Raw genomic sequence first — 72,089 nt, 5'->3', positions numbered from 1 at the left:
ATGGTACAAGGTATTAGAAATTTTGCCAGGATCTTGTCTCTTTTGAGGTAGAGTTTTCTGAATCCAAGTATCTAGTTCACTAATGAGCAGGGGAGGTTCACTTTCCCAAGTCTCATTACCAAACAGCTTGGCATTCAGCTTCATGATAGCTCCTAAATATTGAGCAACTTGCTCTCCAGTCACATCTTCATCCTCTTCAGAGGAAGAATACTCCTCAGAGCTCATGAATGGTAGAAGGAGGGTTAATGGAATCTCTATGGTCTCTATATGAGCCTCAGATTCCTTTGGATCCTTAATAGGAAACTCCTTCTTGCTTAAGGGACGTCCCAAGAGGTCTTCCTCACTAGGATTTTCGTCCCCCTCCTCCCTTGTGTATTCGGCCTCTTTGATCACATCAATGGCCTTGCACTCTCCTTTTGGATTCTCTTCTGTATTGCTTGGGAGAATACTGGGAGGAGTTTCAATAACTTTCTTACTCAGCTGGCCCACTTGTGCCTCCAGATTTCTAATAGAAGATCTTGTTTCATTCATGAAACTAAAAATGGCCTTTGACAGATCAGAGATTATATTGGCTAAATTAGAATTGTTTTGTTCAGAATTCTCTGTCTGTTGCTGAGAAGATGATGGATATGGCTTGCTATTGCCTAGCCTATTGCGTCCACCATTGTTAAAGCCTTGCTGAGGCTTTTGTTGATCCTTCCATGAGAAATTTGGGTGATTTCTCCATGATGGGTTATAGGTGTTTCCATAAGGTTCACCCATGTAATTAACCTCTGCCATGGCAGGGTTCTCAGGATCATAAGCTTCTTCAGAAGCTACCTCTCTAGTACTGTTGGATGCATGTTGCAATCCATTCAGATTTTGAGAGATTATGTTGACCTGTTGAGTCAACATTTTGTTCTGAGCCAATATGGCATTCAGAGCATCAATTTCAAGAACTCCTTTCTTCTGAGGTACCCCATTATTTACGGAATTCCTCTCAGAGGTGTACATAAACTGGTTGTTTGCAACCATGTCAATGAGTTCTTGAGCCTCTTCAGGCGTTTTCTTCAGGTGAATAGATCCACCTGCAGAATGGTCCAATGACATTTTCGAAAATTCAGAGAGACCATAATAGAATATATCTAATATGGTCCATTCTGAAAACATGTCAGATGGACATCTTTTGGTCAGCTGCTTGTATCTTTCCCAAGCTTCATAGAGGGATTCACCATCTTTTTGTTTGAAGGTTTGAACATCCACTCTCAGCTTGCTCAGCTTTTGAGGAGGAAAGAATTTATCCAGGAAGGCAGTGACCAGCTTATCCCAGGAGTCCAGGCTATCCTTGGGTTGTGAATCCAACCATACTCTAGCTCTGTCTCTTACAGCAAAAGGGAAAAGCATGAGTCTGTAGACTTCAGGATCAACCCCATTCGTCTTTACAGTCTCACAGATCTGCAAGAACTCAGTTAAAAACTGATAAGGATCTTCAGATGGAAGTCCATAAAACTTGCAGTTTTGTTGCATTAAAGCAACTAGTTGAGGCTTAAGCTCAAAGTTATTGGCTCCAATGGCAGGAATAGAGATGCTTCTTCCATCAAACTTGGACGTTGGCTTTGTAAAGTCACCAAGCATTCTCCTTGCATTATTATTATTTTCGGTTGCCATCTCCTTCTCTTGTTCGAAAATTTCTGAAAGGTTGTTTTTGGATTGTTGTAATTTAGTTTCTCTTAATTTTCTCTTCAGAGTTCTTTCAGGTTCTGGATCAATTTCAACAAGAGTGCCTTTTTCTCTGTTCCTGCTCATATGAAAGAGAAGAAAACAAGAAAAGAAAGAGGAATCCTCTATGTCACAGTATAGAGATTCCTTTATGTTAGTAGAAAAAGAAGGGGGTAGAAGAATGAAGAAGAATTCGGATTTTTAGATGAAGGGAGGTGAAGAGAAGTGTTAGTAATTAAATAATTAAATAGAAGAAGAAAAGAGAAGAAAATTCGAAAATAATTTTGAAAAAGAGGTTAGTGATTTTCGAAAATTAGAGATAAAATGTAATTAAAATTAAACATGAAACAATTAGTTAATTAAAAAGAATTTTTTGAAAAAGAGAGAGGTATTTTCGAAAATAGAAGAGGGAAAAGTAGTTAGGTGGTTTTGAAAAAGATAAGAAACAAACAAAAAGTTAGTTAGTTGATTGAAAAAGATTTAAAATCAAAATTGAAAAAGATAAGAAGATAAAAAGTTAGATAAGATATTTTGAAATCAAATTTTGAAAAAGATAAAATTTTTGAAAAAGATAAAATAGAAGATAAAAAGATTTAATTCAAAAATTCTGAAATTATTTACTTCACTAACAAGAAACTACAAGATAAGATTCTAGAACTTAAAGATTGAACCTTTCTTGACAAGAAAGTAACAAACTTCAAATTTTTGAACCAATCACATTAATTATTAGTGAATTTTCGAAAATATGATGTAAAGATAAGGAAAAGATTTTGAAAATAATTTGAAAAATGTTTTTGAAATTTTTTTTTTAAAAAAATGAAAAAGATATGATTTTTGAAAAAGATTATAAAAAGATAAGATTTTTAAAATTGAAATTTTGACTTGACTTGTAAGAAACAACTAATTTTTTTTTTTAAATTTTTGACCAAGTCAACCCAAAATTTCGAAAATTTGGAGGGAAATAAGGAAAAGATATTTTTTTGATTTTTGAATTTTTAATTATGAGAGAGAAAAACAACAAAAATGCTCAATGCATGAAATTTTTAGATCAAAACAATGGATGCATGCAAGAATGCTATGAATGTCAAGATGAACACCAAGAACACTTTGAAGATCATGATGAACATCAAGAACATAATTTTGAAAAATTTTTGATGCAAAGAAAACATGCAAGACACCAAACTTAGAAATTTTTAATGCATGGAAAATATGAATGCAAAAATGCACATGAAAAACAACAAACAACACAAAACAAGAAATCATCAAGATCAAACAAGAGGACTTATCAAGAACAACTTGAAGATCATGAAGAACACTATGAATGCATGGGATTTTCGAAAAAATGCAAGAAAAATTTTTAAAGCATGCAATTGACACCAAACTTAAAAATTGACTCAAGACTCAAACAAGAAACACAAAATATTTTTGATTTTCTATGATTTTATGATTTTTTTGTATTTTTATTAAATTTTTTTTTCGAAAAATATAGTTTGTGAAAACGAAAAAGAAAAGAAAAATTTTGAAAAAGATTTTTGAAAAGAAAAATTACCTAATCTGAGCAACAAGATGAACCGTTAGTTGTCCATACTCGAACAATCCCCGGCAACGGCGCCAAAAACTTGGTGGACGAAATTGTGATCAACAATATTGGCTCTTTAGTATGTACACAAAAACTATTGTGAGAGAAATCATTATCATGGCACTGGTTGAATTCACAACTCCGTTCAACTAACCAGCAAGTGTACTGGGTCGTCCAAGTAATAAACCTTACGTGAGTAAGGGTCGATCCCACAGAGATTGTTGGTATGAAGCAAGCTATGGTCACCTTGTAAATCTCAGTTAGGCAGATTAAAATTGTTTATGGTTTCGAAAATAGAAATAATAAAATAGAAATAATAAAAGGGATAGAATACTTAGGCAGATTCATTGGTGGGATTTCAGATAAGCGAATGGAGATACTGTATGGCTCAAGAACGCCTGCTCTCCTACTGCTTCAACTCAATCCTTCTTACTCCTTTCCATGGCAAGCTGTGTATAGGGGTTCACCATCAGCGGTGGCTACTTTCAATCCTCTCGGAAAAATGGTCCTCTGCGGCTATCACTCGCATGGCTAATCGTCTGGAGGCATCACCCATGGTTGATGGCTACATCCCATCCTTGCAGTGAAAACTACGCTTACGCACTCTGTCACAGCACGGCTAATCACTGGTTGGTTCCTGCGCCTACTGGAATAGAATACCTTGATTCTTTTGCGTTTGTCACTAACGCCCAGCACTTGCAAGTTTGAAGTACGTTACAGTCATTCATTACCGGAATCCTACTCGGAATACCACAGACAAGGTTAGACTTTCCGGATTCCCAAGATCCTACTCGGAATACCACAGACAAGGTGAGACTTTCCGGATCCTCATAAATGCCGCCATCTATCTAGCTTATACCACGAAGATTCTGTTGGGGAATCTAAGAGATACACATTCAAGCTCGGTTGCATGTAGAATGGAAGTGGTTGTCAATCACGCGCGTTCATAAATAAGAATGATAATGAGGGTTATCTAATCATCACATTCATCATGTTTTTGGGTGCGAATGAATATCTTGGAATAAGAATAAGAGAGATTTGAATAAAAGAAAATAGAATTGCATTAATACTTGAGGTACAGCAGAGCTCCACACCCTTAATCTATGGTGTGCAGAAACTCCACCGTTGAAAATACATAAGTAGAAGGTTCAGGCATGGCCGAGAGGCCAGCCCCCAAGGTCTAAGGATTAGGCGTCCAGAGATAAAAACCAAGATGTCAAATACATTAGTTAAATGTTCTATTTATAATAAACTAGCTCCTAGGGTTTACATGAGTAAGTAATTGATGCATAAATCCACTTCCGGGGCCCACTTGGTGTATGCTTGGGCTGAGCTTGATCTATCCACGAGCTGAGGCTTCTCTTGGAGTTGAACTCCGAGTTATGACGTGTTTTGGGCGTTCAACTCCGGATCATGACGTTTTTCTGGCGTTTAACTCCAGACAGCAGCATGTACTTGGCGTTCAACGCCAAGTTACGTCATCAATTTCCGAATAAAGTATGGACTATTATATATTGCTGGAAAGCCCTGGATGTCTACTTTCCAACGCCGTTGAGAGCGCGCCAATTGGAGTTCTGTAGCTCCAGAAAATCCATTTCGAGTGCAGGGAGGTCAGAATCCAACAGCATCAGCAGTCCTTTTGTCAGCCTTTTTCAGAGTTTTGCTCAAATCCCTCAATTTCAGTCAGAATTTACCTGAAATCACAGAAAAACATACAAACTCATAGTAAAGTCCAGAAATGTGAATTTAACATAAAAACTAAGGAAAACATCCCTAAAAGTAGCTTGAACTTACTAAAAACTACCTAAAAACAATGCCAAAAAGCGTATAAATTATCCGCTCATCAGATGGCTAATTGAATAACTAAAATTCTAACTGATAAATAAATTAAACATTGAATTCCAAAAAAAAAACACTCAACCAATAAATAATTAAATCTTCTCGAGCACAAAAATTGCTAGCTATAAGAGTGCTTGATTAAAATGCATGTGTATTTACCCTATGGTATCATCAAGAGAGAACAAGACATGCTATAGAAAGCACTAAAAGCAACTGATAAATATTTATAGGTAAATAAGATTGGTGAGAAATTAACATCCTACATGAAAAGTCCAACAAATTGTTTAGTTGACTCAATATTCCATTCCTGCGGTTTTCCTGACAATCGTTTTGAGACAACTCTCAATGAGTATATTTCAACTCTGCATAGAGCATACATGAAAAATATTTAGCAGTTAGGCAAACCAATCACTTGGAGACGTTAGCAAATTATATTTTTAAACACAAGTTTGAAAAATAATTAAATAAGTTCTCAAGGAGATATCCACTTATTGAAATTATCTTCTATTTAGAATACAATGCAAAAATTATAGCACAATAACTTGCAAAATTGCAATTGATAATTATACAAGTACTGCAAGTTGCAATAGACTTGAATGAAGTAAACTATAACAAGCAAAACTGGACAACACTTTTTAAGATTACAGAATGACACTTTCTTTGGCATGCACAATAGAAAATAGAGCTGTCAATGAGGGAACAAAGGAATCCATCAATATATAAGTAGAGATTCATGAGATGCACCCAAAAATAGAAGGTGTTCATACCCTGGGTCGAGCTGTCCGACCTGGGCTGAGTCGACCGACCTCTTCAGGACAGAACTACCTGACCTCTTCTCAAAAGAGTTCGGCCAAAGCCGCTACAGAGGCCCAAGAGGGCCCAAATAGAGGAACACGACCCAAATCTAAAGGCAACCCAAGCCTAGAAGGATAAGGGCGGTTCCCCCTAGAGATAAAATGACTTCACTTAAAGATAAGATAAGATAACTATCTTATCTCCAGGAAGGTCACTCCACACCATTATAAATACACTAGAGCACCCAGGTATAACTCATACTCTGATTCTACAAAAAACATCTGCTTAATACCCTTGCTAACTTAAGCATCAGAGTCCCTTGCTGGTACCACTACCCTCCGGTGACGAAGGATCAGCACCACCACCAAGTCCAACAAGTCCAACAAGTCGGACATGGCAGCTCCGACCAGTACATAAGATCTCGTCCAAGATCGACCTATAGTTTTAGGTAACCCTCGGAACATTGGCGCCGTTGCCGGGGAACCTGGAAGTCATCCCATCATGGCGGACAACCTTGACAACGACGATGACTCTGATCTAGAAAACAGGACGCCGTATAAGATCGCAGACACTACACCAAAGGATACCCCTCAACCAAACAAAGATAAGAGTCCACCGAATGCAGAAATCCTGAAGGCACTTCAAGCACAACAAGATCATCTCAAACAACTCGAAAAGAGGCCGAGCATCAACGAGAGGCCGAGAAACACCTTAGAAGGGAAGCTAGGCGACGAAAAGATTTAGAAGACAAACTCTTAAAGCTTGAAGCAGATCTAAAAGCCAAGACTACTCGATCCAGTCATGAAGATAACCCTCGCAAAGATCAAGATCCCTGCAAAAGGACTTCAAAGCTCCCTACATGACCCCATATGATGGCACATCAGATCCAAGCCATCATCTCAGTAATTTCAGAAGCAGAATGTATCTCACCGATGCCTCAGACGCAATTCGGTGCAAAGCCTTCCCAACTACCTTAACAAAAACGGCAATTAAGTGGTTCAACAACCTGCCCCCAAGGTCCATCACAAGCTTTAATGACTTAGCTGGAAAGTTTCTTGCCAGATTCTCTATCCAGAAGGACAAAACCAAGCATGCCCCAAGTCTATTAGGGATCAAGCAAGGAGATCAGGAAAGTGTTCGCAACTACATGAAAAGATTCAACAAAGCATGTCTGGATATACAAAGTCTGCCAACTGAAACAGCCATTATGGGTCTTATCAATGGCCTAGGAGAGGGACCTTTTAGTCACTCCATATCAAAGAAACATCTTACATCTCTAAATGAAGTGCAAGAATGAGCAGAGAAATACATCAACATAGAGAAAAATTCTCGACTGGGAGAGATCTCAAAAACCGGATCTTCCTACTCCTCCCGGGATAAGGATAAAGACTCCAAGAAAAAAGAAGATTAGCATGGAGAGAGGATTAAGAAATACCACAATTACACCCTTCTCCGGGTGTCTCTTGTGGAAGTGTATCGAGAAGTATGCCACACCGAGAAGATTCCACCACCTCGACCAATTAAAAGCAAAAAAGGAGGTAGAAATCGGACGAAATATTGCAAATATCATCGAATCTATGGACATCCCACCAATGAGTGCTTCGACTTAAAGAATGTCATAGAAAAATTGGTAAGAGAAGGGAGACTAGATCGGTACTTAGCCAGCAAGACCGACGAACCTAGAAAAAGAAGAAGGGATGAAGAGGTCGGACGAACTGAACGACCACCTCGCACCTCGGAGAGACATGTCCACATGATACATGGTTGATTTGCAGGAATAGGAATCTCCAAATCATCCCGCAAAAGATATTTTAAAGAAGTATATCACATCAAAGGAGGAGAAAAAGCCACCGACCTCCCTGCTATCACCTTTACAAAAGAAGACGCGGCTGGCATCATCTCGAGGCATGACGATCCCATGGTCATCACTATCATATTGGCCAACGCTAACCTTCACCGCACATTAGTGGACCAAGGAAGCTCGGTTGATATCTTGTTTAAAACTGCCTTCGACAAGCTCGGCCTAGAAGAGAAAGAGCTCAGAGCATACCCGAACAACTTATTCGGACTAGGAGACACTCCAATCCAACCACTCGGATACATCTCACTGTACACAACCTTTGGAAAAGGAAACCGGTCAAGGACACTCAACATAGACTACATCGTGGTTGACGTAAGCTCAGCCTACAATGCCTTAATAGGTCGGACAACGCTAAATCAGCTCGGGAAAGTAGTCTCAACTCCATATCTATGCATGAAATTTCCAACTACAAAAGGGATCGCTACGATAAAAGGAGACTAGAAAATAACACGTCGCTGTTACAATGAAAGTCTGAACCTTAGAGGAAAAGGAGAAGAAATCCACACCATCGAACTCGGCGGAACTCGAAGTCAGGAAGAACTTCGTCCACAACCTGAAGGCGAGATAGAAAGAGTCCAGATCGGAGATGTTCCAGATAAAACAACCAATATTGGCGCAATTCTAAAAGGAGATGTAAAGGAGTCTCTCATACAGTTCTTGAAAGATAATGTCGACCTCTTTGCATGGAAGGCTGCAGACATGCTTGGCATTGACCCAAAATTAATGTGCCATAAGCTGGCAGTATACCCAGGATCTCGACCAGTACAACAGAAACGTCAGAAACTTGGACCTGAAAGATCCCAAGCTGTGGAAGAACAGGTACAAATGCTACTGGAGGCAGGATTCATAAGAGAAGTCAAATATCCGCTATGGCTAGCCAATGTAGTCTTAGTGAAAAAATCAAATGAGAAGTGGTGGATGTGCACCGACTACACCGATCTCAACAAATCTTGCCCAAAAGATCCCTATCCACTCTCAAGTATTGACTCTCTGGTGGATGCCTCCTCCGGATACAAATACCTCTCGTTTATGGACGCTTATTCGAGATACAATCAAATCTCGATGTATCCACCCGATCAAGAAAAAACCTCATTCTTAACCCCAAAATCAAACTACTGTTACGTCGTCATGCCATTTGGACTCAAGAACGCAGGAGCCACCTATCAAAGATTAATGAACAAGGTCTTTGCAGATCATATCGGGAAACTCATGGAGGTATATTGATGAGCGGATAATTTGTACGCTTTTTGGCATTGATTTTAGGTAGTTTTTAATGAGTTCAAGCTACTTTTAGGGATGTTTTCCTTAGTTTTTATGTTAAATTCACATTTCTGGACTTTACTATGAGTTTGTGTGTTTTTCTGTGATTTCAGGTAAATTCTGACTGAAATTGAGGGATTTGAGCAAAACTCTGAAAAAGGCTGACAAAAGGACTGCTGATGCTGTTGGATTCTGACCTCCCTGCACTCGAAATGGATTTTCTGGAGCTACAGAACTCTAAATGGCGCGCTCTCAACGGCTTTGGAAAGTAGACATCCAGGGCTTTCCAGCAATATATAATAGTCCATACTTTATTCGAAGAATGACGACGTAACTTGGCGTTGAACGCCAAGTACATGCTGCTGTCTGGAGTTAAACGCCAGAAAAACGTCATGATCCGGAGTTGAACGCCCAAAACACGTCATAACTCGGAGTTCAACTCCAAGAGAAGCCTTAGCTCGTGTATTGATCAAGCTCAGCCCAAGCATACACCAAGTGGGCCCCGGAAGTGGATTTATGCATCAATTACTTACTCATGTAAACCCTAGGAGCTAGTTTATTATAAATAGGATGATTTACTAATGTATTAGACATCTTTGGTCTCAGTTTTGTTTTATTCTTCATCCTAAGAGACTATTGATCACGTTTTAGGGGGCTGGCCATTCGGCCATGCCTGGACCTCTTTCACTTATGTATTTTCAACGGTGGAGTTTCTGCACACCATAGATTAAGGGTGTGGAGCTCTGCTGTACCTCAAAGATTAATGAAGTTCTATTTTCTTTTATTCAAATCTCTTCTATTTTTATTCCAAGATATTCATTCGTACCCAAGAATATGATGAATGTGATGAGTAAATAACCCTCATCATCATTCTCACTGATGAACGCGCGTGATTGACAACCACTTACGTTCTACATGCAACAAGGCTTGAATGCGTATCTCTTAGATTCCCCAACAGAATCTTCGTGGTATAAGCTAGATGGATGGCGGCATTTATGAGGATCCGGAAAGTCCAACCTTGTCTGTGGTGTTCCGAGTAGGATCCTGGGAATCCGGAAAGTCTAACCTTGTCTGTGGTATTCCGAGTAGGATTTCGGTAATGAATGACTGTGACGTGCTTCAAACCTGTAACCTGCTGGGCGTTAGTGACAAACGCAAAAGAGGGATTCTATTCCAGTAGGGGAGGGAACCAACCGGTGATTGGCCGTACTGTGACAGAGTGCGTGAGCATTAGCTTTCACTGCGAGGATGGGATGTAGCTATCAACCATGGGTGATGCCTCCAGACTGGTTTGCTGTGCGAGTGACAGCCGCACAGGATATTTCCCCGAGAGGATGAAAGTAGCCACAGTTGATGGTGAACCCCTATACAAAGCTTGCCATGGAAAGGAGTAAGAAGAATTGAGTAGAAGCAGTAGGAGAGCAGGCGTCCGAGAGCTCTACAGCATCTCCATTCCGCTTATCTGAAATTCCTACCAATGAATCTGCATAAGTATCTCTATCCCTTTTATTATTCCTTTTTATTTAATGATAATCACAATTACTCTTTAATCTCCCTAACTGAGATTTACAAGGTGACCATAGCTTGCTTCGTACCAACAATCTCTGTGGATTCGACCCTTACTCACGTAAGGTTATTACTTGGACGACCCAGTACACTTGCTGGTTAGTTGAACGGAGTTGTGAAGAAAATAAACAGTTCCCTAAGAGTAAACATCCTTTATAAACAAATAACATGTGATCACAATTTCGTCCACCAAGTTTTTGGCGCCGTTGCCGGGGATTGTTCGAGTATGGACAACTGACGGTTCATCTTGTTGCTCAGATTAGGTAATTTTCTTTTCAAAAATCTTTTTCAAAATTTTTCTTCTATTTTTCGTTTTTCAAAACATTATTTTCGAAAATATTAAATAAAAATCCAAAAAAAAATTAGAAAATCATAAAAATCAAAAATATTTTGTGTTCTTGATTGAGTCTTGAGTAAATTCTTAAGTTTGGTGTCAATTGCATGCTTTAAAAATTTTTCTTGCATTTTTTTTCGAAAATCCCATGCATTCATAGTGTTCTTCATGATCTTCAAGTTGTTCTTGATAAGTCCTCTTGTTTGATCTTGATGATTTCTTGTTTTGTGTTGTTTGTTGTTTTTCATGTGCATTTTTGCATTCATATTTTCCATGCATTAAAAATTTCTAAGTTTGGTGTCTTGCATGTTTTCTTTGCATCAAAAATTTTTCAAAATTATGTTCTTGATGTTCATCATGATCTTCAAAGTGTTCTTGGTGTTCATCTTGACATTCATAGCATTCTTGCATGCATCCATTGTTTTGATCTAAAAATTTCATGCATTGAGCATTTTTGTTGTTTTTCTCTCTCATAATTAAAAATTCAAAAATCAAAAAAATATCTTTTCCTTATTTCCCTCCAAATTTTCGAAATTTTGGGTTGACTTGGTCAAAAAAATTTTCAAAATTAGTTATTTCTTACAAGTCAAGTCAAAACTTCAATTTTAAAAATCTTATCTTTTCAAAATCTTTTTCAAAAAATCATATCTTTTTCATTTTTTCTATTTTTCGAAAATTTCAAAAATATTTTTCAAATTATTTTCAAAATCTTTTTCTTATCTTTATATGTAATTTTCGAAAATTAGCTAACAATTAATGTGATTGGTTCAAAAATTTGAAGTTTGTCACCTTCTTGTTAAGAAAGGTTCAATCTTTAAGTTCTAGAATCTTATCTTGTAGTTTCTTGTTAGTTAAGTCAATTTTAAAATTTAATCTTTTTCAAAATATCTTTTTATTAAAATTTTTTATTTTATCCTTTTCAAAATTTTATTTCAAAATTTCTTATCTAACTTCCTATCTTCTTATCTTTTTCAATTTTGATTTCAAATCTTTTTCAATCAACTAACTAACTTGTTGTTTGTTTCTTATCTTTTTCAAAACCATCTAACTACTTTTCCCTCTTCTATTTTCGAAAATATCTCTCTCTTTTTTTCAAAAATTCTTTTTAATTAATTAATTGTTTCATGTTTTAATTTTAATTACAATTTATCTCTAATTTTCGAAAATTACTAACCTCTTTTTCAAAATTATTTTCGAATTCTCTCTTCCCTTCTCTTCTTCTATTTAATTATTTAATTACTAACACTTCTCTTCACCTCTCTTCATCCAAAAATCCGAACCACCCTTCCTCTTTCTTCTACCCCTTTCTTTTTCTACTAACATAAAGGAATCTCTATACTGTGACATAGAGGATTCCTTTTTCTTTTCTTGTTTTCTTCTCTTTCATATGAGCAGGAACAAGGATAAAGGCACTCTTGTTGAAATTGATCCAGAACCTGAAAGGACTCTGAAGAGAAAATTAAAAGAAGCTAAATTACAACAATCCAGAAGAGCCCTTCTAGAAAATTTCGAACAAGAGAAGGAGATGGCCGAAAATAATAATAATAATGCAAGGAGAATGCTTGGTGACTTCACAAAGCCAACATCCAAGTTTGATGGAAGAAGCATCTCCATTCCTGCCATTGGAGCCAATAACTTTGAGCTTAAGCCTCAACTAGTTGCTTTAATGCAACAAAACTGCAAGTTTTATGGACTTCCATCTGAAGATCCTTACCAGTTTTTAACTGAGTTCTTGCAGATCTGTGAGACTGTAAAGACAAATGGAGTTGATCCTGAAGTCTACAGACTCTTGCTTTTCCCTTTTGCTGTAAGAGACAGAGCTAGAGTATGGTTGGATTCACAACCCAAGGATAGCCTGGACTCATGGGATAAGCTGGTCACTGCCTTCTTAGATAAATTCTTTCCTCCTCAAAAGCTGAGCAAGCTGAGAGTGGATGTTCAAACCTTCAAACAAAAAGATGGTGAATCCCTCTATGAAGCTTGGGAAAGATACAAGCAGCTGACCAAAAGATGTCCATCTGACATGTTTTCAGAATGGACCATATTGGATATATTCTATTATGGTCTCTCTGAATTTTCGAAAATGTCATTGGATCATTCTGCAGGTGGATCTATTCACCTGAAGAAAACGCCTGAAGAGGCTCAAGAACTCATTGACATGGTTGCAAACAACCAGTTTATGTACACCTCTGAGAGGAATTCCGTGAACAATGGGGTACCTCAGAAGAAAGGAGTTCTTGAAATTGATGCTCTGAATGCCATACTGGCTCAGAACAAAGTGTTGACTCAACAGGTCAACATGATCTCTCAAAATCTGAATGGATTGCAACATGCATCCAACAGTACTAGAGAGGCAGCTTCTGAAGAAGCTTATGATCCTGAGAACCCTGCCATGGCAGAGGTTAATTACTTAGGTGAACCTTATGGAAACACCTATAACTCATCATGGAGAAATCATCCAAATTTCTCCTGGAAGGATCAACAAAAACCTCAACAAGGTTTTAACAATGGTGGACGCAACAGGCTGAATAATAGCAAGCCATATCCATCATCTTCTCAGCAACAGACAGAGAACTCTGAACAAAATAATTCTAATTTAGCTAATATAGTCTCTGATCTGTCAAAGGCCACTCTCAGTTCCATGAATGAAACCAGATCTTCCATTAGAAATCTGGAAGCACAAGTGGGCCAGCTGAGTAAGAAAGTCATTGAAACTCCTCCCAGTACTCTCCCAAGCAATACAGAAGAGAATCCAAAAGGAGAGTGCAAGGCCATTGATGTGATCAAAGTGGCCGAATGCACAAGGGAGGAGGAGGACGAAAATCCCAGTGAGGAAGACCTCCTGGGACGTTCCTCAAGCAAGAAGGAGTTTCCTATTAAGGATCCTGAGGAATCTGAGGCTCATCTAGAGACCATAGAGATTCCATTAAATCTCCTTCTGCCATTCATAAGCTCTGAAGAATATTCATCCTCTGAAGAGGATGAAGATGTGACTGGAGAGCAAGCTGCTCTATATTTAGGAGCTATCATGAAGCTGAATGCCAAGCTGTTTGGTAATGAGACTAGGGAAAGTGAACCTCCCTTGCTCATTAGTAAACTAGATACCTGGATTCAGAGAACTCTACCTCAAAAGAAACAAGATCCTGGCAAGTTCTTAATACCTTGCACCATTGGCACCATGAGCCTTGAAAAAGCTCTATGTGATCTTGGGTCAGGGATAAATCTTATGCCACTATCTGTAATAGAGAAGCTGGGGATCATTGAGGTACAACCTGCTTTGTTCTCATTATAATTGGCAGATAAGTCAATGAGGCAAGCTTATGGAATGGTAGAGGACGTGCTAGTAAAGGTTGAAGGCCTTTACATCCCTACTGATTTCATAATCCTAGACACTAGGAAGGAAGATGATGAATGCATCATCCTAGGAAGACCTTTCCTAGCCACAGCAGGAGCTGTGATAGATGTCAACAGAGGTGAGTTAGTCCTTCAATTGAATGGGGACTACCTCGTGTTTAAGGCACATGGCCATCCCTCTGTGACAAAAGAGAGTAAGCATGAAGAGCTTCTCTCAGTTCAGAGTCAAGAAGAAGAGCCTCCACAGTCAAACTCTAAGTTTGGTGTTGTGAGGCCACAACCAAACTCTAAGTTTGGTGTTGGGAATACCACACTTAAATTGACCTGATCACCTTGTGGCTCCATGAGAGCCACTGTCAAGCTATTGACATTAAAGAAGCGCTTGTTGGGAGGCAACCCAATTTTATTTATCTAATTTTATTTTATTTTGTTTCTTTGTTATTTTTGTGTTTAATTAGGTACATGATCATGAGGAGTCACGAAAAAAATCAAAAAAAATTAAAAACAGAGTCAAAAACAGAAGAAAAAATTTTTTCACCCTGGAGGACGCACGGGCTGGCGTTCAACGCCCAGAAGGTGCATCTGGCCGGCGTTTAACGCCAGAACAGAGCACCATTCTGGCGTTGAACGCCCAAAACAAGCAACAACCTGGCGTTAAACGCCAGGATGGTGCACAGGGAGGACAAACTGGCACTGAACGCCAGGAACAAGCATGAAACTGGCGTTCAACGCCAGAAACATGCATTACATGGGCGTTGAACGCCCAGAACATGCACCAATGGGCGTTTAAACGCCAGAATGGTGTGCCAAGGCATTTTACATGCCTATTTGGTGCAGGGATGGAATTCCTTGACACCTCAGGATCTGTGGACCCCACAGGATCACCTCAAGGATCTGTGAACCTCACAGGATCCCCACCTACCTCGCCCTCTCTCTCTCCATTCATGGCCATTCCTTCTGTTTTTCATTCACCACTCACCCTTTCCCATAAACCCCACTCACCTTCAAAATTCAACTTCTCCTTCCCACCCAATCCCACCCATATAGCCGAATCCATCTCCCCTCACTCTCTACCATATTTTCTTCTTCTTCTTCTTCTCTTCTTTCTTCTCTTGCTCGAGGGCGAGCAATATTTTAAGTTTGGTGTGGTAAAAGCATAGCTTTTTTGCTTTTCCATTACCATTAATGGCACCTTAAGCCAGAGAAACCTCAAAGGGAAGACAAAAAGCTTCCACCTCTGAGTCATGGGAGATGGAAAGAAAAATATAAGCCGTCATAGCTCAGTGGTAGAACATGTAGCTGCAAATCAAGAGATCCCTGAGATACCTCAGGGGATAAGTTATCCTCCACACAAATATTGGAAGCAACTAAGGGGGGAACACCAAAATCACTAAGAATCATTCAAACAAAGGCAAGGAAGAGACATAAAGGAGCTCAAAGAGCATCATTGGACCTTCAAGAAGACGCCACCCTCACTCAGGTGGATTCATTCCTTGTTCTTTATTTCTTTCTGTTTTTGGTTTTTAATTATTGTGTTTATCTATGTTTTGTGTCTTTATTTCATGATCATTAGTATGTAACCATGCCTTAAAGCTATGAATAAAATCCATTAGTCCTTCACCTCTCTTAAAAGAAAAATGTTTTAATTCAAAAGAACAAGAAGTACATAATTTTCGAAATTATTATTGAATTTAATTTAATTATATTGATGTGGTGACAATGCTTTATGTTTTCTGAATGAATGCTTGAACAGTGCATATGTCTTTGGATCTTGTTGTTTATGAGTGTTAAAATTGTTGGTTCTTGAAAGAATGATGAACAAAGAGAAATGTTATTGATGATCTGAAAAACATCATGAAATTGATTCTTGAAGCAAGAAAAAGCAGTGAAAAAAAAAAGTTATCTAAAAAGAGTATATAGAAAAAGAAGGAGCAATAGAAAAAGCCAATAGCCCTTAAAACCAAAAGGCAAGGGTAGCAAGGATCCAAGGCTTTGAGCATCAATGGATAGGAGGGCCCAAGGAAATAAAATCCAGGCCTAAGCGGCTGAATCAAGCTGTCCCTAACCATGTGCTTGTGTCATGAAGGTCCAAGTGAAAAGCTTGAGACTAAGTGGTTAAAGTCGTGATCCAAGGCAAAAGAGTGTGCTTAAGAGCTCTGGACACCACTAATTGGGGACTTTAGCAAAGCTAAGTCACAATCTGAAAAGGTTCACCCAGTTATGTGTCTGTGGCATTTGTGTATCCGGTGGTAATACTGGAAAACAAAATGCTTAGGGCCACAGCCAAGACTCAAAAGTAGCTGTGTTCAAGAATCAACATGCTTAAATTAGGAAATTCAATAACACAATCCAAAATTCTGAGTTCCCAGAGGCGCCAATCACTCTGAACTACAAAGGAAAAAGTGAGATGCCAAAACTGTTCAGAAGCAAAAAGCTACAAGTCCCGCTCATGTAATTAAATTAATATTCATTGATATTTTGGACTTTATAGTATATTCTCTTCTTTTTATCCTATTTGATTTTTAGTTGCTTGGGGACAAGCAACAATTTAAGTTTGGTGTTGTGATGAGCGGATAATTTGTACGCTTTTTGGCATTGATTTTAGGTAGTTTTTAATGAGTTCAAGCTACTTTTAGGGATGTTTTCCTTAGTTTTTATGTTAAATTCACATTTCTGGACTTTACTATGAGTTTGTGTGTTTTTCTGTGATTTCAGGTAAATTCTGACTGAAATTGAGGGATTTGAGCAAAACTCTGAAAAAGGCTGACAAAAGGACTGCTGATGCTGTTGGATTCTGACCTCCCTGCACTCGAAATGGATTTTCTGGAGCTACAGAACTCTAAATGGCGCGCTCTCAACGGCGTTGGAAAGTAGACATCCAGGGCTTTCCAGCAATATATAATAGTCCATACTTTATTCGAAGAATGACGACGTAACTTGGCGTTGAACGCCAAGTACATGCTGCTGTCTGGAGTTAAACGCCAGAAAAACGTCATGATCCGGAGTTGAACGCCCAAAACACGTCATAACTCGGAGTTCAACTCCAAGAGAAGCCTTAGCTCGTGTATTGATCAAGCTCAGCCCAAGCATACACCAAGTGGGCCCCGGAAGTGGATTTATGCATCAATTACTTACTCATGTAAACCCTAGGAGCTAGTTTATTATAAATAGGATGATTTACTAATGTATTAGACATCTTTGGTCTCAGTTTTGTTTTATTCTTCATCCTAAGAGACTATTGATCACGTTTTAGGGGGCTGGCCATTCGGCCATGCCTGGACCTCTTTCACTTATGTATTTTCAACGGTGGAGTTTCTGCACACCATAGATTAAGGGTGTGGAGCTCTGCTGTACCTCAAAGATTAATGAAGTTCTATTTTCTTTTATTCAAATCTCTTCTATTCTTATTCCAAGATATTCATTCGTACCCAAGAATATGATGAATGTGATGAGTAAATAACCCTCATCATCATTCTCACTGATGAACGCGCGTGATTGACAACCACTTACGTTCTACATGCAACAAGGCTTGAATGCGTATCTCTTAGATTCCCCAACAGAATCTTCGTGGTATAAGCTAGATGGATGGTGGCATTTATGAGGATCCGGAAAGTCCAACCTTGTCTGTGGTGTTCCGAGTAGGATCCTGGGAATTCGGAAAGTCTAACCTTGTCTGTGGTATTCCGAGTAGGATTCCGGTAATGAATGACTGTGACGTGCTTCAAACCTGTAACCTGCTGGGCGTTAGTGACAAACGCAAAAGAGGGATTCTATTCCAGTAGGGGAGGGAACCAACCGGTGATTGGCCGTACTGTGACAGAGTGCGTGAGCATTAGCTTTCACTGTGAGGATGGGATGTAGCTATCAACCATGGGTGATGCCTCCAGACTGGTTAGCTGTGCGAGTGACAGCCGCACAGGATATTTCCCCGAGAGGATGAAAGTAGCCACAGTTGATGGTGAACCCCTATACAAAGCTTGCCATGGAAAGGAGTAAGAAGAATTGAGTAGAAGCAGTAGGAGAGCAGGCGTCCGAGAGCTCTACAGCATCTCCATTCTGCTTATCTGAAATTCCTACCAATGAATCTGCATAAGTATCTCTATCCCTTTTATTATTCCTTTTTATTTAATGATAATCACAATTACTCTTTAATCTCCCTAACTGAGATTTACAAGGTGACCATAGCTTGCTTCGTACCAACAATCTCTGTGGATTCGACCCTTACTCACGTAAGGTTATTACTTGGACAACCCAGTACACTTGCTGGTTAGTTGAACGGAGTTGTGAAGAAAATAAACAGTGCCCTAAGAGTAAACATCCTTTATAAACAAATAACATGTGATCACAATTTCGTCCACCATATATGTGGACGACATGTTAGTAAAAACACAAAGCGAGGAGTCATTACTGTCTGACTTCGCCCAAGTGTTCAATACCATAAGAAAGCATGGCATGAGACTTAACCCTGCAAAATGCACCTTCGCAGTAGAAACTGGCAAATTCTTGGGTTTCATGCTCACACAAAGAGGAATCGAAGCAAACCCAGACAAGTGTCAGGCCATACTCGACATGAAAAGCCCAACCTCTGTCAAAGAAGTGTAACAGCTCAACGGGCGACTGGTAGCCTTATCCAGATTTCTAGCTGGATCAGCCATAAAATCTCTCTCCTTCTACGCCACACTAAGGAAAGGAAAGAGGTTTGAATGGATAGCTGAGTGCAAACAAGCTTTTCAGGATTTCAAAAGGTTCCTGGGATAACCACCTATTCTAACTCGACCACGAGAAGGAGAACTACTTGTACTATACCTCGCAGTAGGAAGTCGGGCAATAGCCTCAGTACTGGTCAGAGAAGACGAAGCTGGGCAACAATCCATCTACTTCGTCAGCAAAGCTCTACAAGGGGGAGAACTGAACTATCAAAAGATAGAGAAATTTGCCTACGCTCTCATACTAACTTCTCGACGACTTCACCCCTACTTTCAAGCTCACACCATCAAGGTTCGGACCAATCAGCCTATGAAAGGCATTCTCCATAAGACAGACTTATTTGGAAGAATTCTACAATGGGCAGTCGAGCTATCTGAGTTCGATCTTCAATACGAAACTCAGACGGCCATCAAGTCCCAATATTTGGCGACTTCATTGCTGAGTACACAGACACTCTGGGAACTCCCACAAAGTGGAATCTCTACGTAGACGACTCTTCAAACAAAACCGGAAGTGGCGTAGGTGTGATAATAGAAAGTGATCAGGGAACCCAAATCGAACTTTCCCTCAAATTCGGGTTCCCTACTTCAAACAACCAGGCCGAATATGAGGCACTACTAGCTGGTTTGAAGCTGGCTAAGGAGGTTGGAGCTCAAAAACTTATCATCTTCAGCGATTCACAAGTAGTCTCCTCACAAATAGCAGGAAGCTACCAAGCTAAGGATTCTACCATGATAGAGTACCTGGACAAAACCAGAAAACAGCTCGGACAATTCTAGGGATATGAGATCCGACATATACCTCAGAAACAGAATGCTCGAGCTGACGCACTCTCAAAATTAGCCAGCACCAAACCAAGGGGCAATAATAAGAGCCTCATCCAAGAAATACTATAGAACCTGTCAATCTCAGAGGAAGAAAAAGTCCTAGCCATATCCGGTCAAGATCAAGGATGGATGACTCCCATAATCAGCTACCTCAAATCCGAGATACTCCCTACAGACAAGAAGGAGGCAAAGAGGTTAAAGCGGGAGGCACATTATTACACTATCATAAACAACATCCTATATAAGAGAGGAATTTTGACACCTTTACTAAAATGTGTGCCGGCCTCTAACATAAAAGAAGTCTTAGAAGAAATACACATTGGCACATGTGGTAATCATCTCGGAGCACGAGCTCTTGCCAAGAAAGTACTCTGAGCCGGATTCTTTTGACCGACTTTACAAAAGGAAGCTAACGAGTTCGTTAAGACATGTCCACCATGTCAGAAGCATGCTAACTTCCACATCACCCCACCAGAAGAACTCATTAGCGTAACATCACCTTGGCCATTTGCAAAGTGGGGACTCGACCTCCTCGGGCCCTTCCCTCATGGATCGAGACAGGTCAAATTTCTCATTGTAGGGATAGATTATTTCACAAAATGGATTGAGGCCGAGCCCCTAGCCAATGTCACTGCCCAAAGAAGTTGGAAATTCCTATATAGGAACATTGTCACGAGGTTTGGGGTTTCTTACTCCATCACCACAGACAATGACACTCAATTCACAGACGCATGCTTTAGAAAGTTGGTAGCCGACCTGAAGATAAAGCATCAATTCACATCCGTAGAACACCCGCAAGCTAATGGACAACCAAAAGCTACCAATAAAGTCATACTAGCCGGGTTAAAACGGAGGCTACAGGACGTAAAGGGAGCCTGGGCTGAAGAGCTCCCACAAGTCCTATGGGCATATCGGACAACTCCACACTCCACCACAAAGAAATCATCCTTCCGATTGGCTTATGGAATGGAGGCAATGATACCGGTAGAAGTTGAAGAAGGATCTCTCAGAACGATCTTCTACAGTAAAGAAGCTAACTCCCAACTTCAGAGGGAAAAGCTCGACCTACTCTCATAAGTCTGAGAAAGAGCTCGGATCAGAGAAGAAGCGCTAAAATGCCACATGGCCTTAAGATACAATCGAAAGGTAGTGCAGCGAAGCTTTACCAATAATGAACTCATCCTAATCTGAAATGATATCAGAACAAGTCGACCCGGAGAAGGAAAGCTAGCGGCTAACTGGAAAGGACCCTACCGAGTCGCAGAGGTATTGGGAAAAGGCTACTACAAAGTGTCCGAACTCGAGGGGCGAGAGCTACCAAGAGCATGGCACACCTGCAACCTAAGAAGGTATTATAGTTAAAAGGTAATAAAAAGATCTTAGGACAAAGGTGCACTATTTTTCCTGAAAAAGGTTTTTTAATAAGGCGCCAAGCCAAAGATCTGCAAAATTACCTGACCTAAGAAGTGTGAGCACCCACATGTATATATTTGCATATTTTCTATTTTTGAATAAAGTTTTTTTAGATTTTCTACAAATTCTCTTTATCAAGACGCATTAATCTGAAACGCAGAAATTTATCGCCCGATTATAAAGCTACAGATCAACAAAAGTGAAAACCAAATTCACTGCTCGATCATGATAAGGTCGATGAAGATGAAAACCAAATTCATCAAAGGTCAGGCCAAGCGAGGATCAAAATCGGCAAGATGAAAAGCGACATAAACAGAATAATGCAAGAAGTTATAAAAAGCGATCCATGAATAGAGACCTGACGAGGTCTGAAACAAAAAATGGATTGCTAGAAATAACTTAGAATGGACCGAGATAAAAGAAGTCGGACCAGATCAAAGCAACGAAAAGTTATAAAAAGTAACCCATAGAAAAGAGGCCTGGCCAGCCCTGAAAATGGAGTACTAGAAATAACTTAGAAAAGACCGACATGATGAAGTCATCCCGACAAAGCTACAAAAGTTATAAAAGTAATCCATAAAAAGAGACCTGACAAGGTCCAAATAAAATGGATTACTAGAAATAACTTAGGCGGACCGAGATGAAGAAGTTGGCCTAAGCCAATTCCAAGCGACAGAGTTGTAAAAAGTAAACCCAAGGGATTACTAAAAAGGCCTAATGAAAGACATGCACGGCTCAACCATAACTTCACCAAAATCGACCTACCATGGGAGAACCACAAAGAATAAGTCGAACCAAGCCAGCCTCAAAAGCCATTTCGACTAAAACGTAGAAAGCAAAATAAAAGTATATCAAGGAGGTCGGACATCTAGATGCCAACACTCTAAAAATGCCTGGAAGTGCAGAACAAAGCTGGCATAATAAGAGACTCAAGAGGCCACCCAAAAAAGCCGACCTCAAGTACTTAAGGAAACTACTTTGTTTTTCTACAAAGAGTTGCTATAGAAAAGCAACAAAAATATCCAAGTTAAAGACCACAAGTTACAAAAGTAAGGGTTCAAAAGCCCACAGACCGGGCTGTACAAAACATCAAATAAAATTCATCAAAGATCTAGGTTCTCATCAGGAGCAGCACCCTGAGTCGACGAAGGATAGAAGATCCTCATGGGAATTGCATCTATAGTCCCATCATCCCGATTCAAGATCTGAACATCAGGGGCAAACTCGGGCTGGCCGACCTCCGTAGTAGGAGTTGAAGAAGTCGGAGCAGCAGAGGCTTTGGAAGATGGCACAGGAAGAGGATCTACATCTACATCATCATCGTCCGAGCCATCAGGGACAATCTTACCATCTACTACAATGTTATCCAAGTTGAATAGGGTGAGGTCGAGTTCGGGCACAAGAACTCGAACCTGAGCCTTCAAATTCTCATAAGCAGCATTCACGCTGCCTACAACATGCCCCTGGAGCTAAGTATAGTCAGCCTGAACAGAGTCCAACCTCTCTCTGAGCTCTACCATCTCACCATAAGTTAAGACATAGCTCTCCTTATGCTTCAGTGCCATCTCCTCAGCCAAGTTCGCAGAAGCCACCGCAGCAGTAGCCCGAGTCTTCTCACCCTTCAACTCTTTTTCCAGCTTCGCCACCTTCACCTCAAGCTCCTCCTTCAATCCCTTGATCCTGTCGAACTTCGATTTAGCCTCCTCCATAAAAGCCTTTGTTGCATGAATGGAAAGATCTTGGGCAATTCGGTATAAAGCTACTCCCATATGTGCCATCTTAATACTGCTCTGTGTAATAAAGTCCAAATGACGAAGGAGGGAGACATCGTCAGTAGGAACAACACCATAAGGAGCAATTTGCTGATCAACAAACCCAACGGCATCAAAGTCAGGGGCGTCCAAATTGAAAGGCTCAACAGTCCTCTGTCTTTTGGAGGAGGGCCAACAGTAGGAGAGGAAGTAGCAGTAGAGGTCTGGGGAGGATCAACCAAATGGACCTGAGGAGTTGGAATCATCCTCCTCGGCCCAGCAGAGCTCAAGATTGGCTTCTTAGGAGGAACTTGAGAAGATCCCTCCCCTGTAGCCTTAGCCGAGATGTTCTAGGCAGCGGTAGCCTTCCTCGCCTTCTTAAAGGCTTTCATGGAATCATTGATCTTTGCCATCTCTGAAAAAAAAGAAAAAAAGTTACAAATTGGAAGGAGAAAAAGCAAAAGCAAGTAAAACAGAGCAAAGGAAGTCAGGTCACTACCCAGCTCAGCTCGGACAAGAGAGGGGTCCCCTAAAAATCTCTTTGTATCGAGATGGGGAGGTTGCTCCTAAATATCTTCCAACAAATTCACAAAAGCTTGCTCGACCTCATCAAGCATCTCCCACGAGTATCGAGACACCACAACATTCTTTTGCCAACACAAGGGGAAGGCAGGTTCATTATTCGACTCTAAGAAAAATGGTCGAGCTCCCTCAACAGCTCAGACCTTAAAAAGTAATTCTTAAAGTCCCTAAAGGACTCATCATACATAGCAAACACTTTATGTCCTTGAGCAGACCGAAAGAAAATCCAAGAAGCTTTCTTTGTTGAAGAGATCCCGGGCTTTGTCAAAACAAAAAGATAAAGAAAGAGAGTTTGAGAAGGTTTGACATCCAACTCTTGGCAAAGCAACTGAAAAATCTTAATAAAGCCCCATGAGTTAGGATGGAGCTGGGACTGAGCTACATTACATGACCACAGCAAGTCAGTCTCGAAAGAGGTAAAAGGTAGGGTAATGTTCATCTGGCTAAAAAAGTAATCGTAAGCATAAAAGAAGGGGCGTTCCCCCTAGGTTAGAGAAGGAAAGCAAACCCTCTCGTCAGAATCCAGCGCCACCAACTCGTAGTTCTTCTCCTGATCCCTTCTATTACAGATTCGATGATATTTTCTAAGCTTCGCGCAGAACTCAGAATTAACTACGGAAACACACATCAGGACGAGTGAGTCCAGCCAGTCGGACATACCCTCGGAGACCTTGGAAGATGTCTCGACAATATTTTTATGAGAAGACATGGTCAACTAGTCCTACAGCAAAGAAAAAAGAGAGAGGGATTACTAAATAAATAGCTCGGGCAAAACAAAGAAAACAGCTCAGACAAAAAAGATATAACTCAACCTAAGGCACACAGGGCAGAAGCAATAGCAAAAGGAAACCCAGGACACAACCCAAGGTCCAGGGGCATCCTTTGGAGGCAGTAACAGAATAAGGACTTAATCTATCTCAGCAAAGAAAAATAACTTTATTTCAAATAAAAGACACTCTAAGAAGAAAGTCACAAAATCAGAAAGTCATCAAAAGTAGCCATCTTTCAACAAAACTACTAGCAAAGGAAACTGTCAACATCAAACAGATCAAAATCACCAAGGGCACAATCTTTTTCAGAATCAAGCAGTTCATAAGCCACAAAAAGTACGATCAGAAGCAGTAATAAACATGCAAAACCCTAAAAGTATCAAATTATTAAGGAATACACCAAGGAGCATATATAAGTCAAAGGAACTCTGGAAAACATGCATCACAGCAACAATCAAACACGACAATACAAAAAGGTTCAAGCTTTCCAACGCAAATTCAAGCAAAATCAAAACTTTGCCAAAAAATAGAACAATACAAGCATGAAGAAGAACGGTGAAAGAAAGTAAAAGAAAGAGACAAAAAGAAAACCAACCTGCAAAGGGGAGGAGACGATGAACACTGAGAAGTTGAAGCAACAACAAGGCCGAAAAACACCTCTCAAAAGAACGAAGCACCAGCAATCACTAAAGGCGCCACAAGGAGAAGCGCGAAAACGTGAAAGAAAAAGAGTCCCAGGCGAGCCAGAAAAACAGGAGGAGAATGAATGGAGTTTCAAAGAAGCAAAGAGAGAAAAAAGAAAGCAAAAGTCTTTTTAGCAATTCAAAATGAAAAGAGGGAAAATAGAACATTAAGGGGTTAATGGGTCATTAAAAACCCTCGCACGTTCCCAAGGCAAGGAACGCACGTTTTCAAAATTAAAAGGAGTAAAGAAAAAACGTTCCGCATTCAGAGGGAAGCTTTACAAAAGAAATTAACAAATGCTCGAGCTCCGCTTTTCCAGAGAAGGATTGAAGTCCTAAAACTAAGGACTCGACCTCAAAAGGAAGACCACACTCGAGCAGGGGCACTGTTCATATCCTGGGTCGAGCTGTCCGACCTGGGCTGAGTTGACCGACCTCTTCAGGACAGAACTACCCGACCTCTTCTCAAAAGAGTTCGGCCAAAGCCGCTACAGAGGCCCAAGAGGGCCCGAATAGAGGAACACGACCCAAATCTAAAGGTAGCCCAAGCCTAGAAGGACAAGGGCGGTTTCCCCTAGAGATAAAATGACTTCACTCAAAGATAAGATAAGATAACTATCTTATCTCCAGGAAGATCACTCCACACCATTATAAATACACTGGAGTACCCAGGTATAACTCATACTCTGATTCTACAAAAAACACCTGCTTAACACCCTTGCTAACTTAAGCATCGGAGTCCCTTGCAGGTACCACCACCCTCCGGTGACAAAGGATCAGCACCACCATCAAGTCCAACAAGTCAGACACGGCAGCTCCGACCAGTACAGAAGATCTCATCCGAGATCGACCTACAGTTTCAGGTAACCCTCGGAACAGAAGGGAAAATAAAAAGATCTTAAGCTATTTATTAGTACTAAAGTTAAGCTATTAGTTATCAGACTCAATAAGGGTTAAGTACTGAAATCGTCCCTAACGTCTTGGGTCAAAATCAAAATCGTCCCCGACCTTTTTTCGTTATTAAAATCATCCTCAACGTTCAAAAACGCTTTAAAATCATCCTTTTTACCAATTTAATTTTTATTATTACCAAACTACCCTCATTAAAAAATTATAAAATAAAATAAATATAAAATAAATAAAAAGAAAGGAAAGAAAATGATAGATCAGATAAGGGGGTGGGGAGAGAAAGAAAGGGGGGCAAGAAAATGGGGGCAGGGGGAAGGGGGGAGGGAAGGGGACCGCCGCACCGCCGCCCGCCGCTTTGCCGACCTGCCACACCGCACCACCACCACCTTCTTCTTCTTCTTCTTCTTCTTCTCCCCTCGCCGCCGCCACCGGTCTTCATTACCGCCGCCACCGCCGCTTTGCTCCTCGGGGAAAGGGGAAGGGAACGCGAAGGGAGAAGAGGGGGGAGGGGGTTTCAGGAATAAGAGGGGGAAGGGGAAGGGTCCTCGCCGCCGCCACCGGTCTTCATGGACGCCGCCGATCTTCGTTGCCGCCGCCACTGCTGCACCGTCGCACCGCTGCACCGCCGTCCTGCCGCCTGTGATTCGCCACTGTTCTTCTTCTTCTTCTTTGAACTGGATTTTTGTTGTAGAATTTCTTAATTTTTTGTGAATTGTTGCTGAGTTTTGATTATTGCTTATTGCTAAGTTTTGATTATTGTTGTTGCTGAATTTGTTGATTATTGTTGCTGAGTTTTGATTATTCTGATTTTTTGAGTTCTGATTTTCTGAGTTATGATTTTCTGAGGTGGGGTGGTGGTGGGTTCTGGGGGAGGGGGTTACGGGAGTGGGGTGAGGGGGTGAGGGAGTGAAGGGAGTCGGGAGTGGGGTGATGGGTGATGGGTGAGGGAGTGGGCTGAGGGGGTGAGGGAGTGGGCTGAAGGGGTTACAGGAGGGTGAGTGAGGGAGTTACGAGAGGGGGGAAGGGTGAGGGTTGAGGAGTGGGGGTGAAGGAGTGGGCTGAGGGGGTTACAGGAGGGTGAGGGATGGCGGAGGGGGAGGGTTGAGGGGTGGGAGGGGTTTAGTGTTTAGGGTTTAGGGGTTTAAGCTATTTCTAACTTTATGGAAAAACTGTAATAAAGCAGGGATTGAAGACAATCGATGCACATGATTCGACTGAAATTAAGCTGAGATGAACCTTAAGGCTCTCAATTGATAATGTAAGTGTGTAATAGAGTCCCAGGAAAAGAATGGTTGGGGACCTTATTTCAAACAGTTACTTCCATAATATTATTAAAACTAAATCAAACATTATTGAAACTAAATCAATCAAATAACTTTTTTTCATTTATTTACTCTAACTATCAATTTCAATATAAAGCACACAATAAATCAAAAAAGGTAGTACCTTCAAATCCCTAACTCTAAATAGCAATAATTAACCCCAATTAATAGAAGATTAGACAAATTCTGAATCAAAATAACCTGAATCAAAATTCTGAACCAAGAATGAAAGCAAGAAAGAAATATCAATGTAGAAGAACGAACCAGTGACAAGGGAGAGGCCACGGTAGCTCAGATTGGCGCAGGGGGAGGAGGGTGTAAGGGTTTTACGCACGATCGAGGAGATGAGAAAGTTCGACGCTGGTGAGAGAAGGACAGAGGACAGCCGCACGACTCCACAACCACACAAAGGCGCAGGGTGGATCGGAGATTAGGGATTTCACGCACCGTGGATGAGGGAGTATGGGTTTCAGGCACTGTGGAGGAGAGTCGAAAGCACAACGCTAGACAGAGGAAGATGGATTAGTGACGCACCGTGGAGCAGCAGCGCCAGGGTTTCGTGTGCTACCAATCTCACTTCGTAGGTTTCTGCAATATTGGGGGAAATTACTGGTTATAAGATTAAAAAGAAGGCAAAATAAAAATTGAATTATGATAAAGATCCAAATTAGTGGCATTTCTTGATGGAGTCGCCATGAATGGTGCGGCACATGAAGGGCTGGTGTTTCTGCAGACATGTTTTCCGGCGGTAAGCTGAGCGGCTGGCAATTTTTGGCCGCTAGGTTCCGTGTTTGTTGTAGTGATTTTTGATTATTTACGTTAGTTATACATCATATATTTATTTTGTTAAAATTATATGATTTTATTATATCATATCATGATTAGAATCATTGTTTTTTTATCATGAATAGAGTAACCGAGCCAACTTCATATTATTATTATTATTATTATTATTATTATTATTATTATTATTATTATTATTATTATCAACATAAATGGATCACCATTAAGGTAACAACTTGCCATTAATAAAATTATTGGATAATGAATAAGAATTAGAATTGTATCAATATAATTAAAATGATTAAAAAAATTTTGAGTGATAATTAATTTAATAATACATTAAATATTGATTTTATATAATTATAATAAAGATATTTTTTAAATTAGTATAATTATGCATTATTCATTAAATACTAATTGTAATATTGTAATATAATTATAATAAAGATATTTTTCTAAAATAAATTTATTTAGAAAAATATAAATTAGTTATTAATAACCGGTGCCATTATCATATAATTATCATATCATATTATTATTATTATTATTATTATTATTATTATTATTATTATTATTATTATTATTATTATTATTATTATTATTATTATTATCAATATAATTACAATTATTAAAAATATTTCCGATTGATAATTGATAAGTAGTTTAATAATGCATTAAATATTGATTTTATGTAACTATAATAAAGATATTTTCCTAAATTAGTATAATTATGCATTATTACTTAAATGCTAATTATAGTATAATTATAATAAAGATGTTTTTCTAAAATAAACTTATAAGAGAAAATAGTGCATTCATTTTGGCGGGAAAATGGATTCATGAGGAATCGACACCTCACGTCCATTAGCTGGGGGAAAACCCAGTTTTAGTATATTAAGTAGATAAATGAACCTTGTTGACAAGAGAAGGCAATCCGGAGGAGGATCTTAGGATCCAAATCCAATTCTCCTCAGAATCTCTTCTTATTTTTCTTACTTCTTCATGGGTAACTAATTCTCTGTCAAAGGGTTAAAAGCTTTGTTTATGTTTTCCATGGATAATTAATCTACGTTTATTTTATTTTGAAATCTTGCATTGATCTATTTCATGATTTAGTTATTCGTTCTTCATTCGGATTAGTGAATTGGAAGGTAAGCTAATGCTTTTTAGATTCTTGTATTATAATTAAAAATTTTGATATTTGAATCAAAGCCTGAAAACTCTTTCACATGACTATTTGTATTCGGCTAGGAATAGTGGTTCAATTAGTGTGCAACACATACATGATTTTCAATCACTCTAATTTTGAATAAGTGACATATAATTCGGATTAGAATAACTTTTGAAAATTATGTTTTCTTTTAAGATTTAACCGGACAAGACTAGCTTGAATACGTGACATATAATTCAACTTAAGGACTACTTTTAAAACTTATTTGAATCAAAAATCAGTTTTTGTACTTAATCTCTTGATTAATTAAAGTGACGCCTAATTAATGCTTGAGAAACTAAGGAGCCAAGGAATTGGAAATTAGTTACTAAAGGTTTTGTCATGAAAGATCTTTGTAAACTTCAAGATAAATAAACAAGATTGGTTATCCTATGAGCATAAGCATCTCCAAAGCCCTTGACTCTCATCATCACTATCTGTGGCATTCAAGCATCCAACATTCAAGATTCTCAACCCTCCCAGCAAGATATCTCTTGCCGTCTTCGATAATCAATAAGGTTTTTTTTATCTAATTAGGCTTTTTAATTGGATATTTTCTTGTTCAATCATTTAATCATTGTGGGAATGATATCCACTCACCATGGTATTACTTGTGCGATCTGGTGCACTTGCCGATATCCATGGGCTTCAATTTTTGCTTATCACCGAACAATTGAACTTTATAAGATTTAACCAACCAAAGTTAAGGGTTGAAAGTTCTAAAATTCCTTCATGAGTCTTTGGTAAGCAGAGAAGTTGATGCTATTGCAATTGGCCAGCGTATTATTCTACTAAACACTTTTATTGGTGGTCCAAGGTACATGTTTAATAATTCTAAGGATACTTTTGCTATTTGCAAGTATGCCAAATATCCTAGCTTTTTTTATTAACAATTACTAGCAACCCTGAATAGGATGAGGTCAAGAGATTGCTTTGTGGAATAGGATTATCACCTCAAGATCGTCATGATGTTGTTTCAAGGATATTCAAAATCAAGCTTAATAATCTAATCAGCAAATTTAAAAGGGGCATTCCTTTTGGCAAGATTATTGGATGTAAGTATTTTTGTCTTTTATATGTTTTGGTTATTCATTAGGTAATATTCATGCTTCTTGAATCTATAATATATTTTTCATATTTCTGTAGATGTTTGCACTGTTGAATTTCAGAAGAGGGGATTACCTCATGCACACATATTGTTATTCATGCATCCTACAAACAAGGCAAGGTCTCCATCAGATATTGATAGGTTTATTTATACTACTGAGATACCTGATAGGCTCCGTAGACCAAGGTTATATGCTGCCATAGAGAGATTCATGGTTCATGGGCCTTGCGATCAACATAAAAAAATAGTCTGTGCATGGAAGATGGTTGACGATGAGCGGATATTTTATACGCTTTTTGACATCACTTTCATATAGTTTTTAGTAGTTTTTATTTAGTTTTTATTGAGTTTTTATAGATTTTAGTGTTAAATTCACATTTTTGGATTCTACTATGAGTTTTGTGTTTTTGGAAAATTTCAAGTATTTTCTGGCTGAAATTGAGAAGTTGGAGTAGAAGTCTGATTCAGAGACAGAGAAAGCACTGCAGATGCTGTCCATATCTGACCTGCCTGCATTTGGAAGAGCTTTTCTGGAGCTACAGAAGTCCAAATGGAGCGCTCTCAACGGCTATGGAAAGCTAACTTTCAGAGCTTTCTAGCAATATGTAATAGTCCATACTTTTCTTTGGATTAGAAGGCCCAAAACTAGCTTCCAACGCCAGCTTTCTGCCCCCCTTCCAGGCATCCAGCACCCAAAGAGCAGAGCCCAACGTCCAAAGACCCAGAAAGGACCCCCTAGCTGGCATTCCACGCCCAAGGAGCCTCATAGCACGTGGATCTCATCAAAGCTCAGCCCAAACATTTACCAATTGGGCCCCAGAAGTGGATTTTAGCACTAAATAGACTATTTTACCCTTTACTAGTCATTTGTTCACTATTTAAGAGCTATTTTACAAAATGCCTTCAAACCTCCTTCGGAGGATACACATTATTTTCATTTTCATTATTGTTTTTTACCTCAATATGAGTTTCTAAACCTCCTAGGTTGAGGGGAGGAGCCCTGCTGAGTCCTATGAATTAATAAAAGTACTATTTCTTCTTCTTCGATCCGTGTTTGATCTATCTCTAAGATGTATATCCCGATCTTCATTGTGATGAATAGGACGATCTGACAAATTGGCTCTGTTCATCACATTAAGACGAACGTGCCTGACAAACACCCGCGTCTACTTGGGTTCATGTGAGTACCTGGAAGAAAAACACGAGCCAACAACTATGGATTTACATCTCTCAGATAGATGGTTAATCCACGATTTCATTGGGGACTTCTCGAGACACCAGTTCAGTCGATCTCCGGGGAGATTAAGGTCTCCGTGGTACAAGCTAGAATCCAAGAAGTAGCATTCTCTGATCCGGAAGATTCGACCTTATCTGTGGAGTTTTGAGTAGGATCACCAGGAGAATGACTTGCTAAGCGCTTCACCCTCCATTGGATTGAATGATCAAGGTACCTGACGTTCATTCTATAGCAGAGGAGATCAAGGACTATTGGCGTGGCTTTGATCACTTACAGCCTGCCAAAGAAGAAGATCATTCACAAGCAAAGAAGATAGTAGTACCAGAGTTACTTCAAAAAGACAAAGCAACTCCAACTCTTAACTCTATTCCATTCCCTGAAACACTTGGTTTTACAAATACAAAATTCAACATATAAACAACTCCTTCTGATTCTGCCTGACTAAGACCTGCAAGACAAACAATAGCTTGCTTCAAGCCACAATTCTCGTGGGATTGACCCTGACTCACTCAGTGCACTTGCTGGTACTGCTGGTGTTGTACGAAATAGTGTGGGTTTTGCATATACGCTCACCAATGGTAATTGTTCAAAATATTCTCCTAAGAAATTTAGGTCACGTGCTGTTATTGATGAAGTTGGATTTTCAAAGTACAAGAGACCAGACAATGGTCGCACAATAACTAAGAGAAATGTTATCATTGGTAATTCCTTCATTGTTCCATACAATCCGTATTTGTTGTTGAGATATGGTTATCATATAAATATCGAGCTTACATGCCAAACTTTTGCCATCAAGTATCTATTTAAACATTTGTACAAGGGCAGTGATCGAGTAACTGCTTCTTTTTATCAGTTTTCTATTGACTCATTGCTAGACTGGTTGTGGATGAGATACAAAATTATTATGATTGCTGTTATATATCATCATGTGAGGTAGCTTAGAAGATATTTGGTTATAATATTCAGATAAAGGAACCTGTTGTTATTAGGTTACCCTTTCACTTTCTTGAAGAGCATGTTGTTATCTTTAGAGATGATGACAATATTCAAGATGTTCTCAATCGTGTAGATGGCAAGTTGACAAAATTATTAGCATGGTTCCTTGCTAATACTTTATATCCTTTTGCCAAGTTGTTGACTTATAGTGAGTTTCCTAACAAGTTTGTATGGAAAGATGATGTTTGTATGTGGTTGCCATAAAAGTAAGGCTTTTCTATTGGTCTGTTGACTCACATCCCGTGGGAAAATGGTGAAGATTATTACTTAAGACTTTTACTTAACATATAGAAAGGATGCACGAGTTTTGTTGACCTTAGAATTGTTCATGATGTTATTTATGATGCATTCAAGGAAGCATGTTATACATTAGGAATTCTCCAAGATGATAAGGAATTTGTTGATGCTATATTGGAAGCAAGTTCGTGGGTATCAGGATCTTACATTCATGACCTCTTTGTTATTCTTCTTCTATCGAATAACATTCTTATCTTGAATTTGTTTGGCAGTCATTTTACCAGCAATTATTTGAACACATCCTATGTATTCATAAAGAAATCATCGTTGTGAAGGTTGTTGTCATATTTCTCTCACTAAAGAGTGCATAATTATTTTTTTTCTCTTGCATTTCTTATTTCATTTTAAGTAATTTCCATTACTTAGTTGTTTTATTTTTTGTTGTTAGAGCTACCATTATCAGATGAGCAGATATTGAATTTGACATTGGTTAAAATTGGGAAAGATTACAAGCAAATGGAAGATCTCTTAGAGAATTCTCTACACTATCGTATCCTGATATGCAAAACATTGATGGTGTAGATGATCAATTCTTAATGGATGAGATGAATTTTGATAGGAAATTACTACGTGAAGAGTTAAAGGATTCTTTGAAATCTATGACCCACGAACAGAAGAATGCATACGATCAGATATTGAATGCTATCTCCATGGACCTTGGTGGATTTTACTTTGTTTATGGTTGCAGTGATACTGGGAAGACTTTCCTTTATCGCACGTTATCTGTTTCATTAAGGTGTAACGGTGAAATTGTGCTAAATGTTGCATCAAGTGGTATTACTTCACTATTACTCCCTAACAGACACAATACTCATTCTAGATTCAAGATTCCACTAAACATAAATGAGGATTCGGTTTGTAACATTAAACAAGGTTCCTCCCTTGCTAAGCTTCTTGCTAGAGCCAGTTTGATTATATGAGATAAAGCTCCAATGCTTAACAAACATTGTTACGAGGCTTTAAACAAGTCATTGAAGGATATTCTTGGATTTGAGCAATCCTACAAACCTGACATGCCATTTGGAGGAATGGTTGTTGTCCTAGGTGGTGACTTTAGGCAGATCCTTTGAGTCATACCTATGGGATCACGATAGGATATCGTGCAATCTTCCAATAATTCATCATATATATGGGATTACTGTAATGTACTAAAGCTACGCAGGAATATGCATTTATCTTCTTCATCATGTTCTCAAGACAATTGCGAAATTATGGATTTTGCTAATTGGCTTATTCATATTGGAGATGGATTGGCTGGTGATTCTATAGATGGTGAGTCTGCAGTTTTGATCCTGGATGATATTCTCATTGATGATACTGACACTGGTTTTAAAGAGTTGATATAGTTTGTCTATCCTATGCTGTTATATAACATGACCAACACAGATTATTTCAAGAAACAATCAATTCTCGCTCCCACTCTAGAAGTTGTTAACAAGGTGAATAACAGTATAATGAGTCTTTTACCTGGCAATCATAGGGTTTATCTTTGTTCTGACTCTTTGTGTGTTGAAGAAGGTAACATAGAGTCTCAGTTAGACACCTTTTCACCTGATGTGGTGAATGCTATTAATTGTTTAGGATTACCTAATCACCAGCTATTCTTGAAGGAAGGTGTACCGATAATGTTGCTAAGAAATATTGACCAATCTAATGGTTTGTGTAATGGTACCAGGTTGCAGGTACGTTGTTTAGGTCATCATATAATTGAGTACATTGTATTGACTGGAGACAAAGTGGGTAGAGTTGTGCTTATTCCACGCATGAACATATCAAACAATGACACTCTGCCTTTTAGATTCCAAAGGAGGCAGTTTTCGTTAATTGCATCTTTTGCAATGACCATGAATAAGTCACAGGGTCAAACACTGAGTATGGTTAGGTTGTATCTACCGAAACCCATATTTACTCATGGTCAACTCTATGTTGCTCTATCTAAAGTGAAATCAAAGAAATGTCTCAGAGTTCTAAGTCAGAGCAACAGTTTCATGCCTAGGGATAGTACCATAAATGGTGTATTTAGGGAGGTTTTTAACAATGTAACTTGAATGGTATATCATATCTGGGGAGGATATTATGGTTGCTTCATGCAACGATATTAGTGAAAGTGCTATATTTGATGTTGTAAAATAATTTGCATCCCCCCGGCATTATGTTCTTCTTCAGCTTCTTTTGTTGATCTATTCCCATGCATAGCACAGGTCCTTCCCGTGCGTGTGTATATATATAGAGTATTTTTTTTTGAATAATTTTAATAATTTTTTGTATTAAAATACAAACTAAAGCTATTAAATATTTTTAATATTTTTTAATTGTATAAAATATTTAAAATAATTTTGTTTCAATAAATAATAATATATACTATTTCAAAATTCATTTTAAAGATATAGGCTGCGTTTGTTTCTAGAGACAGGACAAAACATGACACTGAAACGGATACAATAGGACGGAGACACTAAAAATTATCTTTTGTGTATTGTGTTTGGATACGATGGACAAGACATTAATGTAATGTCTAGTATTATGTTTGGATACATATGGACAAGACTAAAATATTATATGAAATGACTAAAATAGCCATGTGATTCCAAATTTTTTACATCAATACAAATTAATTTAATAAAAATTGAGAGTACGTAGGAATACAGACGGAACTTGAAAAAATATTTGAAGAGGCAAAAAATTTTAATAAAAAAATATATTAGTATTTATATTAAAATAAAATTTATAAATATAATTATTTTATTTTAAAATTTATTATTAATATGTAAGAATACATATAGTTAAGATTAACAAAAAAAATAAATTTGAGTTTGATTAATAAAAAATTTTGTTTAAGTTAATAAGCCAAATTAATTTTAAATAAAAAATTAATTTAAAAAAATCCATTTTTACATGAAAAAATAATTAGTTTTTGCATATAAAAATTTATTTTTATTTAAAAAAAAAACTAATTTTTTTATCTAAAAACTTATTTTTCTTTATAAAAAACTGATTTTTCTTTAAATTATATAAAATCAATTACAATTTAAAAATTATTTTTTAACATTTTAAAAGATCAATTTTACTTTTGATAATATTTATCTTTCAAAAGTTTTAAGTTTAATTATTTTTGTTATTATTTTTATTACAAATCAAATAATATAATATAAGGTTAAAATGGTATTAAAGTAAAACGATAAAAAGAAAAGAATTATCTACCCCCAATAAAAAATTCTACAGAAATACCTGAAAAAGAAAGAGATAGAGAAAGAACAGGAAGAAAAAATTATCTCTGAACAACGCAATAGGAAAAATAAGAAGGGATAATAGTGGAAAAAAAGGAAAACAAAATTTATAAAATTGTCCGTGTCCACTCTTCCAAATCCCGTGTCCATCATTGTCCTTCGTGAAAGAGTGGACACAAAAGTATAAGAAACTGTCTCGGAGACAATATGTGCACTGTCCATGTCTCTGCTTCCAAACACTTTTTAAACAAGTATTGTCCATGTCTCCGTGTCCTGCCCCCGAAAACAAACGCTACCTAGGTGAACAATAAGGTTGGACACAATGTATTCGTAGAAATTAAATATTTTGTTATTTTTTAAAGACAAATAGATATAGAAAAGACGCGTATCAAGTCGAATGAATATTGTGTATGAAATGTGTTCGATACGCAAACACAACAATTTAAAAAAGTACCGGTAGTTTATAACATATAAATGAACTAATGAAGTCCTTTTACAAACTTGTTTAATTTGGTATTTTTTATTTAAATAAAAATTTCTTTGACTTTCAATTTTCGTTCAAAAGTAAAAGGTTTATGCTTTAATTTTGCAGACTTCGGTTGCAAAAAATACTTTGTAAGCCTTGTCTACAAAATGAATAACAAAAATTTTACATTATATATTTCTTATGTAATTTATATTAAATATTAATGTATATATTTCACTACATGAGCTAATTGATTTTATTTTCCATTAATTTCAAAAGAAATATTTTGATAAAAAAATCCTTATTTTATCGGAAATAAAATATTAAAAAAATTAAAAGTAATACAGATGAGAAATTAAATTCTGTATTTTAGTGTAAATTGAAATTTTTTTTGCAAATTTATAAATTTAAATTATTAATACTTTTTAAAAAATATTGAAAATTATATTTTAATTCATTAATATATATATATATAAACAATTACCTCGAGAATTTTTATTTTAGGAACAATACTTAACAAATCTTTCAAGGTGATATTTGAATGATAAATTTTTTAAAACCTTTTCGATCTGCATCACACATGTGGGGATGTTCACCTACAAAATGAGCATTGGGTCGGCTTGCATTGGGGAGAGATTTTTTATTAAAACTTTATTCTACTCCATTCGACGAGTTCTAGACTCCGACTCCCGACATCTAGGTAATCCATATAATAAAAAGAGTTAAGTATGATTTTGGTCCTTAACGTATATATTAAAAATTTTTTTGTTTTTAATTTTTTTTGCATACAAAATCGTTCCTAAACTACGAGTTGATTTTAAAATCGTCATTGGGACAATTATATCCTTCTCCTTCTTCGCCAAAATATTCAGCAACAATAATAATTCAGAAGCAAAAACAATGAAGTTATTTCTTTTTTTTTTCTTCAACAACAACAATGAAGCAAAAACATTTTTCTTTTTTTTCTTCAGCAACAACAATAAAGCAAAAACAAAAGTAGAATAAGAAATAGAAAAAAACAGAAACATAAATAAACAGAAGAAACAGAAGCATAAGCATAATTGGAAATAAAAACAGAAGCAAAATTGGAAATAGAAGCAGAAGTAGAAATATAAGTAGAATAAAAAACATCAAAACAGAAGCAAAATCAGAAGCAAAAGAAATAGAAGTAGAAGAACAATAGATTAACAAAATAAAAAATAGAATCAAAATTGGAAACAATACGATTAACAAAATTAAAATCTGAATCAAAATTGGTGAATTAACAAAATTTGAATCAGAAACATGTGATTAACAATCTGATTAATAAAATCAGAAACAAAAGCAAAATTGGAATCCTAGGAAGGATAGGTTTCCCAATCTGATTAACTAAGTTCATTGCAGCTTCAGCACGGTCCTTCAGCAATTGGAGAGAGAGAGAGATTAGTACCTTTGGAATCGAAGATGCTGAGGAGTCAGAGCAAATCCCTGTTAGAAGACTCTAGAAGGTTCCATACTTTGTGAAAATCGCTGGTGATGGTGATGGGGAAGACCTAGCGGAAGACGCCGTCGTTCGGCGGCAGCAGCGTTGGAGGGTGAGAGTGTGGTTTAGGGTGACTTCAACCACGATGCAACACTCGTTGAGGGACTAGGCAGTGGCGACGCGGATGACGGAGGAGAGGTTGTTGCAGAGGAACTCAGTTCGGCGCAATCACAGTGACTCTCTCCCTTTGCTTCTGATTCCCAACGGCAATGACGGCTCCAAGCCTTGCCGGCGCCGCCCCCTTTCCCCCTCTTCCTTTCTTTCCTTCTTCTTCCCTTTCCCTCCTCCTTCTTCCCTTCCCCTCAGGATTCCCTTCCCCTCATCCATCCTCTTTCTTTTCTTTTTTTCTTTTTTTTTTAATTTATAATTTTTTTTGTTAAGGATAATTTGGTAATAAAAATTAAAATTTTAGTAAAAATAATCATTTTAAAACTAAGTTAAATCTTAGGAACGATTTATATACAAAAAAAAGATTGAGAACGAAAAAAATTTTCGACCTATAATTTAAAGACTAAAATTGTATTTAATCCTAATAAAAAATTTTAAAAAATTATTAATTATTCTATTTTAAATTTATAATTTATATGAAAAATCTTTTCTAAACTTAAATTTAAACATTACTAATTGTTCTATTTTCATTTTTATTCATTTATTTTACTTTGAAATTCTCGCATTTTCGTAATTTTTTTTAAATATTAACATTTTGATTCCGTTTGACGTCAATTGGAAGGAGCGTATCAATTTCCAAGACTTTTATTTATGTAGGAGCTGTGACACACAGAAATGTTTATGATAACAAATGCTAGCATTTTGAAAAGAGAGATCGTGAAACTGAGATCGAGAGATAAAGATTGAGAGATAGAGATTGAAATAAATTTTAGTATTATATTTGATGTAAAGTGGGAGACAGCAAAAACTGAAATAAGAATGAACTTCTAATTTAATTTGTACAAAAAGTAAAGTTAAAATTAATTAATTAAAATAAGAATATTTTAGATATAAAATGTTATTAAAGTTTTAATTTTCGTCCCAAATAATTTTAGTCTCTTGTGTCCTTACTTTTTATTTGATGACAGAAACTAAAATTTTAATACCAATCTCTAAATTAACAAACATAATATTAAATTTCAGACTTTCCATCTCTGTCCAATAACTTAAAACAAATGCTAATACATACTTTTTAGAAACAGTTAAGTAATTCAATGTTCATATTATTATTTAACAGAAATAAAGTAGGGAACTAACAAGGAGAAAAGAGACCTATAGCTAGAAACATAATATATAATATATCATGTATGTTCAAGTTTAGACACAGTTTCTGCAAATTGAAGCCTTTATTATCTTCTCATCAGAAGCACGCATCCAACAAGCAGCAGCAGCAGAGAGCAGCCAAACTGCACAAATTCACAAAATTTGAACAAAATCAACATCGCACTATTCAACAGCATACTAACAATTTCATATATCCAATATATACTATAAAGAATGAGACTTCTCCTTCCATGCATGCATAATAATTACACAAAAACTTTGTTCTGAAATGAGTTCTCCGATCCTCTGAGGCAAAGCTGAGAAGTAGTCATCACCTTTTACTAACTCATCGTCAGAGAAAAATGTACCTTGCTCATTTAATTATTTTATTGATTCAAGAAGAGATCACATCAAATTATTCTGGATTATTGGACATAACTAAGTACGCGTGCACAAATAAGTGGGTTTGAGTAGTTAGCTGGAATGAGTGAATCAAAGCTAGGAATTGGAACAACAAACATGCAGATCTGATCTCTATATATATGTAATTAATCAATATACACATAATGCTGCATGCACCCAATTTTAATGAGTGATGAGAGAGAGAGGGAGAGAGACTAACCAGCCTTCCAAGCAACCAGGGCCGGATGAGTTATTATTATGGTGATGGTGATGCTGAGGAGGCGGAGGCTGATGATGCGGGTAAGGTGGTGCGTAGGGCGGAGGATACCCCTGTGCTGGGTATGGTGGAGGAGGATAACCTTGAGTGGGGTATCCCGGCGGTGGAGGATACCCTTGTGGTGGGTACCCTGGAGGCGGATACCCTGCCGGAGGATATCCCGGCGGCGGATAACCTTCTTTTGGTAGATCTGGCGGTGGATAACCTGCATCAATGTAAATGCACACAATTATATTATTTATGACACAAGAAGGATTATATTCCTGAGATTTTGGCATGACATGATCAAAATCGATTGATGAGAGGAAGAGGAAGAGAAAGGGGAGGGACCTTGGGACGGCGGAGTTCCAACAGGGGGTTGATGCTTCTGGCTGTGATGATCATGACCCATGGTCTCTGGCTGATTGTGAATACAACAAGGTTGTGGTTATGTGTTGCGTGTGCATGCCCTGCTTTAATTTAATAATGGTTTGCTTCTGCGTCTTAATCAATGTGAGTTGTGACACCCTATACTCTCTGCGATTACCAAAAATACATAACCACTATACCAATAATATCAATACGTGTATTAAAAAACACTGTATTGTTATTACTAAGTTATGCATGCCCTTCTATTTTTGGCGTAAAATCCTAACTGTATAACTTAATAAACGCACCATTAACATTTTTATTCAACGAATTTAGACGATTATTGGTTCATCTTGTTGCAATTCTTATTACGGAAGGGCTTGTATGCTTTACAAGTTTATTAAATCATAAATTTAAGATACTCGCTCCTCCAGCTACGTTGATTACACGCGCTATATAATATGCCGCGTATATCTAACTTCCAAATTTAAAATATTTGTTTCCTTTTTCGTTTTCGTTATTTTGAGATTTAGTTGTTCTTCTTCTCGCGCGTTTTCGCTCATTCTTCTCCATCGATCTTTTCCTCTTCTTTTCTCACTGGTATGTTCTTCGTTTACGTTCTCTTTTTCTCTCTCTGCAACTCGAGCTTCGTTTTCTCTGCTGATTTGTTGTTTTCTGAAATCAAAGTTCGAACTCGTTTTGAAGATAATGGATCCTTCAAGCTCAGATTCTGCGCTGAATCCAGGCGATGTGGATTATGAATTTGAATCTAACGAAGTTCCTGAGGTTTGATTTACAGTAATTTGTATAGGATTGTGTAGTTTAATTATCTGGAATTTATAGCAGACGCTCGGGTGTAGATCAATCTCTTCTTTGGGTGTATTTTAGCTATAAGTGTGGGTGTATATACACTTTACTGGTTTTTTGTTATTTTTAATTGAGTTGTTGTTGTTCAGTTGTATTATATGTATTATATCAGACATGATTGTGTGTGTTTTTAGTTTTTGAGATCGTGTATTCTGCAGTCTGTGTATTCACAGTTTATGGCTTTAAAGGTCATTCTGTAGTTGAGTTGTTTCGGTTCGGGTGTATCATATAAGACATGATTGGGTGTATTTGTATCATATCTATGGGTGTATTCACAGTTCTGACACGGTTTATTGTGCAGCCTCTCTCTGTTGTTGATGACGAGCTTGTTCCGAAGGTCGGAATGACCTTTAGGACCCTTGAAGATGCCGGAAAATTTTACAGGAACTACGCCAAGGCTGCAGGTTTCTCTACAAGAGTTCGGTGCACAAATAGGAAGGGAAACGAGATTAAGAATCAACTGATTACATGTAGCAGAGAGGGAAAATGGAAATCTAAAATATCTCCAACCGAGAAGACCAATCCGACAGCCGGTTTAAACTGTCCTGCAAGAATTTATATACACACATTGAAGGATGTCGGTGCTTGGATCATTTCAAAGGTTGTGCTGGATCATTCACACCCCTGCTGTCCAAGCAAAGCAGAGATGCTCAAACAGCACAGGGAACTAAGCATGTCCATTCGTCGTACGATAGAGAATAACGACGAGGCCGGTATCAGACCAAGCAAAACCTACCAATCATTTGTTGCGGCTGCCGGGGGTCACCGCGAGTTAAATTTCATCGAAAAGGACGTGAGGAATTACATTACCAGGGAAGTGCGGAATGTTTCCGAACAAGAAGATGCAAAGGAATTCGGGAAATATTTGTTAAGGATGAAAGAGAAGAATCCGAATTTCTTTTTTGAGCTCCAACTCGAGGAGGATCAATCGATTAAGCTGGCCTTTTGGGCCGACGCAAGAAGCAGAGCGGCCTGTGAGTATTTCGGAGACGTCATTTCATTCGACACCACTTACAATACAAACAGGTAACAAACTGTCCCTTTTTATGATGCTAAATTAATTTATTTTTACTAATCCGCAGCAGAGGTGTATATTGGTCGTGTCATTGGGTGTATTCTAAGCATTTTGTTGGGGTGTACCTAATGATTTTGCATTCTGGACCATGGCAATTCGTTTCAGGTATAATTTGGTCTGTGGTTCTTTTGTCGGGGTGAATCACCACGGCCAGTCAACACTTCTCGGATGCTCTTTGATGAAGAACGAAGAAATTGAATCATTCAAATGGTTATTTCAATGCTGGCTTCGTTGCATGGGAGGAAACGCTCCGAAAGGGTTTCTCACCGATCAGTGCGCATCAATGAAAAGGGCTCTAGAGGCCTGTATGCCAACAACAGTTCACCGCTGGTGTATTTGGCACATCATGAAGAAGATTCCAAGCAAATTAAACGGGTACAAGGGACACGCCGATATCGAACAAGAAATGAGCCATGTTGTTTGGAACTCTCACAGCAAAGACTCATTCGATAGGAATTGGAACGATTTTCTGGTGAATTTTGGTCTTGCGGACAACAAGTGGCTCTCAGGTAATGTGTTTTTAAATTCTGCAGCAGAGGTGTAAATTGTACTGTCTCTCGGGTGTATTTTACTGTGTGTGTTTGGGTGTATTATGCAGATCTGTACGAAGACCGTCATATATGGGTTCCTATCTATCTGGACCACCACTTCTGGGCAGGGATGAGAAGCACACAAAGGAGCGAGAGCATGCATTCATTTTTTAACAAGTACATCACCCGTAACAGCTCGCTCATTCAGTTCGTCAAACAGTACGATAATTGCCTCGGAAGCAGGGAGCAAGCAGAGAGAGAATCAGATGCTGCAGATTTTCATACGGTCATACCATGTGCAACCAAATCCCCCATCGAAACTCAGTTTCAAGATGCGTACACCCAAGCAAAGTTTAGGGAAGTCCAAGCCCAATTGAGAGGAAAGGCTAATTGCATCACCAGATTAAAGAATTCCGCTCTAGGCTATTCAGTATACGAAGTCGGAGAACAAGTTTCCAGCTCAATATTGGACAAGTTCGCGGTTACCTACGACTCAGTTGCAGCCGAGGTAAAATGCCAAATTATTTGAGTCGAGAGGGATACTGTGCCGTCACGCACTAAGCGTGTTAAGCTTCGAACAAGTAAGCCAAGTGTCCCCTAGGTACATACTGGAACGATGGAGCAAGAAGGTAAAGAGGCGACACACACACATCAAGAGCAGCCACGACGAGCCACTAATGGAGCCAAGAAGCAAGAGGTTCGACCAACTGGTTTTTCGTTCGCAAAATATATGCGAATTTGCCTCCGAATCGGAGGAGCTGACTGCAATTCTGCACCGTGCGTACGATAACGTCATGGCCGAGATGGAAGCATTAAAAGCCAAAAGGAAGGGGACATCTTCTTTATCCCACGAAGACGCCAACTTGGAATCCGTTAACGAGCTTCAAAGCCCGCCAAGGATTCGAACAAGAGGACGTCCAAAAAACAGGCTAGGTTCAAAGCTGGAGAAACAGATTGCAAATGCCACAAAGAAGAAGAAGACGAAAGTTTTAAGCGAGGTAAATGTAATGTTCTTTAAATCTGTGGCGATTGAGTTTATTTTTCTAGTTAATTGTTTAGCTAATGCGTGAGTGTTATATTCAGATAAACCTGTTTGATGCTGCATCAGCGGCGCATTCAAGTAGCAGCCAATACCAGGGACAAGTTATAAATTATCAGTTCAGGGTACCAGCAGCAGGGGATAACTCTTTGGGTGTATAGTTATAGGGAGTATGGGTGTAAAATCCCTGTTACCTTTGGGTGTATTTTTGTTAATAGACAATTTACATATAGACACATATATAGATACATATGGAACAAAAGCTGTAAAAATTCACAGGTTATGGGCGTATATTTCAGTTGATGTTTTTTTTTTCATATTTTAGTAGTTGTAATTCATTCATTTTGAATACTGCACAGACAATTGGGTGTATATTTTTACTCAACCTCGGGTGTATTATTAGACTAGCGTTGGGTGTAACAATTTATAATATGCGTATGCCTTGATTTTTTGCTTTATGTTTTACCACCTGTAATACAGTTTTTAAATACATCACAGACAGTTTATCAGCACAGATAGTTTAACTATGGGAAAAAATATACATTGAATAAATTGAATGGCAAACATTTACATCATTTGTTCAATTTACAAACTACCCAGTTTCTATATCCTCAGAATTAATCTGACAGAACGGACTCAATAATACAGAGGATGGCTTCGACAGCCTTATAGCACTACTCTCTCTAATTGCCTGATCTCTCTGTCTATTCAACTCACTAAATAGTATCCGGGAAGTATATTCCACTCTGTAGTGGTCCACCTCCTCCTACAATTAAAAAGTATGTTATGTTTAAACAGAAATATTAATTCAGTAAAGTAATACAGAGTTATATACTTCTAAAGACAGTTACCTGTGTCCAGTTATCCCATTCATACTTCCCCTTTTTAATGTTTTCCGGCTCTATTAACTCAAGCCACTTCATTACGTAAATAGCGCAGTCATAGCTGAAAACGAAGAAAATAAATTACAAATCTCATTTAGGAAAGTTTAAGGTTCAGAGTCACAAATCTATACCTTGTTTTTGGCCTGAAATTTTAACATATGGGGCTTTAATTTCCTTCTCCTTCTCGCCTTTCTCGAGAGGTTTCCCGCCGGCATGTGCTATCAATCTCGAAAATACATATCCCTTAAATACCAGAACAAGTCAGTAATACACCCGAGTCAATTGACAAGACACACCCAACTTAATATGGAATATACACCCAACTCAAATTTCAAAATAGACCTAGTTATTAAAGTAAAGAAGACAGAGGGAACTTACAGTGAATTTATTAATTTCCTTTCTCTCAGGGCTTGGAGCTTTTTTGTGTAGCGGGTCAAGTATTTGACATTTCCGCGTTCTTGTATTTATTAGCCACAACCACCAATGTCCCGAGTGGCAAACAGGAGCAAAAATCTGAAGGATTGCCACATTTCAACAGTCTGTTATTTCATTTGGCATATAAGTAAATAAGCGTACTAACAAATTTACAAAACAAAAACTTACATATGGATGCGAACTTAATTTTTTCCTATCTATGAAGGGAATGAAATTGGGGTAGGCTTCCACCCTGAATTCTCTGTTCGTTTTTGGAGATATGAATTCCCCCTTTGGGTGATCAGAAAGTGCCATGCTCTGCAAGAATTGCAATACAAGAAATGAAAACATGAACATAAACAACTTACACCCAATGTAAGCTAAAAAAATACACCCAAACCAATGCATAAAATACACCCAAAGTTTGTAGAAGTAACACTTACCACAATATCTGGGGGGAGACAGTATATTTGTGCATGAAACCTCTTTTCCTTTTTCTGGTTTAGGATGAGGCAGATGGCAGATACAACCTAGAAATCAATTTTAAATTAATAACCATTGCAGTTGACTTTGGTGTAAAAACATTAATGTTAGTCTAAAATTACCTGACATTCTATATCACTGTTTGCCTGGAGGGATGCAAGTTGCGTTCTCATCAAAATGTACTCTCCTTGGCCAGTCACAGTGCATATCTCCTCAAACTCGTTAGTATCGCCCTTTGCATCTTCCTTCAGTCTCGTCGCCCAGATGTAGCACTTTTCTCTCATATCATCCGGAATTTGATTTGTCCCCCCCGGTGTTTCAAACTTAGCAGAACTTTCTCCCCCAGTCTCCCTCCGAATTTGCGGACTTTCGTCTTTTCCCTTTGACGCACTGCCTGCTATCTTTTGGACCAAACTGTCCAATTGTTCTAGCATAGTTGCAGTTCCTGGAGATTTTTTCCTTTCTGTCTCCTGCGTCGATGCCCCCTCCTGGCTTGAATCTGTCAATCCGAGGCTGAATGATGGCATCCCCGGATCTGTTTTAGGAGCATAGCTTGTTGTCCGTGCCATCATCAAGAGGGCAGCAGCGTCCTCGGCGTCTGGATGACTGCATCATTATGTACAAGAATAAGAGTAAGAATAAGAATATACGGACGACAAGCAAAGATTGATTCTAGTCTAATTAACTTACATTTTTGTTGGAGCTGGGGGAAGCTTGGGTGTTGTTTCTTGAAGTTGTTTGGGGGTTTCAGGAGTGCTGCACAGTTACACAAAATCGATAAGGAAGAGTATACACCCAAACTCTTAGCAAATATACACCCAAACCCTAAACAAATATACATCCAATACTATTTTCTTACGTTTCTCTAGCCCCTTCAATCTGTAGCATAGGGGTTGGTTCGGAATCTGCGTCAGTGGTTGTTTGCTGGGATGGCGGCACAAAAAATTGGATCGGGACTCTAAACAAGAATAAAAATGAAAGGTTAACAACGTATTTGAAAATAATAAGGTTATAAGGTTGAAATATTCTTGGATAACTTACATTGCAAGCGCTTCCGACGGCGTTTGTTCCCTAACAACCATCATATTTGGATCATCCGGAGTCAACCTAAAATACACGCAAAGAAGTTCAAAAAATACACCCGAACAATTCAAAAAGAAGACGGGCTTTGTTTTTTGAGAACTTACATAATTGCAGTTTTTTGCTTTTTTTTGCTGCCTTTTTTTTCTTGAATAAAATAATAAAGGGCTTTTTTTTCTAAAAAAAATATATACAGAATTAGAAGTAGAAGTTATTAGAAGAACAAAAGTAACGGTTATTTGAAAGAGAAATTACATGCTCTGAGACGGCTGTTTTACACTACTCTGTTCTGTGGGTCCTTGAGAGGAAGGATCATCACTTCCCAAGTTCACAGCCGGTAGTCTGAACAGATTTCATGTTATTCAAACGAAATATAAGTCAAACTTAGTAAACAAGATACACCCAACTTGATCCACAAAATACACCCATATTGTTTCACAGAATACATCCAAATCACGATAACAAGATTTTATTAAATAATAAAGCTTCTTACGTTTCAGAGGACACATAGCGATCTTCTGTCGATCCCAGGTCAGGCTGGTTGTCCCTGCAAAACAAGATACAATTATTAGCAAACAAAAGACACCAAAATCTCAAATACACAGCACAGCAAGACATACCCCTCTGCAGCAGATTTATGAACATTTCCCCCTAGCAATTCATCAAGTTCGTCACTTGATATTTCATATGTCTCACTACATTCATAAAATAAGACGTTAATAAAAATAATTACGATGATAGACCATAGGATAGCTTACGAGGTACTGTACCCGTCAAAGTATTGATCTTCTTCAGGAGGTGAATCCTCCACAACTACTTTTTTCTTTTTTTGTGGTGTTCTGGGTGGAAAAAAAAAAACACTACCAATCAGAAATAAAAAATTAATTTTATCACAGAATTTTATCCAAAGAAGTGCTTACTCTTTTGGAGTTGTTTTTGTTTCTTTCTTTTTCTTCTCCTTCTCCGCAGGAGATGATTCTTCGCTCCTATAAGTCAATAACAGACGCTTCAGTTAATACACGAAATCTTTATAACGAAGCCAAAAGAAAGGAGTAATAATTTCAGGACATTACTCGTCACTTGGTTCAGATTCAGATTCTGAATCAAAATCCGACTCCTCTTCCCTCTGCTTTCTTTTTCTTGAGTCCATTCTGCAGGCAAACAATCATCATTTAGAACATACTAAAAATACACCCAATTGAATTCACGAGACACACCCAACTGAGTATACAATATACACCCAACGCAGCAAAAGAAACACACCCTGCTTAATAAGCTACATACACCCAACGTGGACAAACAAAATACACCCAAACCCTATAAAGAAATTACACCCAAGTATGGTACTTACTTTTTCCCCTTTTTGACGGGGTGTTTAATTCCCGAATCCTCCGAGTCTTCTTGAGCCTCAGACTCAGAGGTAGAAGTGTCACTCTCGGTAGTTTCTGTCTCCGAAGACGATGTTGAGCTCGCCTTCCTTTTTTTTGTTTTTTTTATTTCCTGTTCTTTTTGTTTTTTTTGTTTTTTTGTCATTTTTTCTTTTGTCTCTGCCAAATTCAGAATCCCCTGAAACATGAGATATTTTAGTTAGCACCATTAGGGTAAATAAAGTACACTAACTTATTATGATTACTCACCAAAGTTTCCTCTCTCTCTTCATTCATTCTTTTCACCAACTGCTCCTTAGTCCAGTTGGCAATCCATGGCTTTGGTGGTCTTTCACCCCTGTTGTTGTGTTTGTTTTTTGAAAGGTGAAAGTAGATTATCATCAGGGCGAAGAGGCAGCCATTGATTGCCTTCTTCTTCTTCTCTTGGTAGTCTGTTATGCCCCTGATCATGAAGGTCAAGACATGCCCCCCCCAGTTTCAGTCCTCTATGCCCTCCATCTCAAAAATCGGGACCAGGTGCACCGGCGATATTTTGTTTATCGTCGTTGGCAAAAGGAACGCCATCTGTATGTAGAGGATGAATATCCTCTTGAACATCAGGCGTTCCTCTTCGTTGCCAACGCCGATTTCCATCATTTCATCGGTAAGACTTTTGAGGATCTTACCCTGGAATCTTTTATAAATTATTTTGTCAGATTCAGAAAGTTTCTTGTAGTCAACTTTCTCAGGAAATAGATTTCCTACAAAAAGGAAAACAACAAAGCAACCAAGTCAGTTCAGATACACCCAAGCATCAGGTTAATATACACCCAAGCAACAACTTAATATACATATATAATTTTGAGCTAATTACCTGTTGCATTGATGCCAAGCGCATCACCTATTTTTTTTGGGGTTATATGGAAAGAACCATATCCTGTCCTCAGTTTGTTCTCCCCAAGTTTGAAGTTTTTTGCCAACTCTCTCAAGAGTTGGTGATCCACCCTCAGTGGTGGGATGTGCATCAACCCACCGAATCCAAGATCCCTGACAATGGCCTTCTTCTCCTCAGTCATGTTTCTGAACTTATCATTCAGGAGATGTGTGGCACATTTGAGGTCTTTGGTTTGGTTTCTTGCTGCCATTTTCTCTGAAACTAAAAATACACCCAAAGACATCAGTAATATACACCCATATATATATGACTCAGATACACCCATTGATAACAACTAAGATACACCCATTGATAACAGTAAGATACACCCATATATATGAGTCAAGACAGCCAGATATTCGCAAGATACACCCATTCATAACAGTGAGATACACCCATAGATATTATTCAGATACACCCAACAATGTCAAACAATATACACCCATTCATTACAGTGAGATACACCCATAGATATTATTCAGATATATCCATATAGATATCAGACAGATATCACTCAGCCATGCTTGAATATAAAGCCACATTACAAGGTTAAGCAGTTTACACCCCCGAATCTACGGAATAAACCCCCAAAAATCAAGAAAAATAGCAGAACTTAGAATAACAACGTAAACGACGTAGAACTTAGAAGAACGATGTATAACTGAGAAGAACGACGTATAACAAAGAAGCAACAGTAACAGTAAACCCTAGCAGAACGACGTAGAAGAAAAGTAAAATATACAGTATTTTAATGCACTTACGTTGAATATTCTTGGTTTGTTTTTTCTTCAGATTCTTCTTCACAGAGAGGTTGATGGTGTTTCGATGCAGTTTTCGAACTACGATTTCTATATTTTGAAAGTTGATTTTCGCTCGAAAATGAGAGGGTTTCGTTGTTTTGAAAGTGCCTTGAGAAATGGAAGAAGTGGAAGAAGTGGAAGAGTCTCCCATACGTAACCGTTCGAATGCTGAGCGCGTGAGTTGGACGCGGCATCTTATCTCTCTTTCATGCGCGTGTTTCGTGTTTGGGCTGGGCCTACTTGGTTGCTTGTATGCTTGTATGTGTAGCAGGCCCGTTCTTATTAACAGGCTATCCCGCATATTTTTTTTTTTCAAAATGGAGATATTATTAGGGTCTTAAAGGGTTAGTATTTTTAATAAAAAAATGAAAAATTAAATTAGTGTAGAGTTAAACGAAAAAATTATGTTTCTTCCAAAAAAAACTAGAACAATCACAAGGTGTAATTAATACAGCAAATACCTTGTGTAAGAGAAACTTGAATAAAAGGTTTTTTGATAAAAAAAAAAAACAGAAAAGCTCTGCATACAAGCCCTAATGGCTTGTATGCTTTACAAGTTCATTAATCAATAAACCCTCAAAACGCGCTACAACCTTATGTCCAATACACGTGCTATATAACTACCAAATTTAAAAGATTTGTTTCCTTTCTTCGTTCTTCTTCTTATTCTTCTTCTTCTGGTTTTTCTTCTTCTCGTTCTTCTCTCCTTATTTCTAGATTTGTTTCGTTCTTCGTTCTTCTCCTCGTTCTTCTTCTTCTTTTCGTTCTTCTTCTTCTCGTTCTTCTTCTTCTTCTTCTTCTCGTTTTTGTTTACTGAAATCAAAGTTTGGATTCGTTTTGAAGATAATGGTTGATTCAATGTCAGATTCTCAGCTGAATCAGGGCGAAGTGGATTATGAATTTGAATCTAACGAAGTTCCTGAGGTTTGATTTACATACGTTTACTCTGAATTTTGTTGTAGTAATTTGTATAGCATTGTGTAGCTGAATAATTCGTGAACATTGACTGTGAGACTAACGCGTCAACATAAATCTGTGGATTGAATGTAATGTATTAGTTTTGATTGATTATCTGGAATTTATAGCAGACGCTCGGGTGTAGATTAGAACTTTTTTGGGTGTATTTGTTTCGGTAGTGTGGGTGTATTTACATTTATGGCTTTTTCTGTTATTTTAGCTGAGTTGTTGTCGTTCGGGTGTATTATATCAGACATAATTGGGTGTGTTTTTTGTTTTTTGTTTACAACTTATGGCTTTTATTTTCATTTTAGTTGAGTTGGTGCCGTTTGGGTGTATTATATTTGCAATAGTTGGGTGTATTTATAGTTTTTGACATGGTGTATTCTGCAGCTTCTCTCTGTTGTTGATGACCAGTTTATTCCGAAGGTTGGAATGACCTTTACCACCCTTGAAGATGCTGAAAAATTTTACAGGAACTACGCCAAGGTTGCAGGTTTTTCTACAAGAGTTCGGAGCACAAATAGGAAGGGAAACAAGATTAAGAATCAATTGATTACATGTAGTAGAGAGGGAAAATGGAAATCTAAAATATCTCCGACCGAGAAGACGAATCTGACAGCCGGTTTAAACTGTCCTACAAGAATTTATATACACACATTGAAGAATGTCGGTGCTTGGATCATTTCAAAGGTTGTGCTGGATCATTCACACCCCTGCTGTCCAAGTAAAGCAGAGATGCTCAAATAGCACAGGGAACTAAGCATGTCCATTCGTCGTACAATAGAGAATAACGAGGAGGCTGGTATCAGACCAAGCAAAACCTACCAATCATTTGTTGCGGCTGCCGGGGGTCACCGCGAGTTAAATTTTATCGAAAAGGACGTGAGGAATTACATTACCAGGGAAGTGCGGAATGTTTCCGAACAAGAAGATGCAAAGGAATTCGGAAAATATTTGTTAAGAATGAAAGAGAAGAATCAGAATTTCTTTTTTGAGCTTGAACTCGAGGAGGATCAATCGATTAAGCTGGCTTTTTGGGCCGATGCAAGAAGTAGAGCTGCCTTTGAGTATTTCGGAGACGTCATTTCATTTGACACCACCTACAATACAAACAGGTAACAAACTGCCCCTGTTTATGATGCTAAATTAATGTATTTTTATGAATCCGCAGCAGAGTTGTATATTGGCTGTTTTTTGGGTGTATACGAAGCATGTGTTGGGGTGTACCTAATGATTTTGCATTCTGCACTATGGTAATTTGCTTCAGGTATAATTTGGTCTGTGGTTCTTTTGTCGGGGTGAATCACCACGGTCAGTCAACACTTCTCGGATGCTCTTTAATGAAAAACGAAGAAATTGAATCATTCAAATGGTTATTTCAATGTTGGCTTCGTTGCATGGGAGGAAACGCTTCGAAAAGGTTTCTCACCGATCAATGCGCATCAATGAAAAGGGCTTTAGAGGCATGTATGCCAACAACAATTCACCGTTGGTGTATTTGGCACATCATGAAAAAGATTCCAAGCAAATTAAACGGGTACAAGGGACATGCAGATATTGAACAAGAAATGAGCCAAGTTGTTTTTAACTCTCATAGCAAAGACTCATTCGATAGGAATTGGAATGATTTTCTGCTGAATTTTGGTCTTGTGGAGAACAAGTGGCTTTCAGGTAATGTTTGTTTAAAATCTGCAGCAAAGGTGTAAATTGCATGTTTTTTCGGGTGTATTTATAGTCTGTGTTTGGGTTTATTCTGCAGATTTGTATGAAGACCGTCATATATAGGTTCCTATCTATCGGGATCACCACTTCTGGGCAAGGATGAGAAGCACACAAAGGAGCGAGAGCATGCATTCATTTTTTAACAAGTTTATCACCCGGAACAGCTCGCTTATTCAGTTCGTCAAACAATACGATAATTGCCTCGGAAGTAGGGAGCAAGCAGAGAGAGAATCAGATGCTGCAGATTTTCATACGGCCATACCGTGTGCAACCAAATCCTCCATTGAAGCTCAGTTTCAAGACGTGTACACTCATCAAAAGTTTAGGGAAGTCCAAGCGCAATTCAGAGGAAAGGCGAATTGCATCACCAGATTAACGAATTCCGCTCTAGGATATTCAGTATACGAAGTCGGAGAACAAGTTTCCAGCTCAATATTCAACAAGTTTGTGGTTACTTACGACTCAGTTGCAGCCGAGGTAAAATGTCAATGCTTATTATTCGAGTCGAGAGGGATACTGTGTCGTCACGCACTAAGCGTGTTAAGCTTTGAACAAGTAAGCCAAGTGTCACCTAGATATATACTAGAACGATGGAGCAAGAAGGTAAAGAGGCGACACACACACATCAAGAGCAGCCACGACAAGCCACTGATGGAGCCAAGAAGCAAGATGTTTGACCAATTAGTTTTTCGTTCGCAAAATATTTGCGAATTTGCATCCGAATCGGAGGAGCTGACTGCAATTCTGCACCGTGCGTACGATAACATCATGGCTGAGATGGAATCATTAAAAGCCAAAAGGAAGGGGACATCTTCTTTATCCCACGAAGACGCCAACTTGGAATCCGTTAACGAGCTTCAAAGCCCGCCAAGGATCCGAACAAGAGAACGTCCAAAAAATAGGCTAGGTTCAAAGTTGGACAAACAGATTGCAAATGCCACAAAGAAGAAGAAAACGAAAGTTTTAAGCGAGGTAAAAGTAATGTTCTTTAAATTTGTGTTGATTGAGTTTATTTTTCTTGTTAATAGTTTAGCTAATATGTGAGTGTTATATTCAGATAAACCTGTTTGATGCTGCATCAGTGTTGCATTCAAATTCCAGCCAATATCAAGGACATGTTATGAATTATCAGTTTACGGTACCAGCAGCAGGGGATAACTCTTTAGGTGTATAGTTTTACAGAATATGAGTGTAAAAGCACTGTTTCTCTTGGGTGTATTTTTGTGAATTCACATTTTACATTTTAAGTGTTTAGGGTTCAGGGTTTTAGTCTCAAAGCATCATGGGGGGATAGATTTAAGGGTGTATATTCAACTTTATTTGAGTTTAAAAAATCACAGCTTATGGGTGTATATTTGATTTGATGTTTTCCTTCATATTTTAGTACCTGTAATTCATACATTTTGAATACAGCACAGACAGTTTAACAGCACAGACAGTTTGGGTGTATATTTTAAGCAATTTTGGGTGTATATTAAACTCCCGTTGGGTGTAAAATTTATAATCTGTGTTTAGATCTGCCTTGATATTTTCCTTCATATTTAACCACCTGTAATACAGCTTTTGAATACAGCACAGACAGTTTAACAGCACATATAGTTTAACTATGGAAAAAAATTTCATTGAATAGAAGTTGTTTATAAATGGCAATTTTTTACAGCATTTGTTCAATTTACAAACTAGCTAGCAGTTGGATTACACATTTTCTATATCATAGAATTTATCTGACAAAACGGACTCAATAATACGGAGGATGGCTTCGACAGTCTTATTGCATTACTCGCTCTAATTGCTTCATCTCTCTCTTTACTCATTTCATTGAATAGTATCCGCGAAGCATACTCCACTCTATAGTGGTCCACCTCGTCCTACAATTAAAAAGTATATTCTGTTTAAACAGCAATATTAATTCAGTAAAGTAATACAGAGTTATATAGTTCTAAAGACAGTTACCTGTTTCCAATTATCCCATTCATAATTCCCTTTTTTAATGTTTTCCGGCTAAATTAACTCAAGCCACTTCATAACGTAGATAGCGCAGTCATATCTGAAAATGAAGAAAATAAATTACAAATCTCATTTAGAAAAGTTTAATGTTCAGAGTCACAAATTGATACGTTGATTTTTGGCCTGATATCTTAACGTATGATGCTTTAATTTCCTTCTCCTTCTCGCCTTTCTTCAGAGGTTCCCCGCCAACATATGCTCTCATTCTTGAAATTACATATCCCTTAAATACCAAAACAAATCAGTAATACACCCAAATGAATGCAAACAATGATTATTTAGAACATACTAAAGATATAAAATACACCCAAATGAATGCACAAGATACAACCAACTGAATAAACAACATACACCCAACTTGATTAACAAAATACACCTAAATGGTACCACAAAATACACCCAAAGAAGAACACAGAGCCAACTTACAGTGAATTTATTAAGCTGCTTTCTCTGATCGCTTGGAGCTTTCTTGTGTAGCGGGTCAAGTATATGAAATCTACGCTTTCTTGTATCAATCACCCATAACCACCAATGGTCCGCGTGGCAAACAGGTGCAAAAATCTGAAGGATTGCCATATTTTAACAGTGTGTTATTTTATTTGGCATATAAGTAAAGAACGGTACTAACAAATTTTACAAATGAAAACTTACACATGGATGCGAAGTTAAATTTTTTGCATCTATGAAGGGAATAAAACTTGGGTAGTCTTCCACCCTGAATTCTTTATTGGTTTTAGGTGATATGAATTCCCCGTTTGGGTGCTTCGAAATGGCCATGTTTTGCAACAATTGTGAAACAACAAATGAAATACTGAAAATACACCCAAGTGAATACTATAAATACACCCAAATGACTACACAACTTACACCCAACTGAACTTAAAAAATAAACCCAAATGAATACAGAAAATACACCCAAAATTTGTAGAAGTAACACTTACCACAATATCGGGGGGAGACAGTATACTTGTTCTTGAAACCTTTTATCATTTGTCTGGTTGAGGATGAGGCACATGGCAGATACAATCTAGAAATATATGCCGAAATCAATTTATATTAATAAACATTGCAGTAAACTTTGGTGTAAAAACATTAATGTTATTCTAATATTACCTCAGCTTCTATAAAAGTTGCTGCCTGGAGTGATGCAATGTGCATTTTTGTCAAAATGTATTTATCTTGGGCCATCAGAGTGCACATGTTTTCATACTCGTTAGTTTTGCCATCTGCGTATGTCTTGACTCGCGTCCCCCAGATGTAGCACTTCTGTTTCATATCATCTGTATTCTGATTTATTGTCGCAGGAGTTTCAAACCTCCCAGAACTTTCTCCCCCAGTCTCCCTTTGAATTTGTGGACTTTTACTTTCTTCTTTCGCTGCATTTCTTGCTATTTTTTGTACCAAATTATCTAATTGTTCTAGCAAATTTGCAGCTTCTGGAGATTTTGCCCTTTCTGCCTCCTGCGTTGACGCTCTCTCCTGCGTTGATGCTTCTTCTTGGCTTGAATCAGTGAGGCCAAGGCTGAATGATGGCATCTGATCTGTTCTAGGAGCATACGATGTTGTCCGTGCCATCATCAATAGGGCAGCAGCGTCTTCTGCAGCTGGATAACTGCGTCATCATGTATAACGTATTACAAGAATAAGAATATATGGATGATAAGCAAAGATTGATTTCAGTCTTATGAACTTACATTTTAGTTGGAGCTGGGAGAAGCGTGGGTGTGCTTTCTTGAAGTTGTTGGGGGGGTTCAGGAGTGCTGCACAGTTACACACAAATTAATCATGGGGTAAAAAAAACTATTCAGGAACAATATACACCCAAACTGTTAGCAAATATACACCTGAACTGTAACCCAATATACACCCAAACTCTAAACAAATAATACTATTTCTTACGTTTTTGTAGTTCCTTCAATTTGTAGCAGAGGGGTTGGTTCAAAATCTGTCTCAGGTGTTTCTTCAAATTCTGGCACAGTGGTTGGTTGGGACACTGGCACAAAAACTTGAATCGGAACTCTAAACAAGAAGAAAAATGAAAGGTTAACAATGCCTTTGAAAATAATAAGGTTATAAGGTTGAAATATTCTTGAAAAACTCACATTGCAAGTGCTTCCGACGGTGTCCGTTCCCTCACAACCATCATATTCGAATCAGCCGGCTCACTGGCTGACTGTTGAACCAGAATCAACCTAAAATACACCCAAAGAAAGTCAATAAATACACCCGAACAATTCAAAAAGAAGACAGGCTTTGTTTTTTGAGAACTTTCATACTTGCAGTTTTTGCTTTTTTTTCCTCCCTTTTTTTCTCGAATAAAATAATAAAGGGCTTTTTTTCTAAAAAAAAATATATACAGAATTAGAAGTATAAGGTAATAAAAGAACAAAAGTAACGGTTATTTGAAAGAGAAATTACATGCTCTCTGCCGGGTTGTTTACACTACTTTGTTCTGTGTATCACTTCCCAAGTTCACATCCGGTATTCTAAACAGATTTCATGTTACTCAGACAAAATATGATACAGCTATAAAATAGACCCAAATGAATGCACAAGCTACAACCAACAGAATGGACAATATACACCCAACACAACAAACGAAATACACCCAACTTAATAAACAACATACACCCAACTTGATCAACAAAATACACCCAAATCATGATAACAAGATTTTATTAAATAAAGCTTCTTACGTTTCAGAGGAGACATAGCGACCTTCTGCCGATCGCAGGTCAGCTTCGTTCTGCCTGCGAAACAAGAAACAATTATTAGCAAAGAAAACACACTAAAATCTGAAATATACACCCCAACAAGACATACCCCTCTACTGCAGATTTTTCATCGATTCCCATTAATAATTCATCTAGATCTTCACTTCCTATTTCATATCTCTCACTACATTCATAAAAGAAGATGTTAACAAAAATAATTATGATGATAGACGGTAATATAGCTTACGAGGTACTGTACCCATCATTGTATTGATCTTCTTCAGGAGATGAATGCTCAACAACAACCTTTTTTCTTTTTGGATTGTGTTCTGGGTGGAAAAAACAAGTATGAATCAGAAATAAAAAATTAATTTTATCACAGAATATTATCCAAAGAAGTGCTTACTTTTTTGGTGTTCTTTGTGTCTTTTTCTTTTTCTTTTGCTTCTCCACCGGTGATGATTCTTCGCTTCTATAAGTTAATAAGAGACACTTCAGTTAATACACGAAATCTTTATAATGAGGCCAAAAGAAAGGAGTAATAATTTCAGAACATTACTCATCACTTGATTCAGATTCTGAATCAGAATCTGAATCCTCTTGACTCTTCTTTCTTTTTCTGGAGTCCATTATGGAAGGCAAACAATCATTATTTAGAACATACTAAAGATATAAAATACACCCAAATGAATGCACAAGATACAACCAACTGGATCGATAATATACACCCAACATAATAAACAACATACACCCAACTTGATAAACAAAATACACCCAAATGGTTCCACAAAATACACCCAACTCAACGAAGAAATTACACCCAATTATGGTACTTACTTTTTTTCTTTTTTGCTGGGTTGTTTTCTTGGTGAATCCTTTGAGTCTTCTTGAGTCTCAGACTCAGAGGTAGAACTATCACTGTCAGTTGTTTCTGTCTCCGAAGACGATGTTGAACTCGCCTTCCTTTTTTTTGTTTTTTTTTTATTTCTTATTTTTTTTCTTTTTTCTCTATTTTTTTCATTTTCTCTCTTGTTTCCGCCATCTTTACAATCCCCTGAAACATTAGATATTTTAGTTAGCAGAATTCAGGTAAATAAAATACACCCAACATATTACGTTCACTTACCAAAATTTCCTCTGTTTCTGCACTCATTCTTTCGATTAACTGCTCCTTACTCCAGTTGGCAATCCAGGGTTTTGGCGGTCTTTCAGCCCTCTTCTTGCCCTTGTTTTTAGAAAGATGAAAGTAAATTATCATCAGGGCAAAGAGGCAGCCATCAATTGCCTTCTTCTTTTTCTCCTTGTAGTCGGTTATGCCCTTGACCATAAAGGTTAAAACATGCCCCCCCCCCCCCCAGTTTTGCTCCGTTATGCTGTCCATCTCAAAAATTGGGGCCAGATGCACAGGCGAGATTTTGTTTATTGTCGTTGGTAAAAGGAACACCATCTGTATATAGAGGATGAAAATCCTCTTGAACATTAGGCGTTCCTCTTCATTACCAACGCCAATATCCATCATCTCATCTGTAAGACTTTTGAGGGTCTTACCCTGGAATCTTCTAAAAATTACTTTGTCATCCTTAGAAAGTTTCTTATAATCGACTTTCTGAGGAAATAGATCTCCTACAAAAAGAAAAACAACAAAGTATCAAAGTCGGTTCAAATACACCCAAGCATCAACTTAAATACACCCAAGCATCAGTTAATATACACCTATAGTTTTTAGCGAGTTACATGTTGCATTGATGCCAAGCGCATCACCTATTTTTCTTGGTGTTATTTTAAAAGAACCGTATCCCGTTTCCAGCCTGTTCTCCCCTAGTTTGAAGTTGTTAGCCAGCTCCCTTAACACTTGGTGATGCACCCTTAGTGGTGGGATGTGCATCAAGCCACCGAATCCCAAATCCCTCACAATTGTTTTCTTTTCCTCACTCATGTTTCTGAATTTATCACTTAAGAGATGTGTTGCACACTTAAGGTCTTTTGTTTGCTGTAAACAAAAATAAAATTATAGTCAGATATAATTCTATTATATAAAACTGATTTCATGTAAGACATATATTTGTTCTTACATTTCTTTCAGGTTGGTTTTTCGCTGCCATTTTCTCTGAAATGAAAAATACACCCAAAGATATCAGTAAGATACACCCATATATATGAGTCAGATACACCCATTGATAACAGTAAGATACACCCATAGATATGATTCAGATACACCCATATATATCAGTCAGATACACCCATAGATATGAATCAGATACACCCAATAATTTATGTCATATACACCTAACAAGTTACTCCATATACACTCACTAAATTATGCAATATACACCCAAGAACAACCAATATTACAAGGACAAGAAATATCAGAATAGTTGCAACAATTGATTATATTACACTATATCAGTTCAAAAATTTACATCCAACAAATTATGCCATATACACCCAACAAATTACGCAATATACTCCTAAAAGTCAGTTACGGGAAGAACTAGAACAAGAAGATCAGTAAAGCGTAAATAACTAAGAAGAACAGTAAAACCTAGAACCAAGAAGAACATTAAAACGTAGAACAAGAACAATATTAAAAACAGTAAAATGAGAGATAGAACAAGAATAACAGTAAAACCTAGAAGAACGTAGAAGAACAGTCAAACCTAGTTCTTCGATTTCGAAATGTAAAAAATCTACAAGATGAGTAAAATAGTAACGTACCTTGAGTAATATTTCTTCGTTTTCTCTTGAAATTGTTGATCGAGAGTTCTATCTTTTGTTGATGGTTTCTGCTAATCTCTGCGACGAGTTCTATCTTTTCGGTTTGGAATGTTCCTCGAAGTTTGAAGGTTTGTGTTTTGTTCGAAGGAGAAGTGGAAGAGTGCGCCATAACGAGCGCCTTTTGCGAAGCGTAACGGTTGAGTTATGCGCGTGGCACTGACGCTCCATTCAAAGGGAGTGAGTGCGCGTGTCTTTATCTTGGGCTGGGCCAACTTGTAACACTTGTAGGCCTTTTTTGCTTGTATGTGTAGTAGTCTTCTAAAAAAAAATCTTAAATAACTAGTCTTTTGTTTAGATTGAATTGAGACCAACTATTAAAATATTAAATTTTATATTTAGTCTTAAATCATTATTTATTACATATGATCTCGTAAACTCCTGTGGTACATTTTATAGGATTTAAGATAAAAAAAAAAATCAAACCATCAAGTCAAGTAATGGCATGATGGATTTTATTTTTTTGTTTAAATTAATCCAGTATTCTCATATGAATTACAATAAAATTGTCTAATATTTTTTTCAAAGAAAGAAAGATAAACAAAAAGGCCCAAAATATCACGTTAGACATGGATTCAAACCTCAGGCGGTATAACAAAAAAAAAAAAAACATCAGGCGGTATCTCTTCCAGCCGCACAACATTTGGTCTGGTAAGAGCTATGTTAGCTAGTTTATGTGCTATTAAGTCTTTTTTTTTTAACGCGTGAGATTTAGTAAGTTTTAAACTTGTGCAAAAGAGTTTTTCTATTAGAAACAATGAATCCAAAAGAATCATCCTTTATATGTGTATCTAGTAAAGCATTAACAACCTCTATATTATCAAATTCCAAAATAAGGTAAAGAAAACTGTTGGTACAAAAAAATGGATTTTTTTTAGATAAGATAGCATTTCGATTACTAATAGTTTTAACTACAGAAGTAAATATAGGTAAGCTGAAGTTGAAGAAAGATAATATAGAGATGGTCGAAATCGAAAAACAATTATTTCTTTTTCTAAAGCATCAAGGCCTGCTATTCGACTTTTAGGATGAATGGAGAAATGGGCACTAAATTTAAGGAGCAAGCAGAAAAAAACGTGAAACTTGAAGATCAAGAAAGATATGGGTATTAAAACTTTGAAGACAAGATTTTTCATAGTCAAGGTAAGGTCATGGCTGAGAAAAAGGAAGAAGTAAGATAGTAGATAAACATGATTTATGACAAATCTATGGTCTATAAATAGTAAAAATTCAAAAGAATTAGAGGACTTCAACTAACAATACTAGATCATCACATAAACTCATAAAATTTTTAGTCCCAGCGACACAACGAATAAATAGAGTGTAAGTGCATGTGAATATTAGAAGTCAGCTTTTAATTTGCTCTCTTTTGTTATTTGATTCATTTTCTTTTATGTTCTTTGAATTTTGCTGTCATTTTGCTTTGATCAATATTTTTATATTTTTATTGTCTTCTTTATTCAGTTATTTATTCTTTTATATTATTTTTCATAAGTCTGCCACTAGTAATTTCGACATAAATTGCTTTGACACCATAATTAAGTAATTTTCAGGTCGAGCTCACTATTTTTCAAAGAAAACGTATCTGCTCTCCAATACTTAAGATCTTGATATAAGCTTGATTCGACACCTTGTCAAGAAATTCTGTCGAGCGGTTACCAAGAAAGTTTTGAGAAAGATGAATTTTTGAAAAGTGTTTGATGAAAGTAAGAATAAATGACCATTTATATCCATAAAAGAAGAAAACGCTAACATATGTACTCACATTAAATTGAAATTAAATTTGTACACACGTAAGATGTTCTCTGTGTGACAAAAGTACCTTATTTTTGGAGGGTTGGAGTGTCATGTAGGGTACTTTTGTCACACAAAAAGCATCTTACGTGGGTACAAGTTTAGTTTCGATCAAATGTAGGTACATATGTCAGTGTTTTTATCTTTTATGGATATAAATGGTCATTTATTCATGAAAGTAATGAATAATGATGAGGAGTTGGAATATAAAAGAGTTTGAATCAATAAAAACCTATTAAAGCCCATTAAAAACGTTAATATTTCCAGAAACGCACAAATTGTTTCATCTTTTTATAACTATTTTTCAAAATTTGAAAATTTAAAAGAAGCACGTGAAAAGTACGTGATTCAGTAAAATTACTTTGAAACAATGATTTAAAGGGCAATATTCGGATCCTTTGAAGTCGAAGAAGTTTTCGATGCCCTTTGAAATCGGAGAAGTTGTTGATGGCAATGCACATTCCTGATGGCAATGCATATGGAATAAGATATACAAATAACAGTGGAATCACGCATGTAAAAGGTAAATATTTCAACAAATATCATTGTCACTAAAACAAAAAAAAAGTCGAAAATGCTAAACAAAATAAGTACAACTAGAATAAGCTCCTTAACATAAGTTTATCCTATTGATGTTGGTTCAGGTTTTAGTAAGCTCCTTAAAATAAGAGTCCTTCTCTCTCTGATGCAATCCTGCCCTCTCTCTCTTCCTGAAAATCTTGGGTAAATTCTCTTTGCAAGCATAACCGACTAGGATGTAATTAACTCAAACGGACATCACATAAAATAAATCATTTGATTACTAACTCAAAAATCATCCCTAAAATATTATATTTTACATAAAAAAAAATCAAACATTCAAACAAGTAAAAGAATTAGAAACAAGAAACAAATCTTGAAGCAAACAGAGAAGAGACAACATCGTATCACTTGGCAACACAAAAAAGAGCTGCCTAGCTTCTCCAAAACAAAATCATGCACTTTGATATCATCTTTTTCAATTTCTATCACTTTTTTATTTAGTTTCTCTCTCATAGACAAATTTTAAATCTTTCATCCATTATTATTAGATTTGAAAGATTCTTGTACTTTGATGAAGGATCTTTTGAAATTTGACCAAAAATCTTTGTTCATATGAAGCCTACATCACCAAAATACATGCACATTTAATTTTTCACAAATCATAATTCAGATCAATTTCAAATTTGGCATCAGAAGCAATTTCACAAAATCAAAACTAAAATTGGTTTCAAAACTCATAATAATATTTGCAAGAAATGCAAGAAGATAATCAAACTCAAGCTTCTTGTTTGATTTCCCTTGTCAAGGAACATATGGAAGAATATTATGAAACTAAAGTTTAAAGAGAGAAAGGCGAGAAAAAGAGGAGAGCATATTAAAGAGTTGCCTCTTCATTGTCGACTGGAAGGAGAAAGAGGTGCGGGTGCGGTGGTGGGTGCAGGTGTGTGCAGCAGTAATATAAAGGGGCGCAATGGAGAGAGGGAGGAGAAGAAGAAAGCTTTTTGTGAAGAAGAGTGTGATAACAAAGAGAGAACAACAAAGATAGGAGTATTTTCATCCAAAAGGCGATTTTAAAACTAAATTTAATGTCAGAGACGATTTTTAACACAAAAAAACCTTAAGGATGATTTTGGTTTTCGGCCAAAACTATAGAGACTAAAATCATACTTAACCTTTTAATTTATCATAATTATTCACACGTTGACTTCTAAATTTTTAAATTATATTTCTTATGTGTTTAATTTCATTTTTTATTTGAAAAAAAAAACCTTAAGATATCAATTAATGCAAAAATATGGTGTGACAAAAAATTAACTTGAGATGAAGTGATTGAAAAAAGATATAATTAAGATAAATAGTGTGCTGATTAGTGTAAAATTTCTAAAATTATGTTTAAATCAAATAGAAACACTAGTCATACACACTATAAAAAAAATAGTATTTATAAGAAAAAAAATTTGTTAAAAAATGTCAAATTTGTTACCATAGAATTTTATAAAAAAAAAATTGTTATAAAATTGTTGTCATATGTCTCACTATAAAAAATTTTTATAACAAAAAATAAAATTATTACAAATTTACACTACAAGGTAATACTTTGTAATAATATTTTTTAATACAAAAACTGAAATTTATTACAAAATTATTAACAAAATTGACAAGTAAACTCTTTTTTGTAATAATTTATATTTTGTGTCATAATATTTTATTACAAAATACTACTTATTTTTATAATTTTTTTATTTTTTTAGTTACAAAAATAGAAGATTTATTATAATATTTATTTAAATAATTGATATATCAATTAATTTTTTAAATACGCTAATTTAATATTTATATAATATATAATTATATAGATAATTAAAATATTTTAATATAATTAAAATTTTTTTACAATAAAATAAGTTCTACAAATTTAATTAAATACAACTTTTTCTAACATAAAATTTATATCATGTAACCATGTAGGATTTATAATAATTGACTCTTCTAGCATGTTTTAATCAATATAAAATCTAGTATGTTGTCATCAATTTTGTGTCCTTGCAAATTTGAATAATGAAAATTAAAATTAAAAATAACACATATCTTTGTCAAAGTAAAAATTAAAATAGAACTCTATAAATTAAAATTAACTAATTCTTTGAGAATCGATTTTTAAAGTTCAGAACTAGCCAATCATAAATACAAATTATCAATAATTGACAATTTAATATATAAATTTGAGCCAATAAATCATAGTTCAATCACAAATATACTTGACTTTTTTTATACTTTTAGACTCATAAAATTCCATACAAAAATAACAAGATTTACGTCAAAACACAAAAACAAGAATCTAATAAAATAACAAAAAAAAAAACCAAAAATACATCAGGGCCTAAGAACATATATACTACACCAATATGAGAAAAAAAGCATTAACGTCAAGAAAACAAAAAATAGTAGACACTTAGTAATGCTATAAATTATCGATCCAACATGCTTTCTTTATCAACTATCATAAAATAGAGCATGACCTCAACTTAGCTTAATCACGTGACCATATTTAATTTCCTCTCATTCCATATTTTCTCCTATTACAAGAAGTCTTGTTATTTTTTCTTTCATCTCATTTAAATTTAATCTATTTTTTTTAAATATAACTCTATTTCTAGTATTCTACAACACTAAATTATAACATTAAAAATAAAATACCATACATCTTTTATTTTATTTGACATTTTTAGTTCTAGTCATATTTTAAAACATGACAAAATATTTTTTAGTCATATCCACGCTAGATTTTTCTCCTTCAACGTTATTCACCAAATACTCCATGATATCTTGGATCTGAAAACAGTTTTTAGATAGTTTCTATGACCCTTTTACACAAAATACAATTTAAGTAGAACTCTTCTAAAATAATGCTAAGTCTTTTTCATGTAAAACAAAATATATATACTAGACCTTATTTAAGGTTAAAAATATGTAGGTAAATTAGTTCAATTTTTATTAGGACTTAATTTAATTAGGTACTTTGTTCATTAAATATATTTGAGAATTATTCTCAACTTTCAATGCCATCCAATATCAATAGTAATCATAAATGTAAAATCTGGATAAATCCTGAATAATTAATTAATAAATTAATTATAAGCATAAAATAATAAGAAATTAAAAATTTATAATTTGAAAAAATACCAGTAAAAATTTAATTCAAAAAAATGAAATTGAGCAAAAAAATATAACTAATTATAGAAAAATACGTACCGGCATAAAAATTGTCTGTACCAACTTAAATTTGTCCGGTACTGCGAGTAAAAAAAGTTGAAAATGTGAAAATGATAAAGAAAAATATATAAAACGAAATTCCGAGTACTTAACTTAAAAATTTTGGCTCAAAGTTAGGCCAAATGACTAAGAACTTAAGTTGGACCACACTTGGCCCAAATCCAAGTATATAATCCCTCACTTAGGTAACATTTCAGCACCTTCTCTTTTCATTTAGAGAGGGGCCTGCTGAAATAGAGAGAAGAGAGAAGGGAGAGCAAATTCTAGCTCCATCATTTTTATTTAGTCATAACTTTTGCTCCGAAATTTCGATTGACTAGCCGTTCGCAGCAACGCATCGCTCTCTTCATCCTCTTCAATTCTATCTAATTAGTTTGGTGAGTAATTTGAAATTCCAGATCTAGTTTCTCATTTAAATCTGATTTTGTATTTTGAGCTTGGTTATTAAGGATTTTTGGTGATTTTGATGTTATAGGAGTTCTTTAACTTGTGTTCTTAGTGATTGTCATCACTTATTTCAGTGGGTAAAGGTAAGAACCCCTTTTTTCCTCTTAGTTCATCAATTTATATGACCCCTAGTTTTGACGTTGTGCCAAATTGTATGATATGGTGTTAGATTGAGTAATTAGAAACTTGATTTGGTGAAATTATGGAATTTGAATTTGGAAGGGAAAGTTTGGGAGTTTGAAAGCTGCGACATTAAAGTACGGGTCTTAATTTCGGACAGGAACTATGTAACACTATGTGAAAACTTAGGTTAATTGTCCTAGGATAGCGTTAGATGTTGTGTGTGGATGATGAATTATGATTCAGTATGATTATGAGAATTGTGTGCTTGTTAAGCAATATATGGTCATATGAATGAAATTGGATATGAATATTTTGGTATAGTTGTTATTATATTGATTGGTGTGAAAAATTGGGCCGGAGGCCATGATACGGTAAGAAATTTTCTATTTAATAAGGTAAGGTAAATATTGGTGTACCATATTGTAAATTATTGGAAATAATGATAATGAGTTGGATGATTGGTTTTGATCTGGTTGGAAATGTGAAATTATGAGTGTTGTTATTGTAAATGGAAGTACCAAATGAATTAGAATGGGGTTTGGTTAGGCTTGAAATAGTTGAAAATTGGTGAATGAGTATTTGAAATGGGTAAAAATGGTTTTGGAGATGTTTGAAGTTGAATTTGGATTGATGTTTGGTGAAATTGAGCAAAAGTGAGAATTTGGTAAAAATGAATTTTTGACCAACTTCGCTGGGACATACCTTGGCGCTGAGAGTTTGGAATTGGGTGAAATTTATATTGAATTACAATTGGAGAAGAGAAATTTAAAACTGTCAAAGAACGGATGAAAACTAAATTTCTGTAGCAAAAGTTATGCATGTCTAAAATTTGGTGTCAAAAACTAAATTTTATAAATTTTGCAAAAAATTGGTGACATGCGTACGCATGATATGCAAATAGAATTGAAACCATGCGTATGCACGACCCATGCATACGCATGACACTTGTTTTTTTGGAATGATGATTTTGGACTGTTTAGCCTGTCCAGACTATTTGTAAATCCCTCTAACCTCCATATGAAGTTGAATAATCGATAATTAAGCTTTTAATACATTAGAGAGTGATATAATGAGAAGAACTTATTAATTCCCGGATAACCACTTGATAAAATAGATAAAATTATTGTAAGGATGGTGGTTTTATTCCGTTCGCGGTGAGGACAGAGGTTTCATCCTGCTCGTATGTCAATAAATTGAGAAGTTGATAAAAGATTAGGGGTTAATGAGTTTAAATGTGATAAATTTATAATGAATTGGGGTTAATGTACCTAATAATTCCTAAAATTGATTAAAGCTAATGATAAGTGGTTAACTACCTGGGTAAGATGCAAGGATTGTGACTTATCTCACTTGCTCCGAGTTAAGTGGGGATGGTGGCTTCGTCCCGCCCCTAGTGAAGACGGTGGTGTTATTTCTCTCACAAGAAAATAACATTGATTACTTAATAAAGAATTAGGGTAAAAGAACATACTAACTTATGAAACTAATTTAAGACAATGATAATAATGAACTATAGTCTGAGTGACCGAATTGGCGAGGACAATGGTATCATCCCACTTACCCAGTGCACTATTGCTTTGTGAGGATGGTGGCTTTGTCCCACCCACGGTGAGGACAATGGCCATTCCGCTCACGAGATAAATAAATTAATGAAGTGAAAAAGAAATGGAGATTTATGAATCTAATAACTTGTGAATTTGATTAAAGACTATGAATATTATAGATTGCCTAGGTAAGACGCAAGGGTTGTGGCTTTGTTCAACTTGCTCCGAGTTGATATTTGAGACACCTAGGTAAAATGTAAGGGTTGCGATTTTGTCCCACTTACTCCAGGTTGATATTTGAGGCACCTGGATAAGATGAAAAGTTTGTGGTTTGTCCCACTTACTCAAAGTTGAGATTTTAAGCACCTACCTGGACAAGATGCAAGGGTTGTGGCTTTGTTCCACTTGCTCCAGGTAAAGATTTGAGACACCTAGGTAAAATACAAGGGTTGAACTTTGTCCGACTTGCTCCAGATTGAGACTTAAGATACCTGGGTAAGCTGCAAAGGTTGAAGTTTATCCCACTTGCTACGAGTTGAGACTTGAGACACCTGGCTAAGATGCAAGGGTTAAGGTTTATCCCGCTTGCTCAGGTTGAGATTGTAAACACCTACTTGGGTAAGATGCAAGGGTTGAGGTTTGTCCTACTTGCTCTGGGTTAAGCGGGTAAGAGGTAAGGGTTGCGGTTAGTCCCACTTGCTCCGTGTTGTGGTGTTCTATATCCGGGTTAGTTACCGGATATGTTGGGTTCTGGCAATTTAAATGACACGTGAGCTCATGGCCAGTAGAACAGGCATGCATTATTTTCATTTGTGTGTATTGATTGGGTATGCATTTTGTATTTGCCTTGTCTTATTGAATAATTATATCTATATGCTATTTGAGCTATGGTGCACGAAATTGTGATCTCTAACAATGGCGCTCAACTTGGTATGCGCATTTATAACTCAACACTTTCACAACTTCGCACAACTAACCAGCAAGTGCACTGGGTCGTCCAAGTAATAAACCTTACGTGAGTAAGGGTCGATCCCACGGAGATTGTTGGTATGAAGCAAGCTATGGTCATCTTGTAAATCTCAGTTAGGCGGATAATAAATGGTTATGGAGTTTTCGAATAATAATAATAAATAAACAGAAAATAAAGATAAAAATACTTATGTAAATCATTGGTGAGAATTTTAGATAAGTGTATGGAGATGCTTTGTCCCTGTTGGATTTCTGCTTTCCTACTGCCTTCCTTCAATCCTTCTTACTCCTTTCCATGGCAAGCTGTATGTAGGGCATCACCGTTGTCAATGGCTACATCCCATCCTCTCAGTAAAAATGGTCCAAATGCTCTGTCACAGCACGGCTAATCATCTGTTGGTTCTCGATCATGTCGGAATAGAATCCATTGATTCTTTTGCGCTTGTCATCACGCCCAACAATCGCAAGTTTGAAGCTCGTCACAGTCATTCAATCCCTGAATCCTACTCGGAATACCACATACAAGGTTTAGACTTTCTGGATTTTCATGAATGCCGCCATCAATTCTAGCTTATACCAAGAAGATTCTGATTAAGGAATCCAAGAGATATGCATTCGGTCTAAGGTAGAACGGAAGTGGTTGTCAGTCACGCGTTCATAGGTGAGAATGATGATAAGTGTCACGGATCACACGTTCATCATGGTGAAGTGCAACGAATATCTTAGAATAGGAATAAACTGAATTGAATAGAAAATAGTAGTAATTGCATTAAGACTCGAGGTACAGCAAAGCTCCACACCCTTAATCTATGGTGTGTAGAAACTCCACCGTTGAAAATATATAAGTGATGGTCCAGGCATGGCCGAATGGCCAGCCCCCATGAACGTGATCAATAGTCTCCTAAGATGAATAAGAGATTAAAACTGAGACCAAAGATGTGGTCAAAAGACTATACTGTCAAAGACACCTAGTACAATAGTAAAAAGTTCTATTTATACTAAACTAGTTACTAGGGTTTACTGAAATAAGTAATTGATGCAGAAATCTACTTTCGGGGCCCACTTGGTGTGTGCTTGGGCTGAGCTTGAGCTTTACACGTGCAGAGGCTTCTCTTGGAGTTAAACACCAATTTGTAACGTGTTTTTGGCGTTTAACTCTGGTTTATGACGTGTTTCTAGCGTTTGACTCCAAAATGCAGCATGGAACTGGTGTTGAGCACCAGTTTGCATCGTCTAATCTCGAATAAAGTATGAACTATTATATATTTCTGGAAAGCTCTGGATGTCTACTTTCCAACGCCGTTAAGAGCGCGCCATTTGAAGTTCTGTAGCTCCAAAAAATCCATTTCGAGTGCAAGGAGGTCAGAATCCAATAGCATTAGCAGTCCTTTGTCAGCCTTTTATCAGAGTTTTGCTCAGGTCCCTCAATTTCAGCCAGAAAATACCTGAAATCATAGAAAAATATACAAACTCATAGTAAAGTCTAGAAATGTGAATTTTACATAAAAATTAATGAAAACATCCCTAAAAGTAGCTAGATCCTACTAAAAACTACCTAAAAACAATGCCAAAAAGCGTATAAATTATCCGCTCATCACAACACCAAACTTAAATTGTTGCTTGTCCCCAAGCAACTGAAAATCAAATAGGATAAAAAGAAGAGGATATACTATAAATCCCAAAATATCAATGAATATTAGTTCTAATTAGATGAGCGGGACTTATAGCTTTTTGCTTCTGAATAGTTTTGGCATCTCACTTTTTCCTTTGAAGTTCAGAATGATTGGCTTCTATAGGAACTCAGAGTTCAGATAGTGCTATTGATTCTCCTAGTTAAGTATGTTGATTCTTGAACACAGCTACTTTTATGAGTCTTGGCCGTGGCCCTAAGCACTTTGTTTTCCAGTATTACCACCGGATACATAAATGCCACAGACACATGACTGGGTGAACCTTTTCAGATTGTGACTCAGCTTTGCTAAAGTCCCCAGTTAGAGGTGTCCAGAGCTCTTAAGCACACTCTTTTTGCTTTGGATCACGATTTTAACCACTCAGTCTCAAGCTTTTCACTTGGACCTGCATGCCACAAGCATATGGTTAGGGACAGCTTGATTTAGCCGCTTAGGCATGGATTTTATTTCCTTGGGCCCTCCTATCCATTGATGCTCAAAGTCTTGGATCCTTTTTACCCTTGCCTTTTGGTTTTAAGGGCTATTGGCTTTTTGTACTTGCTTTTTCTTTTTCTTTCTATTTTTTTTCGCCAAATTTTTTTTCGCAAGCTTTTGCTATTCACTGCTTTTTCTTGCTTCAAGAATCAGATTTATGATTTTTTAGATTATCAGTAACATTTCTCTTTGTTCATAATTCTTTCAAGAGCCAACAATTTTAACATTCATAAACAACAAGATTAAAAATATGCACTGCTCAAGCATTCATTTAGAAAATAAAAAGTATTGTCACCACATCAATATAATTAAACTAAATTCAAGGATGAATTCGAAACTCATGTACTTCTTGTTCTTTTGTATTAAAAACATTTTTCATTTAAGAGAGGTGAAGGATTCATGGAATTATTCATAGCCTTAAGACATAGTTACTAAATACTAATGATCATGTAGTAAAGACACAAAACATAGATAAACATATAGCATAAAAATCGAAAAATAGAGAAATAAGAACAAGGAATGAGTCCACCTTAGTGATGGTGGCGTCTTCTTCTTGAAGGATTAATGATGTCCTTGAGCTCTTCTATGTCTCTTCCTTGCCTTTGTTGCTTGATCCCTAGTGATTTTGGTGCTCCTATCCTTAGTTGCTCCCAATAATTGTGGAGGAAAATGTATCCCCTAAGGTATCTCAGGGATTTCTTGATGAGAGAATTCCTCATGCTCTTGTTGAGGTCCATGAGTGGGCTCTCTTGATGTGCAGTCAAATACACTACTACTGGGCTATGGACCCTTGAGATAAATCTCTCCATCTCCCATGACTCGGAAGTGGAAGCGTTTGTCTTCCCTTTCCTCTTTCTAGAGGTTTCTCCAGCCTTAGGTGCCATAAATGGTCATGAAAAAACAAAAAAAGCTATGCTTTTACCACATCAAACTTAGAATGTTGCTCGCCCTCGAGCAAAAGAAGAAAGAATAGAAGAAGAAGAAGAAGATATGGAGGAGAGGGAGAGATGTTTGTGTTTCGGCCATGTAGGGTGGGTTTGGGTGAGAAGGATGGATGGATGTGAGTGGTGAAGAGGTGATGAGGAAGAGAGATTGAGGTGATTGGTGAAGAAGAGAGAAGGTGAGTTGGGGTAGGTAGGGATCCTGAGATGATCCTGTGGGGTCCACAGATCCTGAGGTGTCAAGAATTTACATCCCTGCACCAATGAGGCATGTAAAATGCCCTCCGCA

At 37.0% G+C, this 72,089-nt stretch overlaps 2 protein-coding genes and 2 long non-coding RNA genes across 4 annotated transcripts; 1 reads left to right on the top strand and 3 right to left on the bottom strand.

Moving 5' to 3' along the window:
* Positions 1-34,254: 34,254 nt before the first annotated feature.
* LOC130980585 (uncharacterized) lies at positions 34,255-34,929 on the top strand. The gene has a single exon (XM_057904246.1). The coding sequence runs from the start codon at positions 34,255-34,257 to the stop codon at positions 34,927-34,929; it is 675 nt and encodes a 224-aa protein (XP_057760229.1).
* A 4,432-nt stretch (positions 34,930-39,361) lies between these two features.
* On the bottom strand, positions 39,362-40,441 carry LOC130979341 (cysteine-rich and transmembrane domain-containing protein WIH2-like). The gene is made up of 3 exons (XM_057902760.1): positions 40,357-40,441; positions 39,970-40,231; positions 39,362-39,490 (listed from the first exon to the last, which is right to left on the bottom strand). The coding sequence occupies exons 1-3, from the start codon at positions 40,415-40,417 to the stop codon at positions 39,445-39,447; spliced, it is 369 nt and encodes a 122-aa protein (XP_057758743.1). The 5' UTR covers positions 40,418-40,441; the 3' UTR covers positions 39,362-39,444.
* A 5,016-nt stretch (positions 40,442-45,457) lies between these two features.
* Positions 45,458-45,823, bottom strand: LOC130979934 (uncharacterized). Its single transcript, XR_009086803.1, has 3 exons — positions 45,789-45,823; positions 45,627-45,713; positions 45,458-45,501 (listed from the first exon to the last, which is right to left on the bottom strand). It is a non-coding gene; the product is annotated as an uncharacterized LOC130979934 (long non-coding RNA).
* A 583-nt stretch (positions 45,824-46,406) lies between these two features.
* On the bottom strand, positions 46,407-46,740 carry LOC130980042 (uncharacterized). The gene is made up of 3 exons (XR_009086861.1): positions 46,708-46,740; positions 46,526-46,624; positions 46,407-46,422 (listed from the first exon to the last, which is right to left on the bottom strand). It is a non-coding gene; the product is annotated as an uncharacterized LOC130980042 (long non-coding RNA).
* Positions 46,741-72,089: the final 25,349 nt, after the last annotated feature.

This window comes from Arachis stenosperma, chromosome 5, assembly GCF_014773155.1.
Source record: "Arachis stenosperma cultivar V10309 chromosome 5, arast.V10309.gnm1.PFL2, whole genome shotgun sequence".
Lineage (NCBI taxonomy): Eukaryota > Viridiplantae > Streptophyta > Magnoliopsida > Fabales > Fabaceae > Arachis > Arachis stenosperma.
The sequence above is the reverse complement of the archived record's forward strand: the minus strand, read 5'-3'. Positions and strand labels throughout refer to the sequence as shown.

Excerpts from the sequence above, each read along its gene's own strand:
- LOC130980585 (XM_057904246.1), top strand. The coding sequence starts at position 34,255 with ATGACCAACACAGATTATTTCAAGAAACAATCAATTCTCGCTCCCACT.
- LOC130979341 (XM_057902760.1), bottom strand. The coding sequence starts at position 40,417 with ATGGGTCATGATCATCACAGCCAGAAGCATCAACCCCCTGTTGGAACT. Across the intron at positions 40,232-40,356 it reads TGGAACTCCGCCGTCCCAAG|GTTATCCACCGCCAGATCTA; the intron begins GTCCCTCCCCTT and ends ACATTGATGCAG. Across the intron at positions 39,491-39,969 it reads CCTGGTTGCTTGGAAGGCTG|TTTGGCTGCTCTCTGCTGCT; the intron begins GTTAGTCTCTCT and ends GAATTTGTGCAG.